The sequence below is a fragment of the Dasypus novemcinctus genome, chromosome 5, assembly GCF_030445035.2.
Source record: "Dasypus novemcinctus isolate mDasNov1 chromosome 5, mDasNov1.1.hap2, whole genome shotgun sequence".
NCBI lineage: Eukaryota > Metazoa > Chordata > Mammalia > Cingulata > Dasypodidae > Dasypus > Dasypus novemcinctus.
The window spans coordinates 26,464,436-26,536,524 of NC_080677.1; the positions used below are offsets into that span (position 1 = coordinate 26,464,436).

Below are 72,089 nucleotides of genomic sequence, written 5' to 3' on the forward strand. Positions count from 1 at the left end.
TCCCCGAGCCCCGCCAACACCCCAGTAAACAGCCCTTTCCCTCTCGTCAGAAACCCACGTGAGCTGCGCCCCCTTTCCCTGCCAGACACATCCCGACGTACTGTTCAGGGCTCTGCTTCCAATTAAAGGCACTACGGTCCCGTGAGCTTTCATCCAGGGGATTCTGACTGCATGACGCATTCTCATGGGGGCCTCTCAGTTTTCCCATAAAACACCACCAGCCCAGACAATAGAATTCAATAATTCATATGGGGGAAAAAAACAGTTTTCCAACATTTATTCTGTTGAATGAGTGCACAGCATTTTCATGAACAATCTCAGGGCTACATCACTACACAATAGTTTAAATTAGTAGAGCCATTTTCAGAAGGAAAATCATTGGTTGCTTCAGGGTAAGTGCCACCACCACTTGGGAACAGGGACCTAAGGGAGCAATGTGGCTTCTGCACAAGGGGGGGACAGGCAGGCGGGCAGGGTCCTCATGTTCCGAGGGCAGAGAGGGGCCCCCAGCTTCAGGGCACCACCCTCTCCAGGACACAGTGAGAGGGAGCAGCTCTCTCGGGACTACGCTTCCTTCTCTGCCACAGGGAAACCCTGCGGTGACTAACCAGAGCAGCCGGGCGGTCACCAGCCTCACGTGGAGCTCACCAGCACGATTCAGATGGGAAGAGCGCTGCCCGGGACAGAGTGGAGGGAGGAAGGAAGCGCCACGCAGATAATCCATGGGGCAAATGCAGAATCAAATGCTCCATTCCTGGTGCAAGACGTCTTTCGTTTGGTCCCCTGATTTTTCTGCGCAGGAGGGTCTTTCTAACCTCAAAGTCACACAGCCAATGGCAGCACCACAAAGGGCCGTGATTAACTGGAAGAGCAAAGCATGCCTGTGGGGGAAGCCACACTGAGAATAGCCAGGATAGCTGGTTGGGAATTCCAGCTGGGACACGGGCTCCTGCCCATCAGGAGAAAGCTTTTAAAACACTAGCCAGTTTAAAAAAAAATTTTTTTTAATCCTCTTTACATAAACACCCTGGATATTTTTCCTTCAGTTTCATCCAAGATGGCTATTACTTCGGTAGGACACTATTTTCCTTTACTAACCAAATGACCCCATCGGCTCACAAAACAACGGCAGGCAGCGCAGCCTTTCCAATGCTTTACACATGCTATGCTAAGGCACTTCTCCTTGGTTTTGTTGAAGGTTCCGGGCAGTCGGCCTAAACGTCTCACCCCGCGCACCACCTCGCCCTGGTGTGCACCAGCTGCAGGGGGATGCGGCCGGCTCGCTGAGTGCACCCCCTCCCAGGCCCCGCGCCTTCCCCTGCGCAGGCGGCTCACGGTCACGCAGTCCGGGCCCGACTGGCTGGTGTCGGGTCTAGAGTTCATCGTGCTTGGCCTCCTGGTCTTTGAGTTTAAACTCCAGAGCCGTGACCTTGCCGTCTCCATTCCGGTCCTGGTTGGTGAACATATTCTTGACGATCAGCTCCGCCTCAAAACCGGGAGCAAGTTTCCCCTTGCCAGACGCCACCTGGGCATGGATGTACTCGGAGAACTGCAGAGAGAGGGGCCAGGACAGACCGTGAGCACAGCGGCCGGAGAAGGCCGAGCAGGCACCTGAGACAGCAGCCCCAGGTCGGTGGAGCTGGAATTCTAGCCTCAACTAGAAAAATACCGAAAATTCTTCCTATGAGCTCTATGGCCTGGGTTTTCCCTACTGAGGCAAGTTGAAAACCTCTGGACTGAAATACTCCAAGGGCCCTTAGGCTCTGGGTAGCCAAACCCAGCAGCGACCCCTTCTCCCCAAATCAATACTTAGTGCCCCGACCAAATGCTGACCCCAAGTACCCCAATCTCTGAGAACGCTGCTTCATTCATTCATTCATTCATTCATTCATTCATTCAGTGAAAAGTTACTGCGTATCTACCACGTGCCAGGCACCGTCCTAGACCCTTGGAATACATCCAACAAAACAAACATCCCACTCTCGTGGTGCTTACCGTCTACTGGGACACACAGACAATTAAAAATGAACATAATAAATATGTGAATTATATATTAATTTACAGAGTGAAATGTTCTGGAAAAATGAAAAAGTAAAGCCAAGCAAGGAAGACCAAGAGTCCAAGTGGGGAAGTGGGCTCAAGTATTAAATTGGACGGTCAGGGTAAACCGCAGTGAAAGAGGGAAACTTGTGCAATGGCTTAAAGGAAGTGAGGGAACGAGCTGATCATCTGAGTGAGGGAACGAGCCCATTATCTGCAGGAAGCATGTTCCGAGCAGGAAAAAAGAGGGTGCAAGAGCAGCAAGGGGGAGGGAAACGGACTTTGGCCCAGTGGTTAGGGCGTCCGTCTACCATATGGGAGGTCCGCGGTTCAAACCCCGGGCCTCCTTGACCCGTGTGGAGCTGGCCATGCGCACTGCTGATGCGCGCAAGGAGTGCCGTGCCACGCAAGGGTATCCCCCGCGTGGCCCCCACGCGCAAGGAGTGCGCCCGTGAGGAAAGCCGCCCAGCGTGAAAAGAAAGAGCAGCCTGCCCAGAAATGGCGCCACCCACACTTCCCGTGCCGCTGACGACAACAGAAGCGGACAAAGAAACAAGACGCAGCAAATAGACACCAAGAACAGACAACCAGGGGAGGGGGGGAAATTAAATAAATAAATAAATCTTTAAAAAAAAAAAAAAAAAAGAGCAGCAAGGGGGAGAGTGAGGCAGGGCAGACTGAGCAAGGGGGAGAGAAGCTGGAGAGGAGGCGAGAGGGGGCAGGCTGCGAGGGCCTTGGAGGCCACCATAAGGACTTTGGAAAGGGGGCCCTTGAAGAGTTCTGAGAAGCAAAGGCATGATCAGATGCAGGTTTTAGAAAAATGTTTTAGAAAAATGACTCTGGCTGCCGCGAGGGGCACAGGCGAAAGCAGGAAGACCCGCTGAGAGGCTACTGAGTAATCCAGGCCGCCTACGGGCCTGGGGCGGTGTGGTGGGGAGAAGCGGGACGTGTCAGATGGTGGGATGACTTCCTGATGGATAATTGCGACCTGTGGGAGAACAAGAGCGTCAATGACTCCTGAGGGCTCTGCCCTAGGCAACTGGAAGGATGGAACTGACATTGAGTGAAGTGGGAAGGCTGTGGGAGAAGCAGGTTTTGGAGGGAATATCAGACAGTTGGGTTTTGAGTGTGACCTGGAGAGAAGGGTGACTGGAGCGACCAGTTTGGGAGTTGTCAGGGTATAGATGGTAAAGCCACGAAACTAGCTTAGACTAGCAAGGGAAGGACGTGAAGATGGAGAAGAGAATCAGTTCAGGACTGTGCCTGGGACACTTCAAGAAGAGACCAGGGAGAAAAGACTTGGGAAGAAACTACCACGGAGGGAGAAGGAAAGCCACGCAAGTGCGGTGTCCTGGAAGTCGAGGAAAGACAGGGCCCCACTGCAGGGAGCTGGCTGAGTGGGAACAGGGTAAGGACCGAGAGCAACACGGAGGGCATCGGGGTCGGCGGCACGCTGGGGAAAACAGCCTGTACAAGTGGGTTGTTTTTTTTTAAAAAAGAGGCTGCGAGGAAGAACCTGTGGATGTGTTACCTTACATGGTAAAAGGGGCTTTGCAGAGGTGATTAAGTTAAGGATCCCAAGATGGGGAGATTTTCCTGGATTATCTGGGTGGGCCCAATATAATCAAAAGGATCTTTATATGAGGGAGTCACGAGAGTCAACGTCTGAAAAAAGCAGAGGTTGGAGTGATGTGCTTTGAAGGTGGAGGAGGAGGCTACGAGTGGCGCAAGGTGGACAGGCTCCAGAACCTGGCAAAGGCAAGGAGGCAGAATATCCCCTCAGAGGCTCCAGAAGGAGCACAGACCTGCTGACACCGTGATTTTCAGCCCTGGAAAACTCACTTTGGACTTCTGACCTCCATAACTCTAAGATAATACATTTGTGTTGTTTTAAGACAATAAGAAAAAAGAGAGGGGGAAGGAGAGAGAAAAACAGGAGAACTAGGGACAAGAAGACAATTCTTTGGAGAGTTTTGCTGTAAAAGGAGCAAAGAAATGAAAGAATGCAAAGAGGCATCAAGAAAAGGGAATGTTTGCGTGCTGTGAAAGATCCCGTAGATGAGGGAAAATTAATGATGTAGGAGAGAAAGCTGGGACGATGGCCCTGGAAAAGCAGATGTGGAGCAGATGGAGAGCTGGAATTCATCAGGTTGTGACAAGACAGAGGATTCTATGCTCGGCTCAGTGAAGGGGCATGCGATAAGAGAAACGACACCAGATTTAGATGGTAAAGCCAGATGTGTGTCCTGGCTGAAGCCACTGGGCAGCTATGTTAACCTGAGCAAGTCATTTACTTTCTCCACGTACAGTTTCCTCTCCTTAAAAACAGGGATGATTCTATGGTGGTGGTGAGGGCTAAAGGAGATAAAATATGCAAAAATACTTTGCAAAACACAGGTCCACAGTGGCATAAGGAACTGAGAACCGAACCAAGACCGATGTAATCCCTGCACCTCTCAGGCGCTGTTTCTTCAAAGAGGGACTGTGAGCTTCAATTTAGAGAGTGCATGTCAAAGTACTTGAGGGAAGCAGTCATGGCTCAACTGATAGAGTGTCTGTCTACCATAGGTAGGGTCCAGGGTTCAATCTCCAGGGCCTCCTGACCCGTATGGTGAGCTGGCCCATGCACAGCGCTGCCACACACAAGGAGTGCCATGCCATGCAGGGGTGTCCCCGTGTAGGGGAGCCCCACGTGCAAGGAGTGCACCCCTCAAGGAGAGCCACCCAGCGTGAAAAAAGCGCAGCCCGCCCAGGAGTGGTGCTGCACACAGAGCTGACCCAAGATGATGCAACAAAAAAAGAGACGCAGTTTCCCAGTGCCGCCAGACAATGCAAGCGGATGCAGAAGAAGACACAGTGAATGGACACAGAGAGCAAACAATGGGGGGGAAGGGGAGAGAAATAAATAAAAAATAAATCTTTACAAAAAAAAAAAAAATCAAAGTACTTGATCCATGAGTGTGTTGGTTTTCATCACAAGAAATACAGCACAGCTGCCCTCCTCACCCTGGCAATGCTTCACATCCAGAGAAGACCCTGGCCCAGCAAGACCCCCTGGGCTCCTTCCATCCCACGTCCCTTCCAAGACCATTACCTCTTCGAGGAAGACTTCTCCATTGCCATCCTTGTCGATTTCATCAAAGAGGTTGGATGCCACCTCGCCGTTCCAAATGAACATGTACCCCTCAGGCAGGCCCGCCACGAGCTCCAGCAGCTCGATGTCGAACACCAGCACGGCACTGCCAGGCACTTCTCCATCTGCCACACACGGGGCAAAGGAGGGGCGTCAGCACCCACGGGACAGCAGTCAGGCCTGTCACCACCCACTGCCCTCCTGGAGGCCCAGTGCCTCCCAGACGGCAAGCGTTCCTCAGGAAAGCAAGAAAGCGTGGCCCAGCCAAGGCATGTCTCCAGACTAGGTAGTGGCCCTTTATTGAGCTGTGAGAGCAGTTTAGGGAATGGTTACCAGCATTGTATATTTTAAATTAAGGGACAGAATACAATAATCAAGACATACTGATCATAAAAAGGGTGGGTATGGTTTCGTGAAACTTATTTATGGACCATGGAGATAAAATATGTTTCTTACTGTGTATGTCTTCGTGAAATAGTTTGAAAGCCATTAGTACAGATTACAACTTTAGAACTTTTGGATAATTCTAACAGAACTTTAAGAATAATATGGTACACCTTAAAACGATGACTCAGGATTTGACTGTAGACACAAATTAGAGAATAGTATATAAAATAGGGGTCCAAAGGAAATTAAATAATATGTGAATCTATAAATGCAAAATATTGTATAAAATTGTTATATTATATATTACCTTTTTATAGCTCATATTTCCAGTATTCCAGAACTTGAAACTAATCTGTTCCAAGAGGAAATTTTCTTGGATAGCTTACAGGTTCAGAAGTGAAAAAGCAAAACACTGCAGCATTCCACTGTCCCAGGAAACAGTTCTGGAAGTGCTCAGCCTCGCTCCAGAGAATCACTTGGAAAGCTCCTTCAGGGACACTTCCCAGCCAGGATTTTGTGAATCCCAGGTGGATTGCACCTAAATCTCTCCTTTCTCAGGAGGGCAGTGGGACATTATAACATGGCTATGCTGGAGTCACAAAGGACTATTTATTCATTCATCCATCCATCCATCCATTCATTCATTTTTATTTATTTATTACAAAGGACTTTTTAAAAACGGCTAGATTCCTTTAAAAAAAATAAGAACGACAAACTTTTTTGGTTTTAACTGGAAAAAGCATATGGTAGTTACCCCCAAAGCACAAAATTCGGATGGCAAACATGCCCCAAACACCCTTTCATGCTGTAACTACTCACCCACGCCAGCCTCCCCATAGCCCAAGTGGGGTGGAATGATCACTGTCCGTTTCTCTCCCACACACATCTCTCTGAGACCCATATCCATTCCCAACACAACTTGTCCAGATCCCAAAACGATATTGTAAGTCTTGCCTAAATTCCACCTGAGAAATGAAACAGAAGAGTCCCTGATTAGGTTATCACTCAATCGATATTCTGCGAGCATTCTCATAAGAACACACATTACTTCTGTATGCTCCAGCAGATGCACACCCTCCATTTAATCATGAGGAAACATCCAGCAAACCCAAACTGAAGGACAGTTTGCAAAAAAACAAAAAAGCAACCAGTCTGTGATCTTCGAAAGTGTCAAGATCATGACAATCAATGAAAGACGGAGGAACTTTTCCAGCACGGAAGAAACTAAAGAGACAAAAAAAAAAAATTAAATGCGACACATGATTCTGAATAGGATTCTTTTACATAAAGGACACTACTGGCATATTTGGCAAAAATTGTGTGGGGTCTGAGGATTAGAGGGTGATACTGTATCGATGCTAACTTCCTGATTTTAACGGTTGTATTGAGTTATGTAGGAGAATGTCTGTGTTTGTATGACATGCACTTTAACATACTCCGGAGCAACTGGACATTATGTTAGCAACTTACTCTGCAACGATTCAGGGCAAAAAGTTCTTTGTACTTGTCTTGCAATTTCTAAGTTTAAGTTTGTCTTAGTCAATGTTCTAAGTAAGGGGTTTTCGTGAGAAATTTTTTAACAATGAAGTTAAAAGTCTGGGCTTTAGATTTGGCAAGATGTGATTTTGACCCTGGGAAATGGAACCTCTCGGCCTCAGTTTTCTTATCTCAAAACTGGGATAATAATAGCTCTATGACAGGAATTACCTGAAGGGTAAATAATATAAAACGCTTGCACAGTGCAGAGTGAGTGTGAAGGACTCGCTAAATGGCTGGCCTTGAGGGTATAAAGTCCCATGTCTGTAACAGTCTATGTGTCCAGAAAACTATTACAGTTTATTGAAGATGACAGTTTCCTGGGGACCATGGACATCACAGAGAGTGATAGCCATAAAAGTTGGCCCTGCCACCTGAGTCACTGCTGAAAAGAAACCTATTTCAAAATCTGTGGCATCCCTGTCATTTCCTACAGGCAGACAGTGGGTATGTTCTTCAGTGCCAAAGGAGAAAGGCCCCCAGATGCCTTCATGCTCCTAACCACGGCACCAACGTGGCAGGATGGCCTTTTTCGGTCACATCCTCTTCCCAGGCTTCCCAGCCTCCCCTGGGTCTGTGCTGCCTCTTTCCCACCTCAAGCTAGTTCCCAGGGCCAGGCGAGTTCTCGGGGCCTGCAAATCAAAATAGGGTTTGCATTTGTGCTACCTGGGGTGAAAACCAAAACAAAGCTGCCCCTGGCACAGGCTGCCCCAGGCCTGAGGGAGGGCCCTCCGTTCCTGCCCACACACAATCCCGCCTTTGTCATCTGCACAGAGGCTCCTCACTCTGCCTTTCCCGAGGCACAGGCTTTCAAAGTCCTATAGAACATTCCAGAACTCATTCAGTTACCAAATAACGAAGCCTTATTTGTCCGCCCTGAGGCCAGCTTAAACACACATTAAGAAAATCTTCCAGGCCAACCGTTTGTCTTCACATGCCGCCTCTGAACACACCACTATTTCTTTTTTCTCATCCTTGCGTCACCCTTTCACGTATTGATTTTGCCAGTTTTCCTCTCCAGCATTCTCCTCATTCTTTCTGTACGGTTCCCAGCTTCCCACCCTTCCCCCGCTCCCGCCCCTGGTCCCCAGGGCTCCCCTCACCCTCCTTCGTCCTCTCTGGCGCTCCACCCACCTTCCTAACAGTTCCCTCAGGCCTGAGCAACCTCTGCCCCGTCGGTATCTACCGGGCCGCCTTCCAGGAGGCGGCGTTTACCACACTCCTCACTACCCCGCTATTCTGAGGGGACGCAGAGGGGCTGCTGCGCCGTATTGACTTACAGGACGTACAAGTGACTCCTGAGGCACAAAATGGAGACTCTGACAAGAGGAAAGGGCCTGCATGACCGAGGCGCCCGCACGCCCTGTCAGAATGCTGTGGGTTCAGGAAACACACAGAAATCTGGGCAGGAAGACGGATTTCTCCCCCACCCCATACGGAAAACATATCCTGAACCCACTGAGAAGGAATCCCTTTGTTCTCTTCCCCACCCCCCTTCCTCTTTCCTAGCCTTCAGAGTTGCAGACAACGGGAACATCAACAGCAGCAGGGCAGTAAGCCCTGACTTACAGGCTGCTCTGACCTTCGGGCCATGCCCACACACGAGCTCACGTGAGCCTCAAAACAACTACAAGCCACGCTTCTTCCCCGCTGCCCTCCGCGGGCCTCCAGCTAATGACTAGAGGCTGGGATTTCTTTGCAAGGGGGTCTGTAGTGAGCCAGGACCCTGTAAATCTGGGCCCTGAAGACATACTTGACTGATTCTAAAATGCATAAATTTTCACTTTTTAATATCTCTGTAGCTGGGTTACCTTTTATAATTGACAGTATGTCAATGCTTTTTAGCAGCACTTTGACTTTCATAGCGATACACATAGAATGACGATGTCGCTAACAATCAGTGCATCCTAGGCCTGATGAAATATGTTAAATACATTAACATATAGGATCTTGTATCACCAGAGAAAACGCTCTGCAGAGGAGTCTTTCTTTCTCCCCAAGACTAAACTTAGGAATCTAAGTCATACTTAGTACAAAAAAATGGACGTGCTTATATATAAATATAAAGAAAGGCTAAGAATGTTTCTTTCCCAAAGAAGATAATATTATATAAATTTGCAGATATATCTGAAGATTCAGATACATAAGAATAAAAGCGTTTTAGAGGCACATTTGTTTATACTGTTGATTTCTTCTATTTAATATATTTTCAGAGTTCATCTCAATAAATTAACTATATAAAATGCTTCCTTTGTGCTAGGCTCTGTGCCTGGGACAGGGAATAAAAAGATAAATAAACATGTTGGTGTCCCTAAGGTATTCAGATTAGTAACAGAGAGAAACAAAAAATAATAACAAAAATAAGGGTAATAGATAAAGTGTTAGGAGACTACAGAAGCAGGAGCAGTTGTTTCTTCCTAAGAAATAAAGAAAGATTTTGAGAAAAGGGAGGATATTTAAGCCCGAGCAGAAATTATGCAGGAAGAAGGCCGACTAGAGAGGGAGGGTGAAAGCAGCAGTGCACAACCTGCACTACTGTACATGACGACCCTGGAAAGAAGATGGGCCCCAAGACACGAGACTGGCAAGGCAGAGCGGCATCAGGAGTGCCTTACATGCTGGATTATGGAGGTAGGGCTGTGGTTGGTTTTAAAGAGGGCAATTATATGACGAATGTGTTTTTCAGGAAGGCAGTTTTCATAGGGTGAGAGAGTGCCAGGAGCAGGGCGAGACCATTAGCAGGAAACCCTTAGAATAAGGTGCCTAAGCGGTGATGAAGACTTGAGTCACGCAGTGGAAAAAGAGTGGACAAGACGCCCAAGCTCTCAACTAGTATCTGATGAAGAGAAAAGGAGAATCGTGAGGTTCCCCCTCCGGGCTCGCACCCATGCCGGCCCAGGCTGCCCTTACGTGGAGTCCAGCAGAGTGCCGTCCAGCAGCGAGGCGTTGTAGTGATACTTGAGGTAATCGCCCTTCTTGCTGAGCACTGAGCAGTCGGGCGGCTTGTAGTGGGAGGTGACGCTGATGGAGTCCGAAGGGTTGTGGAAATCAATCACGTGGATGTCGAACACCAGCACGGCCGAGCCAGGGATGTTCCCTAAAGGACACAGCCAGGGAGGGGATGAACGAAACCTCCACGCAGCACATGGTGCTCCCCAGATCCCCAAGCACAGCCTCGTGGCGCTCCAGCGGGAACACGGGGACCCAGGTACGCAACCCTGGGGAATGCTAAGGGAACGGCGTTGGAAGGGCCATTAGAAGTTAGCTATCCTCGTTTTACCAATGAGGAAACCGAGGCACGGGTTTGTCCACGGTCATGCAGCCAGCTAGGGGCACAGTTCAGACTAAAATTCAAGACTCTGGGCTACCACCCCATGGAATCATTCACGGAGCCTGAAAAAGTTGTTTAAATTCACAGATGAGGATGCTAAACTCAGCCAAATTATGACCCCCACCAGAAGGAAGAGGTGGGATGGGAAAATAAGCAGTGGAGTGAAATTCTTTCAGTGCCTACCACTGCTCAAGGAAAAAAGAACTAACATAAAGCTTCAAGGGAAAAAAAATCCAGCCTAAATTGACACATGTACACCCCTTATTACGGTGCACCTAACAGTTTGTAAAGTGTTTCATGATACATCCTATTTTTCTACTCAAAAGTAATATACGTTTCCATTATCTTCATTTTTGAAAACAGTATCTTACATTGAACAATGTTTCACAGTATATAAAAGTATTTTCACATACATTATCTCATTAAATCCCCATAGCACCTGTGAGGTACGTGTTACCATAAATCCAGGATTAGAGACACCCCATGGAGTTATAGACAGCTTTTCAGCAGCAGGGAACACTTGAAGAACACACGTCAGATGTAAAACACCCCCTCAGATGATTTCAGAGAAGTTTAAATGGAAAAACATTTTAAGTGGTGCCACTTAGAATCAAGGATGTACAGTATTATCATTAGCATGTTACAATAAGAAAAACAACTCAGATACATTCAAGGAAACAACACAGCTATAGGCAGAATTCAGACACGTGATCACCTACAGCCTCTGCCCACCCACTTCACGTGCTTTTTTTGCTTGCCCAGAATTACTAAAGCAGTAATTACAGAAACTTCTTCTTTTATAGCAGAACATAGGTGGCCTGATATTCATTACTGACAGGAGTTGTGACTAGTAATGGGGTGCAGAAACTTGCCCACAGCAGCCAGAAATTGCAGACTGCCATCAGCTAGAAGGTCACTTGGGAAGGCTGTTAAATCCAGGGCTCGGGCAGTTCTGTGTGGGAAACTAACATGCACTAAGGAGGGCAAGTGGCCAGAGAGCCAGATCTGTAGTTCTCAACCTTGCAGCCCATGAGAAATCATCTGGAAATGAAACTGGAAAACATTATGCTAGGGAAGCAGATGTGGCTCAAGCAATTGAGCTCCCGTCTACCATATAGGAGGTCCAGGGTTCAATGCCCAGGGCCTCCTGGTGAAGGCAAGCTGGCCATGCAGTGAGCTGGCCCACAAGGAGTGCCGGCCCACGTGGGAGTACTGCCCCATGCAGGAGTACCGCCACGCACAGGAGTGCAGGCTTACACAGAGAGCTGGTGCAGCAAGATGATGCAACAAAAAGAGACAAAGAGGAAGACAATAAGAGACATAGCAGACCAGGGGAGCTGAGGTGGTGCAAGAGAATGATTGACTCTCTCCCACTCTGGAAGGTCCCAGGATCAGTTCCCTGAGTTGTCTAATGAGAATACAAGTAGACACAGAAGAACACACACAGCAAATAGACACAGAAAGCAGATGGGGGGGAAGCGGACTTGGCCCAGTGGATAGGGCGTCCGTCTACCACATGGGAGGTCCACAGTTCAAACCCCGGGCCTCCTTGACCCGTGTGGAGCTGGCCCACGTGCAGTGCTGAAGTGCGCAAGGAGTGCCGTGCCACTCAAGGGTGTCCCCGCGTAGGGGAGGCCCACGCGCAAGGAGTGCGCCCCGTAAGGAGAGCCGCCCAGCGTGAAAGAAATTTCAGTCTGCCCAAGAGTGGCACCACGGACACGGAGAGCTGACACAACAAGATGACACAACAAAAAGAGACACAGATTCCCGTGCCGCTGACAACAACAGAAGCGGACAAAGAAGAACACTCAGCGAATAGACACAGAGAACAGAACAGACAACTGGGGTGGGGGGGCAGGGAGGGGAGAGAAATAAATAAATCTTTAAAAAAACAAAACAAAACATTATGCTAAAGGAAGGAAGGCAGACACAAAAGGCTGTATGATTCCATTTATGTGAAATGCCCAGAAAAGTAAATCCACAGAGACTGAAACTAAATTAGTGGCTGCCAGGGGCTGAGGGTAGAGGTAATGGGGAGTGATTACTAATGAGAATGGGGTTTCTTTTTGGGTTATGAAACATTCTGGAATTAAGTAATGGTAATTAATTACCAAAAGGCAGAAGCAACTCAGATGTCCATCAACAGATGAATGGATAAACAAAATGTGTATATGTATACAATGGAATACTAGTCAGCCATACGAGGAATGAAGTTCTGATACATGCCACAACAGGGATGGACCTTGAAGACATTTTGCTGATGAAAAAGCCAGACATGTAAGGTCAAATATTGTATGATCTCACTGACATGAAAAAAGGAGAATAAGCAAGTTAAGAGTCAGAAACTACAATACGGGGGCAGGGGTAGGAATGGGGAGTTAGTGTTTAATAGGTACAGAGCTTCTCTTTGGGGTGATAGAAAAGTTTTGATAATAGACAGTGGTGATGGTGACACAACAATGTGAATGCAATTCACACCCCTTCGTTATATATTTAAAATGGGAAATTTTAGATTATTTCCCATTTATATATGTTACCAGAATAAAAAAATTAGACAAAAAAAACACAAAAACACATAGGACTGTACAACACAAAGAGTGAACCCTAATGTAAAACCATGGGCTATAGTTAATTGTATAGTTATAATAATATTGCTTCATTAATTTTAACAAAGGTCCCAATCCCAAACTAATGCAAAATATTAATAATAGGGATAACTGTGTATGTGAGAGAAAAGCATATGGGAAATCTGTACTTTTTGCACAGTGTTTTTATAAACCTATACTACTCTAATAAAAAATAGTACTATATAAAGTTTGATAAAAATTAAAGAAGGATCCTTTAAAAAAAAAGAGAAAAATAGTAGTGGCGATTGTACAATCTATAAAAAACACAAAACTATACTATGAAAGAGTGAATTTTATCAAATGTGAATTATATCTCAAATTTTAAAATAATAAATTCAAAAACCTACCTGGGAGTGTTAAAAAAAAAAAAAATGCCAATGCCTGGGCCCCTCCCTGAGATTCAGATTTAAACAATCTAGAGCAGTGATTCTCAGACTTTCATGGGTATCAGAAAGACCAGGAAAATTTGGTGGAAAAAAAGAAGTCCAAGCCCTATCCCACTTCAACGTGTCTCCCTGTGTTGTTTTTTGTTTGGTTGGTTGGTTGGTTGGTTTTTTTTGCAGGTACTGAGGATTGAACCCGGGACCTCATACAGAGGAAGCAGGCACTCAACCACTGAACTACACCCGCTCCCCTAGGCATGGGAATATTGGAAAAGCTTCCCAGGGATTTCTAATGGGTAGCCAAGTTTAAGGAACACTGGGCTTAACGATCTATAAATGAGCAGCTGAGAAGACTTTGGAAACTCCATCCCTAACCAAGATGACCAAGGTGCAGCCCAGGACTGAAATGGGATGGGATGGACCAAAAAGAAAGCTGTGGCTTGACCAGCTATGGGAAACTGCCTGAGGAAAGTAGGTGTGGATGCAGCTTAGAAAGGGATGCCTTGGACAAGGACCTGCCAGCACTTCTTTCTTGGACTGGGCTGGGGCACACCAAGTTTAGCCAATACAGATATACTAGGCCCTTGAAGGCGCACTGGGGGGCAGGGCTTTCTCTGTGGCCGAAAGCAATAAACTCACCTCTGACAACCCCCCTTGCTGAGATCTGACTCCAGCTTTCCCAGCACTTTTCTGATAAGAAAAAGCATTAGCCGTTCTCCTCTCTTTCCTAAAAGAGTGCCTGAAAGGTAATTTAGAAGTTGGGAAACAGAAAACCAACAAGGAGGTGATGCTGACACACAGCCAGTAGGGAAACACCCGTTCCCCACTCAGGGCTGGAAACACATCCAAGCATCCTAAATTCAGGGCTACCCCCATGCAACAAAGCAAACGGCAGCATTAGGGCCAGAACCTCTCCTGAAGGCCCTACCCCTTCCTCTCCACCAGCCCCGCAGAGGGGACGAAGTGGCTGCAACAAAAATGTTGGTGGAAGCCGAGAGCACCACAGACAGCCCAGGAATTCGTCCTGTCCGCAAATATTTACTGAATGCCTAGGATGTGCCTGGCCCCACGTGAGGAAGATAGATTCTGTGTCCTGGGTGCCCTTCTAGGGTCGCATTAACTCTAGCATTAACTCCTGTGCAGCACAGATTGGTCAGGGACGAGATGGAGAGGGCAGAGGCAGGCTGGCACAAGAACAGCGGGTGTCACACATCAGGGCGCCCCTCCGCCAAGACAACATGTGATTCAGGATGAAGCAACCATAGCCCAGGAAATTTATGAGCCTCCCATGCCTCCCAGAGCCTCATATAATTCTGTGCAGAGTTCTGTTTCATACTTGATTGAAAGCCAAATGGAGAAAAATAATTTAAGCAAATGTTTTCCATCAATGCATGCATTTTTTTTTTAGGAGAGGAAAGGATTAGCCCTTAGGTCATAATGAAACACGGATATTCAGAAAATATTTATCTATTTCCATCTGCATTTGGCTAGAAGCAGAAATTTACATGATTTACATGATACCAAACAATTGCATATAAAGACAGTAAACAAAATGTCCAGGACAGGAAGTAGGCCTGTTGAATATGTCCTAAGACGTGATCTGGTATGGCTTAATAAAGCAGCAATTGAAGTCAGGGAGAAGAAAAGTTCTTCCTAATTTCCATTCAGCACACTGTTTCTTAGACCCTCTGGGACAAACCCCACAGGGAAAATTCCCAAGATCCATATGATACAGCAGTGGACGTCAGAAGAGAGGTAAAAAAATGAATGTGCGCTGCAAGCAAGGCCAGCAAGAATCCCATCAGTAAAAAGAATACAAAAGCAAAATCAATACTATAAGCAAGTTAGCCAAAAAAAGGTATATGAGAGAAAGCATAATTAAGAGAGTAAGCATGGCTTGAATGCTATGCTGCCATTAAAAAATACCTACTGGCACAGAAAGTCTTTTAAAAGGCAAAAAGAGAAATTGCAAATATGTATAGATGATCCCATTATATCAGTATATATTAGTATATGGATGTATATTTCTTTTTACAAACATATATTCAAAAGCATAGAAAGATGCTTGACGATGGGACTAGTTTCCTGTTTTACCTAAACTACCACAAACTTGGTGGCTTAAAACCACACAAATGTCTGCTCTTACAATTCTGGAGGTGAGAAGCCTACAATCCAAGTGTTGGCAGGGCTGCTTTCCTTCTGGAGGCGTCAGAGGAGAATCCATTCCCTTGCCCTTTCCAGCATCTAGGGGCTGCCCATATGCCTTGGCTTGGGCTCCCTTCCTCTATCTTCAGAGCCAGCATCTAAGCCACCTGCTCCCCTCTCTGGCCTCCTCCCTCTTACAAGGAGCTTGTGATGCACGTTTGGACCACCTGGATAGTCTAGGAGAATCTTATCTCAATGTTTAACTTAATCATAGTTGCAAAGTCCCTTTTACCATGTAAGGTAACAGTCAGAGGGCCCCGGAACTAGGACGTGCACCTCTTTGGAGGAGGGTAGGGAGAAGCACTCTTCCACCTCCATTGGGTAACAAAGCTTATTTCTGGATGGTAGGGTTATGGGTGATTTTTGTTTTCTTTTTTTATCTGTGGTTTTTTTTCCCCTAAAGCCAACATGTATCATTCATGTAATTTTAGGAGATTTAGGTGATAAAAATGTCCTAAAACTGTATTATAGTGACAGTTGCACCATTAAATTGACTAGAAATTGTTGAACTGCATACTTAAAGATATTGACTTTTAGGGAAACGGACTTGGCCCAGTGGTTAGGGCGTCCGTCTACCACATGGGAGGTCTGTGGTTCAAACCCCGGGCCTCCTTGACCCGTGTGCAGCTGGTCCATGCGCAGTGCTGAAGTGCGCAAGGAGTACCCTGCCACGCAGGGGTGTCCCCCGCGTAGGGGAGCCCCATGTGCAAGGAATGCGCCCCATAAGGAGAGCCGCCCAGTGCGAAAGAAAGTGCAGCCTGCCTGAGAGTGGCACCGCACACACGGAGAGCTGACAACAGAAGTGGACCAAGAAACAAGACGTAGCAAATAGACACAGAGAACAGACAACCAGGGTGGGGGGGGGAGGGGAGAGAAATAAATAAATAAATAAATAAAAATAAAAGATACTACATGTATGACGATTTAAAAAAAAAAACCATCAGTGTATTAAAAAAAAAAAAGATAGTGACTTTTATGATATATAAATTATATAATGTAAATTTAAAAACAAAAAAGGGGACTTTGGAACTTACTTCCAAATGGTTCAGCCCCCACCCCAAAGTAATTATAGAGAAATTTTAAAAATATAGGAAGATGTTAACAGTTAACTGGTGAACCTATCCAGAACTCACTGCATAGTTCTTTCAACTTTGGGGTAGGTTTAAAACTTTTCAAAAGGGAAAAAGGGTAGGGGGAACAAAGAAAGACAGAGCAACTCTAAAGACTAGAGCGTTGTGAACATTCAAGCCTTAAACTGGACGTTAGCCTCAGTGTTTTCACGCCCGAGAAGCCCTCGTTCCCAGCAGTGTGGAGGCGACACCAGGCAGGGCTCACCTCTCCCCTCCTCTCCATACCCCAAGTGAGGGGGGACCACAATCCTCCGCTTCTCTCCAATGCAAACGCCAAGTAACCCTTCTTCCATCCCAGGAATCACGTAGCCCTGCCCAATGTATGTGTCAAAGGTGTGGTTCCGGGAGTAGCTAGAAAAGAAGAAAGAAAGCAAAGGGTTACTACCGAGGGACTCCACAGCAGCAGTGTAAGTTAGTTGATCCAATGGAGCAACAGGAACACAGAAGCTCCAGACCCCAAAACAGGGTAAACCACACGATCTGAGGACACTACCAGGAAACACATTTCCCTGAAATGGCAAACAAGGAGAATCCAAAGTGCAGTGTATGAGCAGTCATCTAAGGAAACATTCCTAGAAACAAGCTGCCTGACCCTCTGGCTTGGTCAAGTTTATGAATACAACAAGGGTTACGAAAAGTAACCTCACAGAAATGCAGCTAACATCAACTGGACTGTATGTAGGGTAACCATATCAAGTTCAATGAAAAAAGCATCAGGGGTAGTCCTTATGAGACTCTCAGAATGTGTCAAAAGGAGATTGTCCCAGGACCAGAGAGGAGAAAGTCTGTATGTGTGGGACACGAATATTCTGATTGCCAGAAAAAGTAGTATATATACTGAGGTCAATTTAATTCTTGAGTGTCTACACAGCCTGGATGAAATATCCCTTCTACAAAACCTGCACACGAAGCCACCTTCAGGTTTCCCAAGTACCCCTGGCAGAAGGCCCAAACGGACCACTCAAAGGAGAGATCCAGCCTCTCTATAAATTATCAATTGAGTCTGATTTCTATGAGTTTGGTTAAAATAGAAATGAAGTCCCCAAAGCCCAGTGATTCTAAAGTGAAATAATAAAATTTCGTATGTCAAGTTTACCATGAAACTCTGGACCAGAGGTCCTGTACCCATCACTCACAACTACCTGGTGCAGACGTGGCAAAAAGCCTGTCCTGAAGGAGCCAGTGGGTCCCACCATTTCCCCAAGTAGGGTCATGGAGATGAAAAGTTGTGAGGGGCTCTCCCTTCTCAACACCGCTCAGAGACCACAAAGCTCAGAGTCAAAAATGACTGAGACTTAAGGAATAACAGATGATTCCCCTACCCTGGAAGTCAGAGATTATCTGCACAACCCCCCAGGAGAGGCTGTGGAGAAGTAGCCCTTCCTGCCCCACTGAGGAAAGCAGCCCCACTCTAGCAACAACCCCAAACCTCAGGAAGCCAGGAAGCCTGGGAAGGAAACAGGAGGGAAGAGAAGAAGAGTGTTGGGCTCTCTAGCCAAGAGCAGGGCTCGCACCTTCCGCAGGTTACCACCTCTCAGGCAGGTGATGCAGAGAGGGAAAGATGCAGGTTGGAAGAGTTGCACTGACTCCAAGGGGAAAGAGGGGGCCAGCAGATACCGAAGGACATGGGCATCTGAACAGGGAAAGAGCAATGGGGTAACAGCAAGGGCCAGGCCGAGACACATGAGCCTCAGAAGAAGAGATTGGAGGAGCAGAGTGAGCTGGAAGTATGGGGAACTTTGAATTACTTTAACTGGAGGACATAAAAAAATACTTAAATAAATGGAAAATCATTATTTTCCCCAGTGGGAAAATCTGAGGATTGTAAAGTTGCCAATGCTCCTCCAAAAAAAAATATGAATTTCAAAACAACTCCAATCCAAATCCAAGTGGTATATGTACTGGGGAAAGGGAGTAGGAGGACTCAATAAAGTCATTTTAGAATTCATTTTGAAAAAGAAATAATCAAGAATACTACTTTGGGGAAGCGGATGTGGCTCAAGCAGTTGGGCTCCCGTCTACCATACAGGAGGTCCAGGGTTCTATGCCCAGGGCCTCCTGGTGTAGGCAAGATGGCCCATGTGGTGAGCTGGCCCATGCAGAGTGCCGGCCTGTGTGGGAGTCCCACCCCATGGGGTTGCTGCCCCACACAGGAGCGCCGCCCCACAAGGAGTGCTGGCTGGCGCAGAGAGCTGGCGCAGCAAGATTACACAACAAGAGACACAGAGGAGAGACAATAAGAGACGTAGCAGACCAGGAGAGCTGAGGTGGTGTAAGAGAATGATCGCCTCTCTCCCATTCCGAAAGGTCCCAGGATCAGTGCCCAGAGCTGTGTAATGAGAATACAAGCAGACACAGAAGAACACACAGTGAATGGACACAGAGAACAGACAATGGGGGAATGGGGGGGGGGGGTGGCAGGGGAGAGAAATAAATATATAATTCTTTTAAAAAAAAAGAATACTAATTTGAAGGTGAACACCCCTAGAAAAAATAAAAATGGAGGAATAGTATATGTATTTCATTGTGTGTATATATATATATTTAAGACCTATGAAATTAGTAACACTGGTTTTCTATGGAGAGGGGAACTGGATGAATGAGGGACAGGAAAAGGAGGGGAAATTCTCATTGTATAATCTTTTAGGATTTTAAACCATGTTTGAAAAATAAAAAGAATACTCTCTAACATTCAAATTTAAAAGCTATAATAATTACAATATTTGCCCAGGAATAGACAAATGAAAAAGGATAAAAATTCTAGACAAAGACCCAAAAATATAATAAGAATGTGATACATAATAAAAGCCACATTTTAAATCAGGGAGGAAAAGATACAGTTATTCAATAAAGAGTGTTGGAAAAACTAGCTAACCATCTGGAAAAAAATAAAGTTAGAACCTTTCTGTCCCATTGAATACACAATCAAATCCAGATGGATGAAAGATTGAAATGTGAAAGCGTTTATGAGCATGGAAAGGGAATGTGGAAGGTCATTCACATTACTTACCTCAGGGTGGGGAATGGATGAGGTTGATGGGAAATTACGACATTTTTCATTATTCACATTTGGATTGTTTCTCTTAGACAATAAGAATATATTACTCGTGAATATAAAGATTCTAATAAAGAGTATTTTAAAGGATATAAAATAAAACCTATGGTATATGAATATATCTCAATAAAACTGCTTTAAAAATTAAAAAAATAAAATAAATCCATTAAAGGGCTTGCAGAAAACACAGGCAAATATTTACATACTCTAGGGCAGGGGATGGATATTACAGAGTCACCAAAGACAGAAACCACAAAGGAGAGGTTGAATATATTTAATAACATAAAAAATTTGCTTTTAAATAGGCCAAAAATCACAATAACCAAAAAGCAAAATGCAAATAAACAGGAAAAAGTGCTTTCAATAATATATAATCATAAAAGGGTTAATATCTTTAATGTATAGAGCTCTTTGAGTAGATAAGCCAAGAACAAACACACTCATATAAAAATAGGCAAACTGCTTCAGAGGTAATCACCGGACATTGTAAATCCTCACAGGGCCCACTGGATGGAATGGAGGAGAGTATGGGCCATGATGTGAACCATTGTCTATGAGGTGCAGAGGTGCCCAAAGATGTACTTACCAAATCCAATGGATGTGTCATGATGATGGGAACGAGTGTTGTTGGGGGGGGGAGAGGGGGGGTGGGGGGGTGGGGTTGAAAGGGACCTCACATATATATTTTTAATGTAATATTATTACAAAGTCAATAAAAATAAATAAATAAATAAAAAATAAAAATAAAAATAGGCAAAGGACATGAACAGATAATTCATAAAAGTAGATAGCCAAAGAGTCAATAAGCATTTGAAGGAATGTTGACCTCAATAGCAAGCAGAGAAATTCAGATTAAAACCAAAGAGATATGCTGGGTGTGTAAAATACACACTGAATTTTGAAGGCAGTATGAGAAAAATGTAAAATGTTACTTGATTTTCATATTTCCTGTCAAATGATATTTAAGATATGTTACGTTAAATAAAAAATATTTAAATTTAAAAAGAACCCATAAGGTAGCATTTATCTCATATAAATTAGCAAAGGTAATTTAAATGATGATACCCAGTGTTACCAAGGGAACAAAGCACCCAGGCAGACAGGGGGAGAAAACTTTCAACTATGAAAATACACATAACCTTTGACCCAGATATTCTGCTTCTAGAGAAAACAATATTATAGTTTAAGATTTAGTTACAAAAAAAAAAAAAAGACCACTGCAGTACTACCTAGAATGTCAAAAAGTAGGAAACAATATAAATTACCAACAGGGAATTGATTATAAATTAAGGCCAATCTATGCAATGGAATACTACGCAGCTTGTTAACTGGGCCAGATCCCAATGTGCTAAAATGGAAAGTGGTTTGAAACCTAAGAAAACTATGGTTCCATTAATGTGGAAAGAAATCTGGTTAAGAAAAATGGTATTTCAATAAGAAATATAATTCCAGGGGAAAAAAAGACTGAACCAAACTCGCTTGTAATAAGTAATATAAACACACATTGGAGAATATTTTTTATAAAAGAAAAAGAATGAAAACAACTCAAATGTTCGTTAATAGGGAATGGTTAAATAAATACAGTAAAATCACCTGATGAAACACATGGCAGGCGTAAAAAAAAATTTCTTTCTATATATTGATAGAAAAGTTCCAAAGTGAAAAAAAGCAAGATGTAGAATAGTGTATCCTGCACCTTTTGTAAAAGAAAGGGGGAGGAAATAAGATATATTTATATTTGCTTACATCTGCATTAAAAAGCACACATACTGGAAGAAACTAATAAAAATGGTTAACTCTCAGGGACCAGTGGAGGGGTGGATGTGAGGTAGACAGAGATAGGCTGTACAAGATAACTTTTTGTTTTAACTATTTTATTTTGAAATAATTTCAAACTTAGAGGGCGGTTGCAAAAATGATACAAACCCCATACAGGAAAGTCCAGCATCCCCTCCCACTCCCATATAATACAGACAGCTAGATCCATCAATTTTAATACTTTTCCATATCATTCTATCCATCCATCCATCTATCCATTTTCTGAACATTTGAGAGCAGGTTGCACATATCATATTCCTTGAACACATAATACTTGCATGTACATTTCCTTCAAACAAGGACATTTACTTATGTAATGACCTTGAACACAGTTACCAAGTTCAAGGAATTTAACATTGATAGAAAACTTATATTTTATATTTCAGTTTTTTCTTGTGTCCCAATAACGTCCCCTTTGAGTCCTTCTCTCCATTCTTAGATCCCATCTAGTATCACGTATTGCATTTAACTCTCATTATCTCTTCAGTTTCTCTTTCTTCCTTTTTTTTTTAAATTGTGAAAACACATACACAAAACTCCCCATCCCAACCCCTCAAGCACACTGTCACGCCATTCAGTTGGATTAATCACAATCACAATGTTGTGGTACCCTCAATACCATCCATTACTGTCACTCTCCCTTTACCCCAAACGGAAACCCTATACTCACTCTGTATTGACTCCTCATTGCCCCTGTCCCCCCACCCCATACTCTACTTTCTGTTTCTATGAGTTTGCATACTCTCTGATATTTCCTTTGTGGTTATCATGAGGCTTAAATTTAACATCCTATATCTGTAACAATCTCATTTGCTTCGATACCAACTTAACTTCAATAGCATACATAAACTATGTGCCTATCCTCTAGACCCCCCACCTTTATGTAGTTCTTGTCACAAATTGCATATTTGTACATTGAGTCTAAAACCATTGATTTATCTACTAGATATCCTAATGCATATTTTTGGTTTGATTTTGAACCACATGAATATTACTTTTTCCAAAAAAATAAAATAAAAAATTTAAAAGACGATATCCTAGAAGCAGGAAGGATGACTTATTCCAATGAAATAATGCCTTATAAAAATTATTCTCCAATGTTTTTGGATGACTAAATAAACTAGAAGAGACACACAGAGACAGGTAGATTGCTGTCAGTACTTGTTTGCTCTACAGGAAGCTAAAGGAGTGATTTCCAAACAACACATGCCACTTGAATGAGTAAGACATACGAAACGCCTGCCACCTGCTCACATTTTGCAGTCGGTGCCATCTGCACAAACTTCAGGCTATGCCTGGTAAACGAAACAAAACTCTGAACAACAGTGGTATGATAATTAGCCTCTGCAGCATCAGGAAGATAAATTCATCCAACCAGGCGCCTCCAGCTCATCAGTCTTTAAAGTTTGTAAAGCACTTTCACATATGTCTCTTTACCTGTCTCTTTGAAAAAGGTGCTATAACAGGGTAAAAACCTAGGCTCAGTGAAGTCAAATGCTGCCCTAAGTCACACAGCTAGAACACTATAGATGGACACCAGAACCCAGGTCTCCTGGTACTGTGGTCAGGCTGGGCTCTTGTCTACAGTACATCCTTGACCTCACTTCTGGCCACTTTCCATCTGGACCCCAGAGTTGGGTTTATGCTTGGATAGTTGAGCACAGTATAGGGGGTTGTTGGAGTGCTTCCCCATCCCCCGCATGGAAAGTCATCCAGGAGTCCAGGGGGAGCCTCTGCTGTTTTCCCACCCTCCCCATGAAGGAGACTGTTCTAATAGTCTATGAGGGAATTCAGTGTCAGAACACAGAAACGTGTATTAGAGATTGGAATACTAACTACAACCCAGCACTGACAAAGAATTCAGATCATAGTCCAGCTATCAGATGAGTATTTAATAAAACACTCTGATGACTGAAGGCTCCAGTCATTTCCTTACCTGGAATCAAAGAAGGTGCCATCCAGAAGCGTGCCATTGTAATGATACCTGAGAAAGTCCCCGCTTTGACTTCTCCGCTCACAGTTTTCGGGCACTACTTTATTTTCAATGGAAATGCTGTCCTTGGGGTTATGGAGGTCCAATAACACAACATCAAAGACCAGAGATGCTTGTCCAGGAACATCTTTCCCTAGAGGGGAATGGAGGAAGATGACTAACCCAGAACAAAAGATTTAGGAAATTCTTCAACCACAACTCAACGTCCTCTGTGATGGTGTTACTCACTCCTTAAGGTTCTCAAGTCACAGAAACAAGTGTTCCTCTAAAGCTTGGGAGGTCACACATGGTGTCTCACCATGGCGCCCAACCATGGACCAGAAGGGGATCACATAAAGCCTGACTTCCTCGAGAAAAAGAGCAAACTCATAACAACGTTAGAGACCGCTCTGACTATACTTCCATGCTTGTGCTGGTGAATCGAGGGTCCATGCAGCTGATTATACACCCACATGCAAACCCAAATACCCACCTCTGTGGGTTTCTGTTTGTGTACAAATGCAAACCACAGAACTTTAGGGGCACAAATTCCAAAGCTCTGCTCTGGCTCTGGAGAACACTACATAGACTTGTTCTTTAGAAGCATCAATTTTTTTTTAAGAGGCAAAAGGCAAAATTAATCCTTTCAGTGAATCCAAAACAAGATATAAATGGACCTTGAATACATCATATTCAGGGCAATAAGTCAGTCACAAAAGGACAAATATTGTAGGATCTCATTTATATGAAATAACTAGGATGTGCAAATACATAGAAAGTAGGTTATAGGTTACCAGTAGTGGGGGGAGAGGGAATGAGGACTTAATGTGCAGTGGGCCCAGAGTTTCTGTTTGGGGTGATGGAAAAATTTAGGTAATTGCTGGTAGCGATGGTAATTAATACTATTGAATTGTATATTTGAAAGTGGTTAAAACAGAAAATTTTATGTTGTATGTATGTTACTTCTCTCCACCCTGAGATATGAGTTATTCTTACTGATGCTAACACTGTCCCAGTAGAAGTTCATTCACCTTGGTTTCCAAGTCCTTTAGACGTCATCCATGTACGTACAACATACATGACAAAGCTAGATGCATAGCCTACTGTGAGGACCAGCAAGATGCAAAGCCTAATTTTAAAATTTAAAATGTTAAAAAAAACAAAGAACCATACAACACAAAACATTAACCCTAAAGTAAACTATGGACTTTAGTTATATTAGTTAACAAAATAATATTAATAACATTGGTTCATCAATTGTAACAAATGTATCACACCAATGCAAAATGCTAATAATAGGGAAAACTGTGTGTGTGTATGGGAGGGGGGCAGGTACTTGGGAACTCTGAATTTCTGCATAATTTTCCTGTAAACTTGCAACTGCTGTAAAAAGTAGTATATTTTTTAAAAAAATAAATAATGTTAATGGCACCCATAATCTGAAATATCAATAATCCTCAAATAATTTCTATCTCACTTCTAGATCTTTCTGCTCCTCCTGAAAGTTCCTAACAGTGAGAATTTATGGAATGGTTGCAAAATGAATAATCCACATAGATCACTGGGCACTAGCTTTCCCTGCAAAGACCAACATCAACCAATAAATAACTCTGAATCCAGTAATTTGGAGTAAAAGAAAATCAAATGGAAAACCAGATACCGCGACACTGTTACTTGCCCTTTGCTATACCATGCAAAGGAGTGGGCTTGGGCAGGTGAGCAGACGCACGCCAAGCCTGTGCTCCTTCCACTGGCCCTTGGGTGGGCCCCACCCCTTGCCCTCCCGCCAGGGGCATGATGAGATCTGCAGAAAATAGGCTGCTGAGTCAGCCTCTGGAATGTAAGATGTGGTCGGGCCGGAAGAGAGTGCTGTGTGTGTGTGTGTGTGTGTGTGTGTGTGCGTGTGTGTGTGATGGAATCCTAATCCTTTGTACTTTTCTATATTTTTTAATTTAAGAGAAAAAAGAAAACCTTAAAAGTAACCCTGGGGCTTTAATTTTTTTATAGCACTGACATACTAACTGAATATGTATGTATATGATTTAATGACCGCTTGATTGATATAATTCACACACTGTACAATTCACCCATTTCAAGTATATTGTTTTTAATTTACTGAAAACATTTTTTTAAATAAACAAACTAGTTAGTCCTCACATTAGGCTATGCACCTAGCTTCGTCATGTACGTCGTACGCACACGGATGACGTCTAAAGGACTTGGGAACCAAGGTGAGTGAGCTTCCCCTGGGACAGTGTTAGCATCAGTAAGAATAACTCATTTCTCAGGGTGGAGAGAATTAAAGCCTATTATGGACAGTGGGTTTCAAACTTTATTTTTCTCTTAGCAGGGAATCCCTTCCCTTTTATAAGAAACTGTATGCAGATTGCCAACATGGAACTCTGTTCCAGTGGAGGTGGACGGGGAGAAGCCCCATCCTCTCAGGCTCCATGTCTCCTCCTGTTCTAGACCCCCAGAGCCATGAAACATACCTGAAAAAACATTATAGTGGGGCTTATTACAAATCAGGTACCCCCATCAGCCAGCTTCTTTATTAACATCGTGTTTTCATTTCTGTTCTTAACCATATGTCACTTGTTTAAATGCCTGGAGTTCTCTTGTGTCAGTCCTTCGGTGTGATTAAAGGTGGAAGGAATTCAAACGCAAGTAACTAAGACATTCTACTTATCAGCCAATATTCTAAATTTCCCTTCACAATAAAACTACAAACAGGACACTAATTCTAACTAATGTATTTTCTAATATACTTTGCCTTTCTCCACATGGAGCTAATGTTACAGGTAAAATCCATCACTGCAGAGTGAAGCAGGAAAAACAGGACAATTCTGACATCACCTGGCTGAATCTCTACCTGGATATCTATGACCTTCAGACAGTCCAGGTCCAATCTCATTTCACAGATGGGAAAACGCAGACCAGAGAGGACAGTGCCCAAGGTCATATTTAAGAGGCTATGGCATAGCAAGGGGAAGTGTCTGGAACTCAGTCATCAGGCAGCTGGCAATCTGGATCAGTGTTCCACATTGATGGAAATACTCTGGGACTGTGCTGGCCAGTGGGGCAGCCCTTAGTCTTATGTGGCAACTGAATACTTGATGTGACAGTGTGACCAAGCAACTGCATTTTGAATTTTATTTCATTTTAATTCATTTCAATTTAAATGCAAATAAGCCCTGTGTCTAGTGGCTACCATATCAGACAGGTACGAGTCTGGACCAAAATATCTGGTGGGTTTCATGTGGTAACAGTTCAGTTAATTACTGCAATAAAAATAAGGGTTAGATGAGAGAGAGAAAGGACTTACCATCTCCTTCTTCCCCGTAGGCCAGAAAAGGAGGTATGGTGATGATACGCTTCTCCCCCACACACATCCCCAGCAGCCCCTTATCCATTCCAGGAATCAGCCAGCCAATTCCCACATACGTGTCATAAGTTTTCATGCGGTTGTGACTGAACACCAAGGAGAAAGGAAAAAAGTTCCATATCATGATGGCATTTCCAACTCATCCCTCAATGAGGTTTTTGTTACCCAAATCTCAGCTAAACAGTGAGCCCATACCATTCCTGGAGACAGGCTTTTATGGATCTCTGCTCCCAAATGTAGAGCAGAAGTCATCAAGTTTAGGTCGAAATGAAAAGGATATAACTGAACTACAATAATTCACAAAAACAGGCCTGCTGTTCCATCTAATCAAATACACTCTAAAGAGAGGACAGTTCAAAGGTTCATTCACCATTCTCCAGCTCAGCACCTCACTCCCACCCCACTCTTCTCCATAGCCTGATACTCATTCACCATTCCCCTCTTCCTTCTATGGGAAAACTCTATGAAAATTAACCAAAACATGCACGAACCTACTCAGAAACAGGGTCCTTCACTTAATGATAAGCTCTCGAAATACATGTTAAATTAGACTGACAATGCTCTTCGATTATTCTAAGATGTATTACCAAAAAAACTTTTTTTGCATTAAAATTTTCACTCTAGCACTGTGGAGCAAGAAACATAAGCTACTTGATGAACGCTTGCTGTGGCAGTGTGACCAAGCAACTGAATTTTTAATTGAAGTAAAGGAGTTTCCTGCTGGTTAAAGTTGGGACTAGCCCCTCTTCTGGTTTCCCCATGGGCATTTAAAAAAGGCAGACGAGCCTGAAGGAGCTAGGGGCATTTCACTGATGCAGCCAGGAACCACAGGACTTACCTGGAATCGAACAGCGTCCCATCCAAGAATGTCCCATTGTAGTGGTACCTCACAAAATCAGATACCTGCGTGGCTCGGGGGCAAGTGGGAGGCTTGAAGTATGTCTGAATCTGAACTTGATCTTCGGAATTCCATATGTCCATTAGAAGTACATCAAAATGAAGCACCGAATTGGGGGGAATCACACCAGCTGGAAAGTGAAGACAGTTCACACTGGGAAGCTGCTGCATTTCAGGGCCAGCCCTACAAATGGCTGGGGCAGCGCCAAGGTGAATGGAAACCAAAAGGGTGCCAGCAGGTCCCTGGTATATGATGTCAAAAGCCACGCTCCCTCCCTCCAAGTGAAATGGAGAAGAAAAGAGAAAACCCAATTTTCCTCTCCACAAGGGTAACTGTCAATTCACCTGCATTAATGACACTTTCTTTCATATCCAGAAGAAACAAACCAAAGACAGGAATTTTAGCTGTGCATATGTGTATATGCGTTCACTGCTTCTCATTTTCCCCAAACTAAAGTTTCTAAGACTCTCCCATCTGTCTGACTGAACAGTCTGCAAGTGTTCTGGCTATTTCTGTGTTTATAAACCCAATCAAAAACTTACAAACTCCTTCACTTCCGTAGGCAAGCTTTGGGGGGATCTTCACGAAGCGCCTCTCGTTCACACACATCCCGACCAGAGCTTGATCCATCCCTGCAATCAGCTGACCTTTTCCCACAAACACGTTGAAAGTGGAGTCTCTGTCATAGCTGAAGACCCATAAGGTAAGGAGAGAGAAAGAAAAGTATAAACAGTTCTTCCTTGTCAGTGAAATGGACCTGTGAAAACATACCCATGGTCAGAGGAAGTTCACTGCAAAGCAAAAAGCCTGCAAGGAGTTAGTGATACAGGAAATGCCTTCCCTGGACTATACTTGTAGTGCTAGAATTTTTAAATGAACTTGAATACTGCCAGAAAATCTGGTTGAGCATTAGCATAACTCTCTAGGAAAAAAAATGTACCCAGTTTGTTTTGCCCAATAGCTAAGAATTTTTTCTATTAAAAAAAAAAAATTCCATTTTCTAAATGTCATTGGTACCTAAAAGCAACGTCACAGATACTAATGTTCAACTCAACTTATACGTATTTTTAAGTAAGTTAAACAAAGAGGCAGCATGGTATAGCATAAAGTGTGCTCAACTCTTTTAGCCTCAGTTACCTCAAGTGCAAAACAGGAGTAACAATAGTCATCCTATGACATAACCTACATGAAAAGTGCTCTGAACACCTAAGTGCTGGGAAGTGGATTTGGCTCAACAGATAGAGCATCCGCCTACTACATGGGAGGTCCAGTGTTCAAACCCAGGCCCTCCTGACATGTGTGACGAGCTGGCCCACATGCAGTGCTGATGCGTGCAAGGAGTGCCGTCCACACAGGGGTGTCCCCTGTGTAGGGGAACCCCACGCTCAAGGAATGTGCCCTGTAAGGAGAGCCGTTCAGCATGAAAAAAATGCAGCCTGCCCAGGAGTGGCACTGCACACACGGAGAGCTGATACAGCAAGATGACGCAACAAAAAAGAGACACAGATTCCTGGTGCCGCTGACAAGAGTACAAGCAGACACAGAAGAACACACAGAGAAGGGACACAGAGAGCAGACAACTGGGGGGGGGGAGAAATTAATTAAAAAAAAAAAAACCTAAGTGCTGTACCAATATTACAATTATTATGAATAATAGAAAGTCTGATGTTGTCTTGAATCACTATGCATTTTAAAAGCTGACTGCTTGGGAAGCAGATGTGGCTCAAGTGATTGGGCTTCCACCTACCATATGGGAGGACCCAGGTTCAATCCCTGGGGCCTCCTGGCTGAAAAAAAAAGCATGCCTCCACGGCAAGCCAAGTGCCCACACAGTGAGCCAGTGCCGGCTTAAGTGAGTCACGCAGCAAGATGAAGACACAACGAAAGAGAGACAAAGGGGAGAGTCAAGGCGAGGCACAACAGAAACAAGGAAGCAAGGTGGCACAATTGACAGGGAACCTCTATCCACATCAGAGGTCCCCAGGATGGAATCCTGGTGAATCCTAGAGGAGAATCCTCTAGGAGAATCCTAGAGACGACAAAAAGGAAAATAGATACAGAAGATCACACAGTGAATGGACACAGACAGCAAAAAGAGCAGGGCATGGGGAGGGAGAGGGGGAAAAAAAGCTGACTGCTTGTGGCCTGGGGTTGGAAGATAAATAATAAAAATCATGGCTGTGACCCAAGCCCTCATTCTCTTTATTGTCAAAAGCAGCAACCAACAAGCGTTTGCCTACAGGAGACTGTGCGAGGTTCTCTGGGGGGCAGAGGGTATAATAGCAAAGAAGTCCAAGGTATAGACTCTGCCTACGAGCACTTTATAAACTGTGAAGAGGCCCATGGCGTTTCAGATACTTTATGCTTAAGAAAATGATTACGGGACTTAGCTGATAATAGTGAAACACTGGAAATAACTTTTTATGGCACTGGTTGCACTTAAGGCAAGGACCATACAATGAAATGTTTACAGCCATTTAAAAATAATACAGATTTCTATGCACTGACATGAAAGGACAAGCACTTCAAGCAAAAAAATGCAGGTTGCAGAGTCACAAGTAGAAAATAATCCCATTTTTAATATACATATATAGATGAATATGGAAAAATCCACAAGGAGATAGATGAAAATGAAAATACTACCAATGGGGAAGTGGCTGTGGCTCAATCAGTTGGGCTCCCGTCTACCATATGGGAGGCCCTGGGTTCGCATGCCAGGGTGTCCTTGTGAAGGCAGGCTCACCCACACACTACGGAGAGCCGCCTGGCCTGCAAGCACTGCGGAGAGCCGACTCAGCAAGGTGATACAACGAAAAAGGGAGACAAGCAAAAATACAGAATAGAGCACAACGAATGGACACAGAGAGCACATAGCAAGCAAGCTACACAAGTAAGTCACACAAAGAGGCAGCATGGTATAGCATAAAGTGTGCTCAACTCTTTTAGCCTCAGTTACCTCAAGGGCAAAACAGGAGTAACAATAGTCATCCTATGACATAACCTACATGAAAAGTGCTCTGAAAAGGGGGGGAGGGTAAATAAAATAAATAAATACAGACACAGAGGAACGCACAGCAAATGGACACAGAGAGCAGATAGCACACAAAAAGCCACGAGGTGGGGAATAAAAAAAAAATACTACCAATGGTAATATGCAGTTAGGGGATTTCAGGGGATTTCAGGTGTTTTCTCTTTAATTCTTTCTTCAATCTCAAAATGATTATGCAATTACTTGTGTAATAAGATTCTTAGAGCTGCTGGAATTTGCTGCATTAGGATATGCCACCACTTATTACTTCCGCCATTTCCTCTGTTTCCTTGATGTATGGTTTGAGAGAACGTTCAGGCCACCTCACCACCCCAGCCCAGGGCAGCTTCTCCAGACCAGGCGCCCTTCTGTTTCTCCTCCCAGTTTTATAGCCCATTTTAATAACCTTCCTTTCTCCAAGGGCAGTGAACAGAAAGCAGAACTCCAAGTTCAGGCCAGCAAGCCAGAGAACAAAAGCACACGGTCAGCCTCGTGCCCTCGGCAGCTTTACACCTCCACCCTGCATGTCGGGGGACCAGCACCCACCTCTGGAATGCTGGCTCTTGGATTTCACTTGGCTGTGCCCAGCCACCCACCAAACCATCATAACTGGGAGTTTATATTAACAGTGGAGAACTCAAAGCTCAAAGGCTCCCCAGACACGGAACATGTGCAAACAACAACAACGTGCAAACTGGAAATGACTTTGTAAGTATTTTCTTCATCCACTGAACCGAGATAGAGTTTCCAAATTTAAGGAGAGTTTTTAATAACTACTACTATTTAGAGAGCACTTTTCACGTGCCAGGCACAAGGGCAAACAAAGCCCTTCACATATGCCACCTCATTTAATCCTCATACAACACTTTAAGGTGGCTGCTAGGATTACACAGGCTCCGTGGACTCTAAAAGATTTCCCACGTTCACAGTCAGCCAAGTGGGGGGAAAGCTAGCACCCAGACCTGCCAGGCTCCAGCTCTCAGGACACAGCGCCTCCCTAGTGGGGTATAAAATCTGTCGTTGCCTCACAGTATTCATTTCTTCATTTGGAGCCTGCCCAGGTTCTGTGAGCAATTAAGCAGGAAAGACAAAAACAAACCTCTTTGAAAGAACATGTGTACATTTATACACACAAGAAACTAACCATACAAGACCAGTCTCACCTACAGCTTAACATTCACACCATCTGGAAAAGCAAAGTTTTGCTGAGCAAATTTATGCTGATCAGCACAACTGGCACAAAGTCATGTGCAGCGTCAAGCCCAGAACTGATCATAAAAATCATTCCTGCAAGCTCTGGAATAAGCGCTTACATAGCCTGTCCAGGCATCTGACTTATTTACACCCTTTACAGCTGTCCCCGTCAGGGTCCCATAGGAAACCACTGGTACACGCAAACTGGGCAGTTTCAGGAAAGTTTAATAAAGGGGACGTTTGCGAAGGCGTGTGTTGGGTGCAAGAACACAAGGGGCAGTGCAGTGGTTCTGGGGCTAGGCAGGGGTGCTATTATCACAACTGGGCCTACAGGGCCCAGGGACAGAGAGGGCAGCTCTGGGCCACCTGGCAAAGGAGCTGGGACCTTTAGTAGAGGGATGCAATGCATGGTGACACAGGCAGGGAGCTAGGGGAGTAAGTGACTCCACCTCACTCTCCTCCCTCCCTCCCTTGCCCCCTTGGCTGAAGCCAACCAGAAGCCAAGGACAAGAAGGTCACTGATATAACCCATAATATGCACATGCAGTTATGTTCTAGGTCAGCCTATTAAGGCAAACTGCAGGTGGAAAAGGGCGGAGAGCGGACCTAGAGAGACAAATGGAAATTGTCCAGCACATCCAACACCTTCTGCATCCATCAGTTTATTTTTCTCCCGTGCTCATTCATTTCCGCAGACCCTTTGATCACTGCCCCTGACCCTTCTACCTTCCCCTGCCTCAGCAGGGTGAGGGGAGGTAGCTGCAGGGCCCTGTGATGATGCTCTTCAAAATTTCCTGCCCAATAAAGAATCTGGGGAAGTGGACTTGGCTCAACTGATAGAATGTCCACCTACCATATGGAGGGTCCAGGGTTCAAACCCAGGATCTCCTGACCCGTGCGGAGCTGGCCTATGCACAGTGCTGATATGCGCAAGGAGTGCTGTGCCATGCAGGGGTATCCCCCGCGTAGGGGAGCCACACACGCAAGGAGTGTGCCCCACATGGAGAGTTGCCCCGCATGAAAAAATTGCAGCCTGCCCAGGAATGGCGCCGCACACACGGAGAGCTGATGCAGCAAGATGAAGCAACTAAAAGAGACACAGATTCCCAGTGCCACTGACAAGAATGCAAGCGGACACAGAAGGACACACAGTGAATGGACACAGAGAGCAGACAACGGGGGCGGGGCGGGGGGAGAGAAATAAATAAATAAATAAAACTTAAAAAAAAAAGAATCTGGTGATGCATGGGGAAAATACAATTAATGTAACTTATGGACTACAGTTAACAACAATATTGTAATTTTCTTTTTTTTTCTTCTTCTTTATTTTCTTTTAATTATTGTAATTTTTCTTTATCAAATGTCAAAGAAGGTACTATATCAACACTAAAGGTCAATAATAGGAGGGTATGGGATTTTTTCTCTTTTGACTAATAAGGAAAACGTTCAAATGTTTACGGGGTGATGACTACAGAACTCTGTGATGAAACTGACAGCCACTGAGCGTACACTTGGGATAGATTGTACAAGGCAAGGGACTGAATAACACAGTGAACCACGTGGCAGAAGATGGACTGTGGTTAACAGTACAAATATGAGTGCTCTCTACTGAACTATAACAAATGGACGATCCTAATACATAATGTTAATAATAAGTTAGTGGTAATGGTCTGATTATGTTCTTTCATAATCTGTAAGAATTGCTCCACAACAATGTAAGGAACTGGGGGAGGGGCAATATAAAGGAATTCTGCACATTATTCACAATTGTTTTGTAAGCTCACAACTTCTCTAATAAAAATATATATATTAAAAATAAAGTACTGCCCCAGGACCACTAAGACAGGAGCCATCGTGTAAACCCCATCACACTCAACTCACTAAACTGCTGACACGCAAACACGTTCTTGAGGCACATTCCACAAGGATAAATAACTACCCCCGTGGCTATCTTCTTAAAGCACAAACTATGGCTCTATTTTTAAATACAGGATTAAATCGGCAGGGGAATGAACATTTGAAAGAACACATGGCAAACTGAACACACTCCCTCTCTAAAGTCCCCAAGCTCCTCTTTTTAAAACGAGGACGTAGAGAACTGGCCAGGAGGCCACTGCAGTCATAATATGGCAAAAAAAAAAAAAAAAATTTCTGGAAAACTTGAGAGGGAATAGAGGAGCAGTAACAAACTTAGAAGGAAGAAACTGAACGGAGGTGTGTGCACAAGGAGATGTGGCCAAGCGCGGAGTCAGTGTGTCTCCAGGGCCCTGCAGAGGCTGCAGAGTGAGAGGCAGAGTGGTGGGAAGAAGGCTGGTGCTAAAAAGGGGGCACCAGACCGAAGTCTGCATTCAGAACTGCCAGACCCCACCCCAGATGCCCTTCCCCACTCCTAGCAGCTTGGCAACTATTAGCATAATTTTAATTTTTATATAATTATTTAACCTTAAAGAAAACTGTGCATATGTATTCTTTAATTTTTTATTTTGAAATAATTTCAAACTCACAGGACAGTTGCAAAGTAATACAAAAACAGTATAGAGAACTCCAAAATGCCCCCTACACAGATACCCAAGTTTACCTACTTTTTTTTTGCCACATTTGAGCTTTAATTCTCAAATTAAATTCATTTCTAAAGTCGTTAGAAAAATGAATTACACTTGTACTATTTGCTGCTGAGATAATTCTTATTTGAGATGCAGAGACAAAAAGAAAACGGCCATCCATCACAGAGGGGAGAGAAACTTCCCTGCGGTTGGTAGACCCGAAGCCTGGATCAACTATGAGAGGAAACGTCAGTTTGCTTTAGATTCAGGTCACTTAAAAACTAAAACAATACGCATTCCTTTTGAACATTAAGGAACCTGCCACATTTTGGGAACTCTCAACAGGAGGGAAGGAAGGTGTGTAACGCAGAGCAAGCCCCCAGGCCGCCTTCTGGAAGCCGCAAAGTTGGTCCAGTCCGGGGACAACTCCGATGTCTGACTCGCATGCCAGGCATGAGGACGGCAGCGAAGGGGACTGAAATGTGCATGAAATGTACTAACGCGGAAACTTGCCTGCTAGCTGGTCTCCAGCCTTGGGATGAAGGGTCTGGGACTCAAACCCATGCTGAATGAGCTCCTCCCGTGCCTGCCTCACTGGGGACCCCACTGCAGACCTGGGAGGCTTTCTACCTCCCCATCCCAGACTCTCCAAAGTGACCCCAGCATCCCAGGCCCTTTGCCCAAGAGCATTTCTCTCAAACAACCCCCTCCACCTGCAGCTAATGAGAGCTGGCAGAAGGACAGGGCAAGCAGTCAACGAACTGGCAAAACTACCTACCTGAGACTCAGAAGGAAAAATGAAAGGATGCTGCAATGGAGGAAGAGAGGAAAGGTGAGGGAAGAGAGAAAAAGGAAGGAGGAGCACAGAGGAGGGAAAGGAAGAAGAAAACACCCATTCATAGCTCCACAGAAGGTCAGGCCCTGAAACACAAGTAGGTGGCTTGGATGGTCTTTGGCACCTTAAAATATTAAAAGGAAAAAATGTTGTAAAGCAAAGTAAAGTCATTATATTGCTGCTGTAAATTTTTGCTTTTAAGCAACTACAGAAATTAAAATGTCAGATCCCTATAAATAATTCTAATTTTACACAAGTGCTCAGCTCAGTAAAATATGGCCAACTTAAATCATCAGGGAGAATGTGTTGCTGTTTCCAATGACCCACAAACGAAAATTAAAAGTACTGCCAGCAAGTCTTCGCAGTGGGCAGTGGGCCAGCCTGCCAATGGCCTCGGGAGCCCCTGGGGAGAAGGATCAGCCCAGAGGCTGCAGTTGTCCAAAGTTAGCAGAGTCTCATTTCACTGGCAGGACTAGCAGCTTAACTCTCACTGCGCTCTTTTGAAAAGAGCTGCTGTGCATCTCACACTAACGGCCTCCTCCTCAAATAAGTGTGTCCTGACCCGTCTCCCTGCCCCCACTTTGCCCCTCCCGTGCACCCTGGCACGATCTTGGGTGCTGTCCAGCCCACTAGCTCTTCTGAGAACCAGTCTTTCCCAAGGGGCGATCCTGGGCCCCACTTTGAACCATGTGACTCCCCACAACACACACACTGGGCGGGTCCTGCCCCAAACGGGACCAGTCGGATTCTCTCCTGGGCATCTGGGGTTGAGACCACTTCCAGTTAGTCAGTGTTGGGTGCTGGAACCAAGAGGAGGTGTGTGGCATGGAAAGCCTGCTGAGAGGGAGATGGAGCACCCTCTGCCACCCCTCAGGGAGATGCAGGAAGGCACCTCAGTCCTTCCAATAAACCCCTCTCCTTTCTGCTTATACCAGCCGGAGTGGCTTTCTGTAAAATATTTCTGTTTTAATCTCTGCTACTTCCAGCACCCAGAACGGCAGAAGCCGAGCGAATGAAGGAGCATGGAAAACAAGGCCCAGGGAAGCTGACTCCGGCTTCCTACTCACACCGGCAGGCTTCCCAGAGCACCTCTGGGGTTAATCCACTCACTCCTTGCAAAATAACCTCCAAAAGGTACCCAGGGAAGTCTCAAATCCCCAGCCTGGCCAGCAGGACCGTCCATGGATTGGGTATCACCCACCTTTCCAGCTCTGGCTCTCTCCCCTCCTCCAGACCCAAATACGGGGCCCCTGCTCTTCCTGCCCGGCCCAGTCCTCGGCTGCCCCATTCACTCTCTTCAACGCTGGTCCACCTTCCCAGCCAGGACCCAGAGCCTTCGGCGGGAAGAAATCCCCTCTCCTCAGAACTGGTAGAGGCACCCACACTACTCACACAGCACCTTCCGCGTGCGGCCCGATGGCTGTGCCCGCCCAAGACCGGAGTCTGGAGGCCAGTTCTTAGCTGGTGACCAAGGTCATCTCACCTTTCTGGGCCTACTGCCTCATTCCCAACTCACGGCTGTATTTTTCACCTTAGCCCGCACCAACTTCTAATTTACCCTATAACTTAGAGTGTCTCTCCCTTCACTCCCATTGGGATGTAATTGATTCAACAAGAAGTACTTGCTGAATTAATAAATGAATGAATGAATATGTAAGATGAAGTTAATCTGTTACTGAGTCCATGATCCTTTTCAAGCAGCGTTTCTCAAAGTGTAATTCCCAGACCACCAACAGCAGCAGCACCTGGGAATTTGCTAGAAATGCAAATTTTCTGACCCTACCTCAGGCCTAGGGACACAGTTAACAAGCCCTCCAGCAGTTCTGATGCATATGCTTTGAAGGTAGACTGTGTTAGAGCACCCAACTCCACCCCAAAGGACGGATGTAGGCACTCAATAAATACCTACTGAAGGTCTGCCCCCTGAGGGTCCGCAGACAGGCCTGGATGCTGAGAATGAACCAACCAGGCACTAGTTTCGCCTGCTCAGAGGCAACAGGGAGACGCCAAGCTTCAGTTTCCAGAAGAAAATCAGGAAAGAGAAAGAAATCATTCCCATCAGCCTTACTGCTAAGAGTGTTATGGAATTCCTAAAAAGCTGAATCATGGAGCAGCTGACAAGGAGCTCTGAGTGCTGGGGACAGAGAGAAGACCCCCAGGGAATCGGCGGGCAGGACGCTGCCATCTTCTCCCCTCTGGGGCTGCAGCCACGGGAGCACGATAGCCCACGGAGGCACCGAAATAGAATGGAGCCAAGTCTGAGCCAGTGGCCAGGGGCTGAAGCACCGGGCCTCCTGGCAACTGCAAATGCCTGCCCACCATGAGACAGCATCAACTGCCCCCCGGTGCCAAACTGAGATGCAGGAAGAAAGCTCTGTGGAAAGGAAGGACCCTTACGGTGTGTGACTCTGGTCAGGGAGACAGTCACTGTTCTTTTCTGGGTAAAACCTCCAAATCAGCAGTTAAAACCCAAAACCCATTGATTTCTCCTAGCCAAGAAAAGTTGTGAAGGAACAGCAGTCAGGCCCTAACATGTCATAACTTCTCACAGGAACGGAGGCCTAAGAGGGAACCTCACATTAGTGAAGCACCTACCATGTGTTGGGTATCGGATGTATGTTATGTCTCTCACACACGCAGGCAAGCAGGTGGTATCTGCTTAGGTGCCCAGACCCAGAAGCCAAACTGCCTGGGTTCAAATCCCTGCTCTTCCACTTACGAGCTGTGCAACTTTGGGGGAGTCAAACTCGAACTCTCTATGTCCCGGTTTTCCTATTTGCTTTGGGTCCAGTGGCACAAAGTGGTATAAAGTGTGGCAAAATAAATACTACCTACTCCAGCCCCGTGTCCCCTGGCAGGCCTTGAACCTGAGTCTAAAGGACTGACATCTCCAAGGTGTTCCTGGGAGATGGCTGCGGGACAAGATGCTAGTTAAGTGCCTGCTAAGAATCTCCATTTTTCATTCTCTCTCTTAATCTTAGCCAAACCCCACAGGAGAGGATGTACATCTCCTTTTACTGGAAAAAGATTAATTAACTTAACATGGCCAAGGTCACATGGGAAATTGATCCATCTGATGGATCCACCTCTGTCAACCTTTCACCGCCACCAAACTTACAAACCTACCGCAGTGCACCTGCCATCCTTTCCTGTGGATCCCACCCCTTCCTGGCTTCTCCCCCCCCCCCCCCCCCACCTGTCATCTATCTTCAACCCTATCTTCACTCCTGGTCTTCACCGGAACCACTGATTATGCTCAGGTGCCTGCTGTCATTTAAAGAACAAAACCCTCCCAGGACCAAACATCCCCTCTGGCTACTGCCTTATCTCTGCCCTCACCTTACAGCCAAGTTTCTTGGAGACTTGTTCACACTGCCTTCCTTTACCTCTTCTGTACTTGGCCCTGAATATCTGGGACCCCAGGGCTCGCTCCCCAGCAGCCCTAATTTCTCACCTGCACCACCTCCAAGGCCCAGTATTTATCCACCATCCTCCCAAACTCTCAGTTGCAGCCATGGCCAGACTGACAGTCAACTAAGAGATATCTGGGGACCCACAGCACCAAAACTCCAGACAGGCAAAGCTGAATTCCTTCCACACCAGCTCTTCTTTCCCTGCCCTCCTAAATACCTTTCCACAGCCTCTGCCTCTAGAGGGCAGGGCATTGCCCACCCGCTCTCAGGAGACCCGCGCACAGTCTCCTGACCCGCCTCCCTGCCCTCTCCACTCCATTCTCCACACCACAGCAACAGGGACTTGTAAAATGCAAGTCTAGTTCCCTACTTCTCTGACTAAAATTTTTCCATGGCTTTCCATTGTCCTGAGGCAAAGACTGGGCAAACAAGATCTCTCAAAAGCTGGCCCCAGCCTTCCTTCTGACCTCCTCCCGCCTTTCCTTTGTCCCTCTGTCACACTCCCTCACTCCCACCCCAAACGCGGGTCACAGCAAACAGCTTTCAGCTCCCACAACACACCTCCAAGTCTCTGTGTAGGCTCTTCCCTCTACCAGCCACACCCCCCTCAGCTCCTCTCTGCTAAGTTTTAGTCATCGTTTAAGTCTTAACCCAGCAATTTCTTACTCTGTGGCTCCACTGTGGCCATCTTGACACTATCGCCCTCCCCCCACACACACATATTACATATAGTTAAGCCTTCTCTGTGTTTCCATAGCTTCTTGTCTTTCTTCCATCTTATTTGTGGACAGACTATACACCAAAGACTAAAGATTTTGAAACTAAACTGCCAGGATTCAAATTCTCCCTCACCTACTTAGTAGTTAGGTACCTGAGTCAAGTGACTTCAACTTTCTGTGTCTCAGTTTCTTCATTTGTAAGCCACCTCACTGTTTTGTCAGGTTAAGTGAATTCACTTGAGATTAAATGAACTAATATATGTAAAGGCACATAGTAAAATGTACTCTAAGTGTGTACCATTTTTTTTTTCCTGAGGTACTGGCCCGGGACCGCTTATGTAGGAAGCCAGCCCTCAACCACTGAGCCACGTTGGCTTGCCTGGGTTTTATTTGTTTGACTGCTTGTTGGGTTTTGTTTGTTTGTTTTCAGGAGGCACTGGGAACCAAAGCATAGGACCTCCCTTGTGGGAAGCAGGGACTCAACTGTTTGAGCCACATCAGCTCCCCATGCGCTATCATTCTTGCTGGACTTTTCACTCTATGTTGTAACCGCTGCAGCTGTAAGCCGCGGGGACAGGGGGTGCCGGTGTTCAGAGGCAGGCACCGAGTGCTGGCAGAGGGCTCCTCTGCGCTCTTTCCACAGTCCCACACTGCCTCACAGTGGTCACTATCCCTGTGGGGATGAAAGTAATAGACAACTTGCTCTAGTGGGAATTGTTCATTACCATCAGAAAAGGCAGAGAATTCTCCCTATTTCCTAACTAAAGAAGCAACTAAAGGAAGAAGAGTCAATAAACTCATGAAAAGGTTCCCCTGCCTAGAGGCGCCCACACCAAATCTTGGTGTGTATTTCCTTCCTTCTCTTCCCTTCCATTTCTCAGCAAGCTCTGTTCTTACTCATTTCTCAATAAATTCTTTTTACTGGCCTAACTAAAAACAAACAAACAAACAAAAAAAACGGATGCCATTCTTTTTATTTTTGGTGGGGGAGGGGTGGCACCGGAGATTAAACCCGGGACCTCATACATGGGAAGCAGGTGCTTAACCACTGAGCTATATACACTTCCCCACTCTCATTTTTCTAATTACTTCAAAATTAACTTTATTTTTTTTTTAAAGTTAAACATACAGTTACCATATGACCCAGCAATTCTGCTCCTAGGTACATATCCAAGAGAAATGAAAACATATATCCATGCAAAAACTTTTATACAAACGTTAATAACATCATTATTCATAGTAGCCCAAAACTGGAAACTACCTACTATCTATCATCTGATAAATGGATAAATAAAGTGTGGTATATCCATACAATGGAATATTATTCAACCATAAAAAGGAATGACGTACTGATACATACATACAACATAGATGAACCTAGGAAACATTATGATGCTGAGTGAGGTAGCTTGGAGTTACGGACCCGAGAAAAACATGCTCTTAATCTTGATCTATTCCTGTGGGTGTGAACCCAATGTAAAAAGGAATTTTTGAAGATGTTATTTTTAGTTTAGGTATGGCCAATTGAATCCTATTATTGGAGACCTAAACAGAAGGCTACACAGAGAAGGTATATGGAGGAGCCAGAAGCTGGAAGTCAGTGGAACCCCAAAGAGAAAGAAGACGCTGTCATGTGCACTGCCATGTGACAGAAAAGTCAAGGAGCCCCAAAGACTGCTGGCCAGCCAGAAGATACCGATTCCAGAGCCAATCCACTGTATGGCATTTCTTTTAGCAGCCAGGAAATGAAAACACCAAATGAAAGAAGCCAGACACAAAAGACAGTATATTGTATGATTCCATGTATATGAAATAACAGGCAAATCCATAGGGGCAGAAAGTTGATTAGTGGTTTCCCAGAGTTGTGGGGGAGGGGAAGGGAGAAGTTGGGAGGAAGTAGGGAGTGACTGCTAATGGATCCAGGATTTCTTTTTGGGGTGATGAAAAATGTTTTGGAATGAGATCATTGTAACGACTGCACAAGCCTATGGATGTACTATAATCCACGTACACTTAAAATAGGTGACCTATATCATTTGTGAATTATATCTCAATAAAGATGTTTTTAAAAAAGAAGCAACTGAAAGAATAGTAAGAATCACTATTTCTAAGCACTTGCTATGTGCCAGGCTGTATGCTAAGCAGCTTCTTATTATCTAGAATTTCAGAAAAGGCAGGGAAGACTAAAATGATTTTTTTTTTTAATGGCAACTTTCTGAAGGAGCCTGGCACAGTCGCAGGCATTGCAGAAGATCAACAAACAGTTCTCTTTCTCTAGTCCAGTGATTCACTAAGACATGCTGGCACGAACCAGGGTTTGTAACTAAAGCCTTGGGGAGGGGAGAAGTCTGGAACTGGGGGGAGAGGAGCCTGATAAACGTGGTGCTTTGAAGCGGTAACCCTAAAGCTAAACTAAAGAGTAGGTGGGAAGGGGTATTGGGACCTGGCAGGCAAAGTTGAGGGAAGGATGCGCAGGCCACGTGGCCACAGGGCAAAGCGGAGTAATTTCCCGGGCCCACCTCCCGCCCAAGAGAGCTCCTCCCTCCCCAGCAAGTTTTTGTAAGGCCGGAGTGGGAGGCCAGTATAACAAAGAGGTCACCGGCATGAAATCACTGTCTGGGTTTCAACCTGATTCCACAGCTCAAACACGTTTCTTAGCCTCCAAGGGCTCAGTTACCTCACTGGTAAAACGAGGATAATGATAGTATTTACTTCACTGTTGTAAGAATGGCTTAATTATATGTAAAGCACTTAGAACAATCTCTGGCATTATGTAGTAACTCAATAAATATTAGCGGCTGCTATCACCATCATCTTCATGATCATCATGGTCTGTGAGAGGCATCTGGCTAGAACGTCTGGCGAACGACGCAACAGGAAGAACCGTAAAGGGGTTTCAGGCGGACACCAACAGCTACAGTTAGTGTCTTGTTAAGTGGCCATTTTACACAGATTTCGCGTGTGTAAACGCGCTGGGAGGAGGAGGAGGGTGTGATTTGTCCCAATGCTGCTGCGCAAGGTCTTATCCAAGATTCCTGTCTCTGGCGGGCGACGAGAGGAAGGGCACCGGCGGGGAGATCACCCCGGGAGATGAGGGATTTGGGGTCAGAGAGCATTAGGGCGGAGGGCGGGGTTCACTGGGCGGGGCTGGGGGAGGTCTGCCGGGAGTGAAAGGCCCTTCCGGAGAGAGCGGGCGCTGCACCTTCGGAGGTTGAGCTGGGTGCGAGGGGCGCGGTACCTGGAGTCGAACTTCTGGCCGTCGGGGAAGGTGCCCACGTAGTGGTAGCGCACGAAGTCGCCGCTGCGCACGGTGCGCGGACACTCGTCCGGGACAAAGTGCCGCTCGATCTGCAGCTCCGCGTCGGGCCCCAGGCCCAAGCCGGCCACGGGCGCCGCCTGCCCGGTCACCCAGAGCAGGAGCAGGAGTAGCGGCGGCGGCGGGGGCCGCCAGCACCGGGCCCTGAACGCCATCGGGGGCGACGAGGAGAGGAGCAGGGAGCTGGCGCGGGGCACGGCAAAGGGCCGCCGAGGGCTCGCGGGCGCTCAGGCAGCGGGGTCCGGGCCCGGGCGCGCGGCGGCGTTTGCAAACGTGGAAAGGACTCCCGGCCCTCCCCGGGCGGCGGCGGCCACCCCCTTTCATCCCTCCCCGCCCCCCCGACCGCAGGGAGCGAGGGGCGGAGCCGCGGCCGTGCTCCCGGCCCGCCTTGGAGAGCGCGCGGGCAACCTCAGAGAGGACCCAGATAGGGCCTGCGGGGACCCATGCCCTGGCGGAAAAGCGTGAACGCCTCCGGCCTGGGCTTCTGCCCGACATCTGGAGACAAAGGCGTTTCACTGACTAAGCAGACCCGCCGCTCCCTCCGACTCTCCGGATTTAGGGCCGCCAGAGGCTCCGACGCGTCCGCGCATCCAGTTATTCCCGCTGGTTTGGGGAGGGAGGGAAACTTAGATTTTTTTTAGGATGAGGAATTGTACATCGAAAGTATCTGAAACCATCCTTAAAGGGTTTTTTTTTTCAATATTTAGAAAAGGGAGAGGCATGTATTGAATCTCTCCTGACAGTTGTCCAGACCAAAGTTTTAGGTTGCTGAATGATCTCCAAGCCGTCAGTGGATGCAGTGGGCGCCTCTGCTTAATGCCAAACATTTCACACGGTCCCATACACACGACTAAGCCAGGTAAGACTTTTTAATAGAGACTCAGATGCCCTCAAGAAATATATTACAGTAGTTAGATGCATCCTTAGCTTAGAATTGGTTGGTCTTATTTATTAAACTTTGATAAAGCGTAAGCAAATAATCAAAGGTTTCTCAAATCGTTTTGGAAGCAAACAATCCTGATACCAAAACCTGGCTTAGATAATAACAGAAGGGAAAGAGAGAGAAAGAGAAAATAAAAAGAAAGCTGGGTGCCAATCTAGACATATAAATGCAAAAATAATAAATAGAAGATGAGCAAATTGAATTCAATAGTATATTAAAGGAATATTATACCATTACATAGACTGCTGAGTTAATCAACAAAGCCTCAGTGCCCTCCTTAAGATGAAGATGAAAAACATTGATGATTATGGAACTAATTATTAGATCCCAAAGGCCAAATAAGAAACTTGGCACTCAATAAATGTTCATTGTTCCTGCTAGAGCTTATTCTACAAATAGAAAAATGTATTACTGTAATTTATACTATTAATAGGACAGGAGGAAAAAACCCTGAGATCATATGGCCATAGACTGAAAAAATATTAGTTAAAATTCAACATCCACCTGTGACTTAAAAAAACAAACAATAAAACTAGGGACCACAGGTTACTTGTGTGTGATGAAAGAATATCTATGTATCTCAAATTTGGTCTTTCAGTCTCCCCATCCAATTGCACAAGTCCCTTGGACATCTTCTCCTTCACTCTCCATATCAAATCCATCGCCAAGCCCTCTCATTTTTCCACCCTAAACTGCCATCTCTTCTATTTTCTTTTTCTCTTCCCCACCCTGGTCCAAGCCTCCCAGATCTCTTGCCTGAATTACAGCAGTAACTTCCCATTTGTTTCTCTGGAGCCACTGCTACTTCAGACACTTAAAACTAATGAGAAAAATAAAATAAGAAAAGAATAAATAAAAAATAAAAATCATTTTAAAAATCAGAAAAAAAAGGACAAAATTAAAAATAAAAACAAATATGAACTGCAATACTAAAATTAAATTATAAAGGAGAATGGGTAAATGTATCATCTTGAGATACAGAAACAAAACAAAAAACCTGATAAATCTGACTAATTAAAGATTTATTTTTTTTCTCCTTCCCCCCTTCCCCCCTCCCCCCCGCATTGTCTGCTCTCTCTGTCCATTTGCTCTGTGTTCCTCTGTGTCCGCTTGGATTTTTGTCAGCGGCATTGGGAATCTGTGTCTCTTTTTGTTACATCATCTTGCTACCTCAACTCTCCATGTGTGCAGCACCACTCCTGGGCAGGCTGCACTTTTTCGTGCGGGGCAGCTCTTTTTGCAGGGTCACATTCCTTGCACGGGGGGGGCTCCGCTATGCGGGGGACACTCCTGTGTGGCATGGCACTCCTTGTGCGAGGCAGCACTGCACATGGGCCAGCTTACCACATGGGTTAGGAGGCCCTGGGTTTGAACCCTGGACCTCCCATTTGGCAGGCAGACGCTCTATCAGTTGAGCCAAATCCGTTTCCCAAATCTATGTAATTAACTCCTGTATATGAAAAAGGGTCACAAATTGAAAAAGGAAATGAAAAACCTTGCAAAACATTTACAAATATAGGGCGAAAAAATGCGTAAACAGAAAATGAACACCTCATTTGTATGGTTTTAAAACATGGCCAGAAATCCTTGACACTCCTCCCATTGAGAAGTAGGGTCTAGGAGAGACAAGTTGAATATGGATGGGCTTGACAGAGTGTTGCATAAGTGAAAGTAGGTAACTTGGAGGCTCAGTGGCTTCTTTGCTGGAACACTTATCTTGAAGCCCCCAAATTGCTATGTAAGAAGTCCCCACTGCTGGGAGGCCTCCATGCTGGAAAGGTCATGAACAGACTTTCAGGTTAACCCATCCTCAGCCACCTAGCACAGGCATAAAAATGTGAATCAAGAAGTCTCCAGGGATGCGGATTTGGCTCAATGGATAGAGCATCCACCTACCACATGGGAGGCCCAGGGTTCAAACCCAGGGCTGCCTGACCCACGTGGTGAGCTGGCCCATGGGCAGTGCTGATGTGCGCAAGGAGTGCTGTGCCACACACGGGTATTCCCCACATAGGGGAGCCCTATGCTCAAGGAGTGTGCCCCGTAAGGAGAGCCACCCCATGAGAAAAGAGTGCAGCCTGCCCAGGAGTGGCACCGCACACATGGAGAGCTGATACAGCAAGATGACGTAACAAAACAAGACACAGATTCCCTGTGCCGCTGACAAGAATGCAAGTAGACACAGAAGAACACACAGCAAATGCACACAGAGAGCAGACACTGGGGGGTGGGGAAAGGGAGAGGAATAAATAAAAAATCTTTAAAAAAAAAAGTCTCCAGATTATTACATCCCCCATCTGTCCAAGGCACCCCCAGCCATCTGAGTCATCCAGCTGAGGCTCTAAGCACAGTGTAGTAGAGATAAGCCCTGCCTGCTAAACCCTATCGGAACTCCCAACCCACAGAATTTGTGAGCATAATAAAATTTTTGCTTTATTCCACTAAGTTATGGGGTGTATGTTATACAGCAATAGACAACTAGAACACCATCCAAACAACAATCTCAAAATCAGGGTACATAAGCAGGGAATTAAGAAAAGAAATATATATAAATATATTCACCCTCACTCATAAGAAAATAAAATTATAAAATATATTGTTGGTGAGGGACAAGGAAAAAGGAGACTCTAACGCAGCGACAGTGGATATACAAATTGGTACAAAATTTTTGGAGATGCATTAGTCTTGGCTGCAAGTGAAAGAACTCCAATTCAAACTAGCTTAGGTAATAAAGAAAATGTATTTGAAGAGTTCTAGGAGCTTTCATTCTAATGAAGGGTTTGCTATCCTAACTGAAGAATCACTGGACCCAAGGACACTGAAGCTTGTTGACAGTCTCTATTTTCATTTCTTGTTCCTGAATCTCCCTGTGTATGTGCAGGCTTTATTCTCTCTAAAATGCAAATTATCTTCTGCCGTATATCAAAGAAAACTGCCCATGACCTCTTCCAAGTTTAGTATCTTACAGGTTCATCACCGTAGAGAGATTAGCTCTTTTCCAAGATTGGTTTTTTCAATCACTGGATTGGGACAGGAGCCCAGCCCTGAACCAGTCAGTTGTGACGAGGTGACCAAGGCTTGTAGTACAGACGAAATTCCCAGGGGCCCCTGTAGTTTGTGGACCATCCCCAGAGAAGGGGAAATCACAGGGAATTTAATAGTCACATAAAGGGGGGAATTTGGCAATATTTATCCAAAGTCATAAAAAGGGCATACTCTTGACCCAGAAATATTCTTCTACCAGTGAATTCCAAGGAAATAATTGAGAATATATTCAGGAAGCGGACTTGGCCCAGTGCTTAGGGCGTCCATCTACCACATGGGAGGTCCACAAGGAAGATGAACAGACACAGCAAGTGCAAACAATGAGGGGGTGGGGAGAGATAAATAAATAAATCTTAAAAAAAAAAAAAAGTATGAAGAGTATAATTTTGTTATGTAAAAACTAAATAATACCCATTAAATTTATGTCCCAGAGACTTAAATCTTCTGGCTCTTTATATACCAGTTTATCCCAGAATCTCAGCAGAGCTACAGCCAACCCTACTCTCCAGTTCATCGGTCTCACCCAGGACAACTAACAAAAGGATGATGATGGACAATGCCCACCCCAAAACTCAGAGAGTATCTACAACTGCAAGCAAGACAGTTCTATCCATCAGCCCCATGGGATCTAAACCCCCTCTCAATAGGAAGCAGAGTGGGCATCACCAGCCCCAAATCCTCAAGATTGAGGAATGAACAAACATAGATCAAAGTAGACTTATTAGTATTCTAGTAATAGAAGAACTTGTAACATTGATATAAAGACAGTAGTCACCAGAGGTTCTGAGGGGAGGAAGAGGGAAGAATAGTTGGAATTGTTCTACATGATATTGCAATGACAGATACAGGCCATTATACATTTTGCCAAAAAGGATAAAGTAGTGTGGTCCAAAGCGTAAACCATAATGTAAACTGTAGACCACGGTTAATAACTATGCTTCAAAACGTGTTCATCAGTTGTAACAAATGTACCACACTAATGAAAGATGTTGTTACGGGGAAAAGTGTGTGTGTGGGGATGGAATATGTGGGAATCCCCTATATATATATACACACATATATATATATACATTTTTTTTTTTAAGATTTATTTTATTTATTTATTTCTCCCTCCCCTGCCCCCTCATTGGCGCTTTCTCTCTGCTCTCTGTCTTGTTTTTAGGAGGCACTGGGAAGTGAACCCAGGACCTCCCATATGGGAGGGAGGCACCCAATCACTTGAGTCACCTCTGCGCCCTGCTGGTTGTGTCTCTCATTGTGTTTTCCATGTCTCTTCATTGCATCAGCTTGCTGCACCAGCCTGTCACATCAGCTCGCTGTCTTGCTCATCTTCTTTAGGAGGCACTGGGAACCAAATCCAAGACCTTCCATGTGGTAGGTGGTGCCCAACTGCTTGAGCCACATCTACTTCCCTATTTTTGATGTAACATTTATGTAATCTAAAGCTTCTTTAAAAATAAAGAAAAAAATTAAAGCATAATAAAAACAGTATGATGATAAAAAATAATAAAAGTTTTAAAAATGGTATGATGAGTATAATTTTCTTTATGTAAAAGTGAAATAAGAGGGAAGGGGACTTGACCCAATGGATAGAACGTCTGTCTACCACATGGGAGGTCTGCTGTTCAAATCCCGGGCCTCCTTGACCTATGTGGAGCTGGCCCATGCACAGTGCTGATGCGCTTAAGGAGTGCCGTGCAATGCAGGGTGCCCCATGTGCAAGGAGTGCGCCCCATAAGGAGAGCCGCCCAGTGTGAAAGAAAGTGCAGCCTGCCCATGAATGGCACTGCACACACGGAGACATGTGACACAACACATGGAGAGCTGACACAAGATGACCAAACAAGAAGAAACAGATTCCCGGTGCTGCTGATAAGGATAGAAGCAGTCACAGAAGAACACACAGTGAATGGACACAGAAATTAGACAACTGGGGGGGGGGGGGGGCGGAGAAGGAAGAGAAATAAATAAAAATAAACTTTAAAAAAATGAAATAAGTCATAGAAAAATTTCTGGAAGGAAATATATAGCAATGTAACAGTGGTTATCAAAACATAATTTGGGGGAAGCGGATTTGGCTCAACTGATAGAGTGCCCGCCTACCATACGGAGGGCCAAGGTTCAAACCCAAGACCTTCTGACCTGTGTGCTGACCCACATGCAGTGCTTATGCACACAAGGAATGCCATGCCGTGCAGGGGTGTCCCCTGTGTAGGGGAGCCCCATGCACAAGGAGTGGGCCCCATAAGGAGAGCCCCCATGTGGAAAAAGTGCAGCCTGCCCAGGAGTGGTGTCACACACATGGAGAACTGATGCAGCAAGATGACACAACAAAAAGAGACACAGATTCCCGGTGTCACTGACAAGAATGCAAGCAGACACAGAAGAACACACAGCAAATGGACAGAGAGAGCAGACAATGGGGGGGGGGGGGGATGGTAGGGGAGAGAAATAAAAAATAAATCTTTTAAAAAAACCATAATTTGGGAGGACTTCTGGGAAGATGGTGGTCTAGAAAGACATGGGACTCTCTTCTTCTCCAGAAAAGTAACTAAAGGACAGACTTCAATAGCCTAGAAAAATATCTGCTAGGGTTTAGGACACCAGGTGAAGGCTGGACATCGCCCAGGAAAGAGAGACAAAGGAGGGAAATGACAAGAGAACTGTGAGTTGAAACCAGCAGGTGCTGCTGCCAGCACCACTAAAGAAGTTTTTGAATTCTTGGGCCTCTAGGCCTGTGACTACAGACAAAGGAGGCTCCAGGGATCTACCCTAGGAAAGGGGAGAGAGAGGGACACAGCCTAAGGCTGACTCAGCTTCTGTCCCACAAATATGATCTGCCTTGGAAAGGCCAGGTGGGACCACATGCTGGTTTGCCCTGGGAGCCAGGGAAGGACTAGAGGTATCCAACCCTCACAACCTCCCTCTCTTCCAGAAGGAACTAATTGTTGAGGACCCAGGAAAAGCGAGAGAGAGAGAGACTCAGCCTAAGGCTGACTCAGCTTTTGACTTACAAATTTGGTCTGCTGTGTCCCAGTAGCTCTTCCTGGCTGGGTTGGGCTGCACCATTGGTTGTCTTGGAGGCTGCAAGGGGCTAAAGATATCCAAGCTTCCCAATCTCCTCTGCTAACAGGAACTGAATGTTGAGGACACAGAAGGGAGTGGAAATATTTCTGATCCCGGAAAAGGGAGGGGCTGCCAGAGAAGGCTGGAAAACTGTCTCAGAGGAATTTGAATTACAAGGCTTATAGATGGGAAGATCTATAACATTGATCTGGTCTGTGCTGCAACAAATACATTCTGGCCAGGCATTGAACTGAGCACTGTCAAAGAATGCCATCGGCTTGCAGATCAAGGAAATGCATGCAAGAAAATTAAAAATAAGTAGGAGAGGCTTTTTCCCACCTCTATAGCCTCCCTCCCCAAGGCCCTAGGAAGTGACTCTACAGCCAATTACTGGGCCCAGGGCCCAGTTTTGAACAACCAGCAGGGACAATCCTAACAATCCAGGTTGAGCCAAAGCAGTGGTAACACACAGCCTTCTGCCACTAAATCCTACAAAAGAGAAAGAAATTGAGCATCAGTGTAAACTACATCCTAATCAGATGCCTAGGTATCAGCAAAAAATTACAAGCCATACTAAGAAAATAGAAGACATGGCCCAAGAAAAGGAATATATCAAAGCTCCAGAAGAGATGCAGAATTTGAGAGAACTAATCAGTGAGACGCACAAATTTCCAAAATCAAATTAATGAGTTGAAAGACAATATGGTCAAAGAGATAAATGACATCAAGAAGACATTAAGTGGGCATAAAGAAGAATTTGAAATCCTGAACAGAAAAGTAACAGAGCTCATGGAAATGAAAGACAAAATAGGTGGGATCAAAAACACATTCGACAGAATGACAATGTAAACCATAATGTAAAACATAGGATAACTAAAAATGTTAGAAAACCGCGTGTCCTAAAGTATGCACCACAATGTAAGCACAGATGTCACCTGGTTTGAAAGCTATTGTCTCAGACTATGTACATCACTTTAAGTAAATATGTTGTGAATAGGTTGTAAGAGTATCGCTGTGGAAGGGAAAAGGTTTTACAGTGGATGTGTGGGAGTGCTGTATATTGCATACATGAATTGCTGTGGTCTAGGGCTCTTGTGAAGAGAAGTTCAATAATTAGGGGGAAAAAAAAAAGGAAAAAAAAAAGATAGGATGTAGAATTTTTCCAAGTCAACACGTATTCTATATCTAACCTTTAAACCCATCGCTATATTCCATTTTGCTAGTAAGAGATCCTGACATGATATTGGGGCTTCAATATTCAGGAAGTTCTGGATCCCAGAGTGGTCCAACAATGGCAGCGGAGAAATACTGGTATGGGATACTATTGACAGGGGATATATGGCTGACAGGGACCTATACAGGGCATATGTCCAGGGTGCATGGTAATGTTTGGATATACTCATAATGGCAACAATTAAAAACTAAAGCTGGGGGGGTACTGGGTCCCTGGCCGGGGGTGCTGTGCCATGGTCCCTAGGGGAGCAGCGGCAGTCCCCCAAGTGCAGCGGCAAGGACCGAGAAGGAATGAAGGTCCAACAGTAAGCCCCTGATACTAATGACTATGCTTGTGAGCCTATAGGCCTGAAATAAGAACAAGACCTAGAGCAGCACTGTGCCTGGGAATTTCCTCCTGACAACCTTTATGTTACTCAAGTGTGGCCAGTCTCGAAGCCTAACTCAGCATCTAAATGCAATGCCTTCCCCCCAGCGTGGGACATGACACCCGGGGATGAGCCTCCCTGGCACCGAGGGATCACTATCAACTAAAAACTGATAATGCAACTGGAAAATGACCTTGAATTGAAGGTTCGATGCGGATCAGTAGAATATCCCTGTCTACACAGAATAATATGACTTTAAAATGCTGTTTGATCTAATGTAAGGGGGAAATAGAAAGGAGAAATGAGTTTATATGGCTATGAGTCTCTAAAAAAAAAAGAGTCTGGAGGCTGTCAGAAGGATTTCCCTTATGCACAACTGAGCAGAGTCTAAGAGACAGATAAAGTAGATACAATCCCCAGGTATTGGTTCCTTTGAGGGCTAAAGGGACCCACGGGTTCTACGGTCATGGCAGATAGGGTTCACTGCCATGTCAGATGGCCCTTCTATGGAGCTGGTGTTTCTGTGTGATGAAACTGGACCCAGAGGGGATCTCTTTTCATAAGACTATCATGCTACTTTACTGGAATTGTAGTTGGTATTGGGGTTTAAGATATATTTAGGGGATTGAATCTTTTTACTGACAATATGATAGCCAGGCCCTGAGCCTCAACAGACTCCAGCTCCTACAATCTGAATTATTGGACTCACCTCACTCAGCTAAGAGGGAGTTGAAGAAGGGCAACCACCACACCATGGAGCCTAGAGTGCCTACAACTGAAAGCAGGAGGATTGCATCCAGTATCCATGTGGAATCTGAGCCTCCTCTTGACATAGAGGTGCAACGGACACAACCAATCCAAGGACCTCAGAGAAAAGGTGGCAATGGAGTGGGAAAAGTGGACATGGTGGCTGATGGGTATGGGGAATGGCAGGAAGAGATGAGATGTGGAGGCGCCTTTGGGACTTGGAGTTGCCCTGGATGGTGCTCCAGGGGCAATCACCGGACATTGTAAATCCTCCCAGGGCTCACTGGATGGAATGGGGGAGAGTGTGGGCCATGATGTGGACCAATGACCATGAGGTGCAGAGATACCCAGAGATGTACTTACCAAATGCAATGGATGTGTCATGATGATGGGAGTGAGTGTTGCTGGGGGGGGGGAGGGGTGCGGTGGGGGTGGTAGGGTCGAATGGGACCTCATATTTTTTTAATGTAATATTTTTACAAAATCAATTAAAAAAACACATTAGAGGCATATAACAGCAGACTCAAAATGATAGAAGAAAGAATAAGTGATACTGAAGACAGAACAGCTAAAATTGAAGAGAGAAATGAACAGAGAGAGAAAAGAATGGAAAAATTGAGCAGGGGCTCAGAGAGTTGAAAGACAACACAAAACGCAAAAACATACCTGTCATTGGAGTTCCAGAAGGAGAAGAGAAGAAAAAAGGGGCAGAAAGAGTATTTGAGGAAATCACAGCTGAAAATTTCCCAACTCTCACAAACAAAATGAACATGTCCAAGAAGCACACCATACCCCAATAAGAATAAATCCGAATAGACCTACTCCAAGATACATACTACTCAGAATGTCAAATGTCAAAGATAAAAAGAAAATTCTCAGAACAGCAACAGAGAAGCAAACCATCACGTACAGGGGACATCCACTAAGACTTAGTGCAGATTTCCCTTCAGAAACCTTGGAGGCAAGAAGCCAGTGGTATGATACAATTAGGACACTGAAAGAGAAAAACAGCCAGCTGAGAATTCTTTCTTCAGCAAAATTGTCCTTCAAATATGAAGGTGAGTATAAAATACAGATAAACAGAAACTAAGAGAGTTTGCAAAAGAGAATCCACCTTTGCAGGAAATATTAAAGGAAGCCTTAGAATTTGAAAGAAAAAGACAGGAGAGACGGGCTTGGAGGAGAATATAGAAGAAAGAATAGCAGAAAGGGTAACCAAAAGAGTAAACAGACAAAAATAAAATGTGACATATGAAAACCAAAGGTAAAATGGAGGAAGTAAATAGTGCATTTACAGTATTATCATTGAATGTGAATGAATTAAACTCCCCAATCAAAAGAAACAGGCTGACAGAATGGTTAAAAAACAGCCATCTATATGCTGCTTTCAAGAAACTCACCTTAGACCCAGGGATACAAACCAGCTGAAAGTGGAAGGTTGGAAAAAGATACTCCACACGAATAGTAACCAGAAATGAGCAGAAGTAGCTACACTAATATCAGACAAAACAGACTTTAAATGCAAAAAAGTTATAAGAGATACAGAAGGCCATTATATATTAATAACAGGGACAATCCACTAGGAAGATATAACAGTCATAAATATCTACGAACCTAACCAGGTGCCCCAAAATACATAAGACGAACTCTGGGAAAACTGAAGTGAGAAATAGACATCTCTACAATAATCATTGGAGATTTCAATACCCCACTCAAAACATTAGATAGAACAACTAGACAGAAGATCAACAAGGAAACAGAGAACTTGAACAATATGATAAACAAGTTAGACCTAACAGACATATACAGAACACTGCTTCCAAATTCATTGGGTTATACCTTCTTCTCAAGTGCCCATGGATCTTTCTCCAGGGTAGACCACATGTTAAGGCACAATGCAGCTTTCAATAAATATAAAAAAGATTGAAATTATACAAAGCACCTTCTCAGATCATAAAGGAATGAAACTGGAAATCAGTACTAGTGAGGAAAAAAGAGTAAATTTGTAAATGTGTGGAGGCTAAACAACACCATCTGAAATAATCAGTAAGTCAAAGAAGAAATAGCAAATGAAATCAGTAAATATATTGAGATGAAAATGAGAACACAGTGTATCAAAATTTATGGGATATAGCAAAGGCAGTCTTGAGAGAGAAATTTATATATTAAAAAAGAAAGAGCTGAACACAAAGATTTAACTGAACAGTTAGAGAAACTAGAAAAAGAACAGCAAACCAATCCCAAAGCACACAGAAAGAAAGAAATAATAAAGTTTAGAGCAGAAATAAATGAAATTGAAAACAAAAAAAGAGAGAGAGAGAAAATCAACAAAACCAAAAGCTGGTTCTTTGAGAAGATCAATAAAATTGACAACACCTAGTTAGACTAACAAAGAAAAAGAGAAGATGCAGATAAGTACAATCAGAAATTAAAAGAGGAAGTTACAACTGACCCCACAGAAATAAAGGATATTATGAGAAGCTGTATGCCAACAAACTAGACAATTGAGATTAAATGGACAAGTTCCTAGAAATGCATAACCAACCTACACTGACACTACAAGAAATACAAGAACTTAACAAACTAATCACATTTAAAGAGATTGAATCATCATCAAAAATATCCTAGCAAAGTCCAGGACCAGATGGCTTCACAAGTGAATTCTACCAAGCATTTCAAAAAGAATTAATACCAATCCTGTTTTAACTCTTCCAGAAAATTGAAGGGGAGGGAAATTTAACCAACACATTTTATGAAGCCAACATCATCCTAATACCAAAGTCAGATAAAGATAATACAAGAAAGGATAATTACAGACCAATCTCTCTAATGAACATAGATGCAAAAATTCTCAACAAAATACTTGCAAATCTAATCCAATAGTATATAAAAAGATTTATACATCACAACCAAGTGGGTTTTATTCCTGATGTGCAAGCCTCGTTCAACATAAGAAAATCAATCAACGTACTACACCATTAACAAATTGAAGGAAAAAAACACATGATCATTGCAATTGATGCAGAAAAGGCATTCGACAAAATCTGGCATCCTTTTTTGGTAAAAACACTTCAAAAGGTAGGAATAGAAGGAAAATTCTTCGATATGATAAGAGGCACATATGAAAAACTGACAGCCAACATCATATTCAATAGAGAAAGGTTGAAAGCTTTCCCTCTAAGATCGGGAACAAGACAAGGATGCCCACTGTCACTGTTGTTATTCAATATTGTACTAAAAGTCCTAGCTAGGGCAATTAGGCAAGGAAAAAAAAAGTTAAAGGCATCCGAATAGGAAAAGAGGAAGTAAAACTTTCCCTGTTTGCAGATAACATGATCCTGGAGTTAGAAAGTCCTGAGGTATCCATGACAAAGTTACTTGAGCTAATAAATGAGTTCAGCAGAGCGGCAGGACACAAGATCAACATGCAAAAATCAGTAAGGTTTTTGTACAGTAGTACTGAACAATCTGAGGAGGAAATCAGGGGAGTAAATTCCATTTTCAATAGCAACAAAAAGATTCAAATACCTAGGACCTATACACAGAAAACTACAAAACAATTCTAAAAGAAAATTTAATTTTTTTTTTATGGACTTTTAGTTTGTAATATATTTTATTTTTTAAACTTTATTTATTTATTTTTTTTTAAAAAAAATATTTATTATTATTATTTTTTAAATTACATTAAAAAAAATATATGAGGTCCCATTCAACCCCACCGCCCCCGCCCCCCACTCCCCCCACAGCAACACTCTCTCCCATCATCGTGATACATCCATTGCACCTGGTAAGTTCATCTCTGAGCATCACTGCACCCCATAGTCAATGGTCCACATCATAGCCCAGACTCTCTCACGTTCCATCCAGTGGGCCCTGGGGGGATCTACAGTGTCCCTTAATTGTCCATGAAGCACTATCCAGGACAACTCCACGTCCCGAAAACGCCTCCACATCTCATCTCTTCCTCCCGTTCCCCACACCCAGCAGCCCCCATGGCTACCGTTCCCACACCCATTCCACATTTTCTCTGTGGACATTGGATTGGTTGTGTCCATTGCACACCTATGTCAAGTGAGGGTTTAGATTCCACATGGGTACTGGATGCACTCTTCCCGCTTCTAGTTGTAGACACTCTAGGCTCCATGTTGTGGTGGTTGACCTTCTTCAACTCCATGTTAGCTGAGTGGAGTAAGTCCAATAAATCAAAGTGTAGGAGCTGAAGTCTGTTGAGGCTCTGGGCCTGGGTGTCATATTATCAGTCCAGAGATTCAAATCCCCTACATATATCTTAAACCCAGCACCAACTACAATTCCAATAAAGTAGCATGCAAGTCTTGTGAAAAGAGATCCCCTCTGAGTCCATTTCCATCACGCAGAAACACCAGCTCCAAAGAAGGGCCATCTGTCATGGCAGTGAACCCCTTCTGCCATGACCATAGAACCCGTGGGTCTCTTTATCCCTCAAAAGAACCAATACCTGGGGTTGTATCTACCTTATCTGTCTCTTGGACTCTGTTCAGTTTACATAGGGGTATTCCTTCTGACAACCTCCAGACTCTTTTTTAGAGACTCATAGCCTTATAATCTCATTTCTCCTTTCCATTTCCCCCTTACATTAGGTCAAACCGCTTCCCGAAGTCATGTTATTATATGTAGAAGGTATATTCTGCTGTTCCGCATTGAATCTTTAATTCAAGGTCATTTTCTAGTTGCTTCTTCAGCTGGTATGTGGTAGTGATCCCTCGGTGCCAGGAAGGCTCATCCCCGGGTGTCGTGTCCCACGCTGGGGGGAATGCATCACATCTACACGCTGAGTTTGGCTGTGAGAGTGGCCACATTTGAGTAACATGAAGGCTGTCAGGAGGAAACCCCCAGGCACAATGCTACTGTAGGCCTTGTTCTTATTGCAGGTGCATAGGCTCAAAAGTGTAGCCATTAGTATCAAGGGCCCACTGTTGGGCCCTCCTTCCTTCCTGGTTCTTGCCGTTGCACCTGGAGGATTGCCGCTGCTCTCCCAGGGCCCACAACAGTGACCCCCCGGCCAGGAGCCCAGTACCCCCCCAGCTGTTGTCTAAAAGAAAATTTAAAAGACCTAAACAAATAGAAAGACATTATATATTCATGGGTTAGAAGAATAAATATCATGAAGATGTCAATCTTAACCCAAACTGTTAACCCAAACTTAACCCATTGCTTATAGATGCAATGCAATACCAATCAAAATCCCAATAGCTTACTTTACAGAATTAGAAAAGGCCATTATCAAACTCATTTGGAAGGGAAAGGGCACCCGAATAGCCAAAAGCATTCTAAAAAGAAGAGTGACATGGGAAGAATTTCACTGCCTGACTTTGAAACATATTACAAAGCTACATTGTCAAAACAGCATGGTACTGGCATAAAGACAGACACATCGATCAGTGGAATAGAATTAAGAACCCAGAAATAAACCCTCACCTATAAAGTCAACTGGTTTTTGAAAATCTTCCAAGTTATTGTTAATTTGAAAATCTTCCAAGTTAAGGGACAAAACAGTCTCTTCAATAAATGGTGCTGGGAGAACTCTATATTTATAACCAAAAGAATCAAAGAGGAGGCTTATTTCACTCCCTATACAAGAATCAGCTTAAAAGGCATCAAAGACCTAAAAGCCAGGACTATAAAGTACTAGAAGAAAATGTAGGAAAATATCTTCAAGATCTTGTAGTAGGTGGTGGTTTCTTGGACCTTACACCCAAAGAACATGCAATAAAAGAAAAAATAGATAAATGGGACCTCCTCAAAATTAAACACTTTCACACCTCACAGGACTTTGTCAAAAGGGTGAAAAGGCAATTAACTCAATGGGAAAAAATGTTTGTTAATCACATATCTGATAAGGGTTTAATATCCAGGATATATAAAGAGATATTACAACTCAACAATAAATAGACAAACAACCCAATTTAAAAATGGGCAAAAGACTTGAATAGACATTTCTCCAAAGAAGAAATACAATGGCAAAGAAACACTTGAAGAAATGCTCAACATCACTAATGATTAGGGAAATGCAAACCAAAACTACAATGAGATATCATTTCACACCTATCAGAATGGCCACTATTAAAAAGACAGAGAAAAAGAAAAAAAAGACTGAGAATTACAAGATTTGGAGAGGATGTGGAGAGCTAGGAACATTTATTCATTGTTGGGGGAATGCAAAATGGTACAGCTGCTGTGGAGGACTGTTTGGCAGTTCCTAAAGAAGTTGAATATAGACTTGCCACATAACCCTACAATACCACTACTGGGTATATACCCAGAAGAACTGAGAGCAGTGATATGAACAGATATCTGCACACTGATGTTCATAGCAACATTATTCATGATTGTCAAAAGTTGGAAACAACCCAGGTGTCCTTTAACAGATGAATGGATAAACAAACTGTGGTCTGTTCACACAATGGACTATTAAGCAGCTGTAAGAAGAAATGAAGTCATACAGCATATGACAACATGGATGAACCTGGAGGACATTAGGTTGAATGAAGCAAGCCAGAGAAAAAAGGATAAATACTGTATGATTACATTACTACAGACCAAATATATTGTGTAACATATTGTATGATTCAAAAAAATTTATAGATATCCAGTATATTTAAATAAGAAATGTATGTTTTTTATTCAACTGTGTTTTCTTTTTAGTTTTTCATTTTTTATATTTTCAGTTATTCAATGTACAAGATAAAGTAAAAAAACAAAACAAAAAAACCCACATAATTTGGTCCCCTGAATACAGGGGCAATGACTAGTGGAGGGTGGTCCATTGATGGGCCCTTGACATTGATGACTGTGTTATGAACCTTTACTCTTGAAATTGAAATTTAGCCTAGTATTACAGAGTGCCTAAGAGTTGCCCCCTAAGTTGCCTCCTTGTTGCTCAAATGTGGCCTCTCTCTAAGCCAAACTCAGCATATAATTACATTATCTTCCCACCAGCATGGAACAAGACTCCCAGGAATGAGACTTCCTGGCACCAAGGGATTACTACCAAGCACCAACTAGCAAAGCAACTGAAAAAAGACCTTGACCCAAAGGGGGAAAAGCTAAAGACAAATGAGTTTATGTAGTGAATCAGGAGGGAAGGGGATGTGGCTCAAGTGATTGAGCTCCCAACTACCATATGGGAGGACCCAGGTTTGGTTCCTGCTGCTCCTAGAGAAAATGAGCAAAACAGTGAGCTGACTCAGTGGGCTGGTGCAGCGAGCTGACACAACAGAAACACAAGGACAATGCAATGAGAAATACAACAAAGCAGAGAGCAGAGGTATCTCAAGAGATTAGGTGCCTCCCTCCCACATGGGAGGTCCTGGGTTTGGTTCTGGTGCCTCCAAAAATAAGATGAGCACACAACAAACAGACACACAAGCGCAAACAATGAGGCAGGGGGAAGGGGTAGGAAAAAAAATGAATCAGGAGGTCATTCCACAGATTATGTTTATGCACATCTCAGCAGGATCTCATTGACTACCAAAGTAGATACCACCACAAATAGCTGGGCTCCTCAGGGCACTGGAGACATTCAGATACTGTAGTCAGGGCACAGATAACACAGGAGTTTGGTGCCCTGCCAGTGGATCCTACTTTGGAATTTATGCTCCCCAGTATGACAGAGTTGGACTCAGTTGTGGTTTCCCTACACATGGCTCTTCTATTTGAACCTATAATTAATACTAGAGTTATTAGGTATACATCCAAAAGACTTAAATCTTTGGGCTGTCCATGTGCCAGTGGGGCCCTGAATCTCAATGGAGTTGCACACCCACTCTCCATTTCACTGTACGCACCCAGGACAACAAACAAGGAGGTGAAGAAGGACAACTACCATACCAAGAAACCAAAAGAGTCTACAACTGCAAGCAAGAGAGCCCCATCCATTGGCTCTATGGGATCACAGCCCCCTCTCCATTAGAGGTGGAGTGGACATCACCATCCCATAATCCTCAGGATTGGGGAATGAATGATGGGCTAGAATAGACTTACTGGTTTTCTACTACAGACTTACTGTAATTTTAGAAATGGAAACACTTAAATCATTGATGTGGAAGCAGTGGCCACTGGAGGTTTGGAAGGCAGGGAAAGAGAAAACCTGGTGTAATATGGGGGCATTTTCAGGACTTGGGATTGTCCTGAATGACATTGCAATGACAGATACAGGCCATTATATATCTTACCATAACATACAGAATTGGGTGGGAGAGAGTGTAACCTACAATGTAAACTTAAATCCTTGCTCAGTGGCAATGCTCCAAAATGTGCTCATCAATTATACCAAATGTACTACTCTAATGAAGGATATTGTTAATGTGGGAAAATGCGGGAGGTATGGGGAATGGGCATATGGGAATCCTCTATATTTTTTTATGTAATTAAAAAAAATAAAGTATCAAAAAGCAAAAAATAAAATACTAAGTTTACAATACAGAAAAAAACATAATTTGGGTTACAAACAACTCATACATTTTCTTATGCATACCAAATAGTCTAAGTTTTTATAACAGATTTCTTTGAGTCAAGGGGCTAGGTCAGGGATATTTGTTCCTTTGGCTATACTGTGTCAGGAAGTGTGAAAGTGTGGGTGCCACCCCGGCCCAGAATTAAAAACTAGCAGTAAAGAATCCTTCGGCTGGAAAAACAAAAAACGAAAAAACACATGTACATTATCGACAATAGTTAGTAGTAATATTTGATGATGTTCTTTCATAATCTGTAATAAATGTTCCACAACAATGTAAGGTGCTGGTGGAGGAGTAATGTATGGGAATTCTGCACATTATATAAGATTATTCTGTAAGCTCACAACTTCTCTAAAAAAGAAATTTATATATAGTAATAAAAAAAAATCAAGAGTCCTTTGTAAGCATCCTCATGACTCTCCCTAAGAAAGGAGTACCTGCTAAGGCCAGCAGCGGCAATAAGGCAACACCTTAGGACTTAATCCTCAAGATGAACCGAAGGGACACAATACTACTCTTCTGATAACTTTTTGAAAATTAAAAAAAATATATTGAAGTATATTATTCATGCATAAACATACATAAACAATAAGTGTACAGTAATAGTTGCAAACTTAAAAAACAAACATACATAACATCGCACAGTGCTTTCATACCTCGCACTACCACCAATACCTTGCATTGTTGTGAAACGTTTTTAACTAATGATTAAAGAGCATCCACAAAACACTACAAGTAACCAGAGTATCTTACATTTGGTATATTTTTCCCCCAACCCAGCCTATTATTATTATTATTACTATATCACTTACACATGAACATATATAAACAATAAGTGTAGGGAAGCAGATTTGGCTCAGCAGATACAGCATCCACCTACCACATGGGAGGTCCAGGGTTCAAACCCAGCGCCTCCTGACCCATGTATGAGCTGGCCCACGCACAGTGCTGATGTGCACAAGGATTGCTGTGCCATGCAGGGATGTCCCCCACATAGGGGAGCCCAATGCACAAGGAGTGTCTGTCCCCAATACTGCCCTGTGTGATAAAAGTGCAGCATGCCCAGGAGTGATACCACACACACGGAGAGCTGATGCAGCAAGATGACGCAACGAAAAGAGACACAGATTCGTGGTGCCACTGACAAGAATAAAAGCGAACATAGAAGAACACACAGCAAATGGACACAGACAGCAGACAACTGGGGGTGGGGGACGGGGGAAAGGGAGAGAAATAAATAAATAGTTTTTTTAAAAAAACCATAAGTGTATAGTAAAAGTTGCGAACTTACAGAACAAACATATGTAACATCATACGGGGGTCCCATCCATCAACCCCTACCAACACCTTGCATTGTGAGACATTTGTTACAAATTATGAAAGAATATTGTTAAAATCTTACTACTAACTGTAGCCCTTATCTTACGTTTGGTGTATTTTTCCCCAAACCCACCCTATTATTATTTTTCAAATATATTTTTTTGACAGAAATTGTAAGCTTACAAAACAATCATGCAGATGTCCAGAATTCTCATTCAACACCCCTCTATCAACACATCACACCGTGGTAGAATATTTGTTACAGATTATGAGATAATATCATCAGGCTGTTACTAGGTCCATAGTATACATTTGGCACATTTTTTCCATACTCTTTCATTATCAACACAGTATATCTTTGGCATAGATGCATGAATATTACCTTATTACTGTAACCATAGGTCACTCCAGTTGTATTTTTCCCATGCTTCTCCACATTTATACCACCTTGCAATAGTGATGGACATCTGCTTTATCTCACAAAGAACACCCTTACATCCTTACAATCAACCACAATTCTCATCCACCTCCGGGTTTGGATATTTGGTTCTCTTAACACAATTTGTTGAATGCACTGTTCTACCCAAGCTGTGTGGGTTTGATAGACTTGTCAAAAATCACTTGACCATAGATGTGGGGGTCTGTTTCTGAGCCATCAATTCAATTCCATTGGTCTATGTGTTTGTCTTTATGTCAGTACCATGCTGTTTTTATCACTGTAGCTAGGTAATATGATTTAAAGTCCAGAAATGAGAGTTCTCCACCTTTGCTTTTCCTTTTTAAATGTTTCTGGCTATTCAGAGGAGGACGCTCAACCATTGACCCTCATCTGCTCCCCCCTAATTCCATCTTTATAAATTGATTTATATTTACATTTTACATAGATGGAATCATACAATATGTAGTACTTTTGTCTGGCTTCTTTCACTTAGCATGATCTTGTTTGAGTGATAGTAACATCTCGTAACATTAATATACATTTTTTTAGTTTGAAAGAAAAAGTCTTATATATGCAATATTACCCACATATGTATTTCACATGAGGTTTTACTATGTTATACAGTTCCATGTTACATTTTTACCTTTCCTTTTAGTGGTATACCTGACCTTAGACTTCCCCTTTAAACCACTTTCATACCCGCATAATAGTACTGCTAGTTACAAACATTATGTTGGGCTATCATCTTTTCTATTCATTTCCTAAGATTAACACACATCCTTTTTTACCAAGTCTTCACATCTTTCATTCTCTAACCTAATTCTATTTGCTGGTGACTCATATTCAAGTTATTAACTCCATGAGATTACACAATATATTTAGTTCATAATATCTCAATCATACTGTATTTGTCCTTTTGTATCTACCTTGCTTCACTCAACATAAGCTACATATGCTTCATGACTTCATTTCTTCTTCTTTTTTTTTTTGAATAAAAACATAGATTTCTCAATTGAATGTACTGAATAAATATAATTTTTTAATCATACAATATGTTACACAATATATTTGTTCATAGTAATGCAGTCATACAGTATTTGTCCTTTTGTGTCTGGCTTGCTTCGCTCAACATAATGTCCTCCACTTTCATCCATGTTGTCATATGCATCTTGACTTCATTTCTTCTTAAAGCTACATAATGTTCCATTGCATGTAGACACCAGTTTGTTTATCCATTCATCAGCTAATGGACACCTGGCTTGTTTCCATCTTCTAGCAATCATGAATAATGCCACTATAAACATCAGTGTGCAAATGTCTGTTCATGTCATTGCTCTCAGATATTCTGGGTATATACCCGATAGTGGAATTGCCAAGTCACATGGCAAGTCTATATTCAACTTCTTTAGGAACTGCCGAACAGTTCTTTACAGTGGCTGTACCATTCTACATTCCCATGAACAGTGAATAAGTGTTCCTATCTCTCCAAATTCTCCCCAACACTTGTAATTTTCTGTCTTTTTAATATTGGCCATTCTAATAGGTGTGACATGGTATCTCATTATAGCTTTGATTTTCATTTCCCTAATTGCTAGTAATGTTGAACATTTCTTTATGTGTTTTCTTGCCATTTGTATTTCTTCTCTGGACAAATGTCTATTAACTTTTACTCATTTTTTAATTGGATCATTTGTCTTTTTATTGTTGAGTTATAACATTTCTTTATATATCCTGAATATTAAACCCTTATCAAATATGTGATTTCTGAATATTTTCTCCCATTGAGTCGGCTGTCTTTTCACCCTTTTGATAAGGTCCTGTAAGGTGCAAAAGTGTTTAATTTTGAGGCGGTCCCATTTATCTATTTTTTTCTTTTGTTGCACATGCTTTGGGTATAAGATCCAAGAAACCACCACCTACCACAAGATCTTTAAGATGTTTCCTTCTATTATCTTCTAGTAGTTATATGGTCCTGGCTTTTATATTTAGGTCTTTGATCCATTTTGAGTTGATTCTTGTATAAGGAGTGAGATGGGGGTCCTTTTTCATTCATTTGGTTATAGATATCCAGTTCTCCCAGGACCCTTTGTTGAAGAGATTGTTTTGTCCTGTTAACATGAACTTGGTAGGTTTATCAAACACCAGTTGACCATATAGGTGAGGGTTTATTTCTGTACTCTCAATTCTCTTCCACTGATTGATGTGTCTAGCTTTACACCAGTACCATGGTTTCTTTTTTTAAATTTTTAAAATTAAAGTTAATAGATCACAAGGAAAGTTACATTAAAAGACATGAAAAAAACAAGAAACATAAGAGTTTCCCATATAACCCACTCCCACCCCCAACACATCATTTATGTAAATTGTATTTTTTTGAAGATATATACATCACAAAAAAAGTTACACTAAAAAATGTAAGAGGTTCCTGTATACCCCCATCCACATACCCCACTCCTCCCACACCAACAACCTCCCTCATCATTGCACTTGGTGAACGCATTTTGGGGCACTACTGCACTACACAGATAATAGTTTACCCTGTAGTTCACACTCTCCCCCAGTACATTCAGTGGGTTATGGCAGGATATATAAAGTCCAGCATCTGACCCTGCAATATCATTAAGGACAACTCAAAATCCCCAAAATTCCCCCACATCACACCATGCTCTTTTGACCACTGTATAATACGTTTCAAAGTCAGGCAGTGAAAGTCCTCCCACAACACTCTTCTTTTTCAGAATGCTTTTGGCTATTCAGGTGCACTTTCCCTTCCAAATAAATTTAATAATTGCCTTTTCTATTTCTGTAAAATAGGCTACTGGAATTTTTATTGATATTGCATTAAATCTATAAATAGTTGGGGTAGAATTGACATCTTCATGAAACAAATGTCTTTCCATTTGTTTAGGTCTTTACTGATTTCTTTTAGCATTGTTTTGTAGTTTTCTGAGTATAGATTTTGTCTTTTTTGGTTGAATTGATTCCTAGGTTTTTGAGTATTTTTATTGCTATTGTAAATAGATTTTCCCCCAATTTCCTCCTCAGATTGTTCACTACTGGTGTTATAGAAGCATTACTGATTTTTGCAGGTTGGTCTTATATCCTGCCACTTTGCTGAACTCAGTTATTAGTTCAAGCAGCTCTGTTGTAGACATTTCAGAATTTTTATAAATATAGGATCATGTAATCCACAAATACTGAGTATTTTACTTCCTTATTTCCAGTTTCTAAGGGCCTTGGGGAGGAAGGCCAAAAGCCGGAAAAGGTGTCTCATTTAAATTTCCTCCCATGCACTTCCTTGATTGACCAGCAGATGGCAATCTTCAGCACCTGCTCTGTTTAAACTTGGTGGGAGTGTGTTTGCTAAAGCACAGACCTGATAAGTATGATAAAGGATCCTCCTGGGAGGCTAGGAGTCTCCTAATTCAGTCTTTCTCAGTGGGAGTTCTCCAACCTTTACTGGCAGCCCCCGCCCCTCGGGGTAGGAAATAATGCCACTCCCCTCTGCGTCCTCAACAACCAGTCCCAGTTAGTAGAGAGGGAGATTGAGAGGGTCAGATCTCTTTAGTTCCCTGAGGCTCCCAAGCCAAACAACCTTGTGGGACACAGCAGAACAAATGTGTGGGCCAAAGGCTGAGACAGCCTGAGGCTGTGTCCTCCTCTCTCCTCTTTTCCTGGGGAGGTGGATTCCAGTGGCACCCTTTGTAGCCTCCACCTCGAGGCCTGATAACTCAAAATTGTCTTTAGAGTGGGGGAGGACAAAAGATTCTTTTCCTTTGTCCCTCTCTCTGGGTGGTGTCCAGCCTTTCCCTGCTGTCCTAAACCCTAGAATATTTCTTTTCCAGGCTGTTTTTGCCTGTCCTCTAGCTATTTTTCTGGGACAGGAAAGATTCCAGTGTCTTTCTATTCCGCTATATTCCCAGAAGTGATAACATAACCTTTTTTAAAAATTCGTTTTTATTTTTTAGGGTAGGCAAGGGAGTAAAGAGTTTATTAAGAAACAAGAAAACAAGAAAAATACATGGTCTGAGGCACGGGCTATGGACTGCAGGTGTACTGCAGGGTGAGTGGTGTCCACATAACCTTTTGATAATAACTTCAGTGCAGGTATGACCTGCCTCATTAAGAATGGGTCTTAATCCTATTACTGGAGTCCTTTATAAACAGAATGAAATTCAGGCAAGAAGAGAAAAAGGCATGGAAACAAGAAGCTGAAATCAAGGAAGCCTGGAAGAGAAGGGAGAGACCAGCAGATGTCACCATGTGCCTTGCCGTGTGGCAGAGGAGCCAAGGATCATGGGCACCTGCTGTTCAAGAAAAAAAGCCTCGTCTGATGATGCCTTAATTTGTATATTTTCTTGGTCTCAAACTATAACCTAATAAATCTCCACTGCTTAAATCCATTGTATTTGCTTTAATCAGCCTAGGAAACCAAAATTACAAGCTCAGTGGAATATTATGCTCAGTGAAATAAACCAGACACAAAATGACAAATATTGCATGATTCCACTTATATCAAATGTCTAGAATAGGCGAATTTTCATAGAGATAGGAAATAGATTAGAGGTTACCAGGAACTAGGGCAAGGGGAGAAATCGAGAGTTGTTGCTGAATGAATACAGAGTTTCCATTTAGGGAGATTAAAAAGCTTTGGAAATAGATAATGTTGACGGTTGTACAACATTGTGAATGTATTTAATACCACTGAATTGTGCACTTTAGAATGGTTAAAATGTCATAAAATTCTGTCTCATTTTTTGTTACAACCCTTTTTAAGAAATATGTTTCATATATTTTACCATAATAACTTTTTTTTTAAGAAAAGGGGGAGGGGGGGAGGAATAAGTTTTACACAAAAGCAATGCCAAAAAAGTCAGCCTGGGTTCCAGGCAGGAATCTTCTGCTCCCTTATCTTATGGCCATGGGTAGCACATGCCACTTATCTGGGCCTCTGTTTCTTCACCTGTGAAATGAAGAGGGTGATTTCTAAGGTTGCTCTCAGTTCTAAAGTTGTTTTTTTTTTTAATGTATTTTTTTATTTATTTTTAAAAGATACATAGATCACACAAAAAATAAAGTTCTTTGATCCTGTGAGGGAGAAAACAGTCAAAGAGAGGAAAGAAGATACGGAAGACTAGATAGGTGAGTGGTGTTTGCCACTTGTATTTTCCCTTTTAAGGCTTCTAAGACTTTTAACTTCTTGTCATTCTTTCTAAAAGTTTAATTAATCTGATCAAACACTATCTTGTGCTCCTTAAAGTCTCTTTAAATCCTCACAAACATTCTTTGAATTAGCTTTCTGTAGCAATCTATCAAAACGGAAATTTATTTCTGGGCTTCAGTGACATTGTCCTAAAAACTAGTTAAAATTAAGCTGAATCTTTCAAAATGATTTGCACGAAATCTCTGCGGTAACTTTATGAGGACTTAGCAAATCTAAGGAGGTGATGATGATGGACAACCACCATCCCAAGGAACAGAGAGAATCTGCAACTTCAGGCATGATAGTCCCATCCATCTGCCCCATGGGATCTAAGACCTCTCTCAATTAGAGGTGGAGTGGGCAAGACCATCCCAGAATCCTCAGGATTGAGAAATGAACAATGGATTAGAGTAGATTTACTGGTATTCTTCTATAGACTTATTGTGATTCTAGTAATGGAAGAACTTGTATCATTGATGTGGAGACAGTGGCCACTGGAGGTTCTGGGGGCAGGGAAAGGGAAAAACAGGTGTAATATGGGGTCATTTGGGGACTTGGGAATTGTCGTAAATGATATTGCAATGACAGATACAGACTATTATATATCTTGCCATAACTTTACAAAATGGTTCTAGAAAGAGTGTAAACTACAATGTAAATAAACTATAATTCATACTTAGTGGCAATGCTCCAAGAAGTGTCTATCAATTGTAACAAATGTACCACACTAATGGAGGATGTTATTAATGTGGGGAAAGGGGGGAGGGGGAGGGAGTGGGGCATATGGGAATCCCCTATATTTTTTATTTAACATTTATGTAATCTAAGTATCTTTTTTTAAAAAATTTAAAATATATTAAATAAATAAAAGCCATGAATCCTGCCAAGGGGAGTCAACAATGGACTGAAAAAGCTCAGAAAGGTTATAGAAACCTGGAAAAAGGGACAGGGAAAGGTATTAGAATAGAGAAAAGGGAAAGTGAGAGACAAAGATAGTAAGAAGAGGAAACTAGAAGACAAGAATCAGCTAGAGAAAAGGATAGAGAGCCAGGACCAGGGAATGTGGCAACATTTGAGAGGACAAAATGTAGAGAACACCCAAAATGCCTAAGACCAGGATGGGGGTGTGGAGAACTGTGGAGAAGTAAGGAGAAGGAAGGGAAAGGATTGGTTTAAATGAGAGCCAGAAAACTAGTTTCTGGGAAGCAGTCTTGGCCCAGTGGTCAGGGCGTCCATCTACCACATCGGAGGTCTGCAGTTCAAACCCCGGGCCTCCTTGACCCGTGTGGAGCTGGCCCATGCGCAGTGCTGATGCACACAAGGAGTGCCCTGCCATGCAGGGGTGTCCCCGCGTAGGGGAGCCCCACGCACAAGGAGTGCGCCCCATAAGGAGAGCCGCCCAGGGCGAAAGAAAGTGCAGCCTGCCCAGGAATGGCGCCGCACACACGGAGAGCTGACACAACAAGATGACGCAGAAAAAGAAACACAGATTCCTGTGCCGCTGACAACAACAGAAGCGGACAAAGAAGAAGACGCAGCAAATAGACACAGACAACAGACAACCGGGGCGGGGGGTTGGGAGGGTGGGGAGAAGGGGAGAGAAATAAATCTTTAAAAAAAAAAGAAAAGAAAACGGATTTCTGTCCTCTCCCCCAGTATATATGAAGTTGAAATGTTACCAGTAAGAGTGAACATAATCTGATCATTGAAGCAGGGCACTGAAGAAAGAATTCCACTTCTCACTGAAGCTGGAACAGAGAAGTTTCCATGAATCAGAGGATCTTCCGAGAGCAGTAAACCCTGGAGGCTCAACTACTCACGCGGTTAACAAGCTTCACGTGTTAGCTTGACGCAGGCGGAGCTGGGGTCAAGAGCAGTGGGTATTAAGAGAACACCCACTAAAAGCCCATCTGCACTGGCCTGAAGCAAATGTGAAGTAGGATAAGTTTGATTCTCTTAGCTCTATCTCCCTTTCCCTCAAAAGTTTTCTAGAGATTCTCCCTTTTTTTTTTTTTTTTGGAACTGTAATATTTTATTACCAGAGTGCACAAAACACTGATCCTTTTCTGATTCTGCAATACTGTCTCTGACTTCCACTAAATGTCAAAACAACTCATCTTTCAGATTTCTGTCACATCGTTTCAGAAAAATCCTTTGTTGTTGTTGTTTTATAATAAATAACGTCTTTAGCTTTGATAGTTCAGATCTAATAAAAAGGAACGACTAAGTTCAGGCTGAGATAAGTTTCCTTGTTTATGAAAGTTCTTGCCTGCCCTCATAAGGTTTCTGTGAGGATTAACTAAAGCAATATGGGGTGGGGGATCTACGTAGTACTATGCAATGAATAACTTAGCTACAAGTAATAGAAGACCCAACTCGAAATCCTTAAAACAATAAAGAAATTCTCAGAATAAGGCCTGGCTGTGCAGCTGTTTCAAGACTGGTTAATCAAGTGTTTCTACCACATCCCAAAGGCCAAGATGGTTCCTTCTTTCCTCTCTGTCATCCCCGGGGTGTTGTGGTCACCAGGCCACAGCCTCAGCTACCACGTGCCCCATCCTCAGGCAGAAAGCTCTTTTTACCTTCCCAAGCATCACTTCCCGAGAGCAAGAACAACCTTTCCCCAAAGGCCTTCTCCTGCCCACACCTCAGCAGACCTCCCTCTGCATCTCCTTGGCTAGCATAGCATCTCATGCCCACTGTAAACCAATCAGTGGGAGGGGGATGGAATTACTATGATTGGTTTAAGTCTAATCAAGATTCACCTCCAGAGAGGCTACCGCCCAGCTTGCCTCCTCTGAAGGAAGTGGCCTCCCAAAATCCTGGGGGGGGGGGCAGGGAGAGGATGGCAAAATGCAGCTGTTGTGGGTGGAGCCGTGTGCCCCACAAAGTCATGTTCAAGTCCCCGCCCCGCGTCCTGGGGGTGTGAAGCAATTTGTGAATAGGATCTTTGAACATGTTATTCGTTAAGATGAGGCCAGACTGAATCAGGGTGGGCTTTAACCCAGAAAGGACTGGGGTCCTCAGAAGCAGAGGAAATTGGGCACAAGGGGAGGAGACAGACCGAGGCAGAGAGGGAGCTATGGATTGTCAGCAAACCTCCACCCGTGTGCTCCAGACTTCACCAAGAGCCTGATCCTGCCCACACCTTGATTTTGAACTTCTAACCTACAAAACTGCAAGACAATAAATTCCTGTTGTTTAAACCAAACATGGTACTTTATTTCAGCAGCCCTGGCAAACAAAGATAGCAACAAACACTGTTTGCCATAGGTTACCAACTATGTTTGGTATCTCTCTGTTTTTCCTATTGCCAAGCTGCAAATAAAACACATTGTCTGCCATTTTAACTCAGATCCTACTAGTTGCTAAAGGGTTAAAGGTTAGAAATAATTTTAACAGGGTTTTTTGGTGCATTGTTACAGGGCTTTTCAAATGTTTCCACTGCACTGCAGAGGACTGTGGACATATACCCCTGGGAGCTTACCTGCTTATTTCACCATGAGAATCCTTTGAAGTCTGGTATTTGGGGTTAAACAAAAGAAGAGTTTGAATTCAACCCTCTAATCTAGTCATGTGCCTTTAGTATATAATAAGATATGATATTCTTTCTCTTTTGCTTGCGTTTCTCCTTCCCCCATCTCCCCGGTGGCGTGGGGGTGGGAGTGGGGGGGAAGGCCTAACATAGTGGTTTCAAAGTTAAACTGTGAAAGGTGGTCAAGATAAGCAAGAGCATATCTTGTTTTCTTTACTTGCTCAGTCTGAAAGGCATAATACATGTCCAGTAACATAAAGCAAGGACCAGCAGCAGCTGCCCCTCCAGGGCTGAGTCAACATCAAGGCCCCTTGGCTGGATCTCGAGAATTAATCTGTATCTTAGGAGAAGGAAGAGGGGTAAAAAAGACTGAATAGGTCAAGTGCAAAGGGAGAGAGCAGAAAGAGAAATGCCTCTTACTTGTCTGGGCTAGGTGCCTCAATATAAAGTGAAGGATGATGCCCCATATCTTCATGGTTGATTAATAATCAGTTTATTCTCTTCCTGGAAATAGACTGTACCTGTACAGCCCTCCATGTGCTTCAGGCATAAACTAAAGGGTGATGGATAAAAATAATGTTTTAGAATTAGAGTCACTGATGAAAGAATTCTTGCTTGTCTCATTAGTTAATAGATGAGATATTATTGCATCGAGTCTATCATCAGAAAACTGGACTGGTTTGAAAGATGACTCTGGACAATAAAGAATCTGACTCCATTTTTGATGTTTGACCACTGACAGCTTTC

The 72,089-nt window shown here is 43.6% G+C and overlaps 1 protein-coding gene across 1 annotated transcript; it reads right to left on the reverse strand.

Moving 5' to 3' along the window:
* Positions 1 to 262: 262 nt before the first annotated feature.
* Positions 263 to 43,296, reverse strand: FKBP9 (FKBP prolyl isomerase 9). Its single transcript, XM_058296795.1, has 10 exons — positions 42,871 to 43,296; positions 28,443 to 28,588; positions 27,841 to 28,030; positions 26,943 to 27,088; positions 23,582 to 23,771; positions 16,978 to 17,123; positions 10,007 to 10,193; positions 6,380 to 6,525; positions 5,135 to 5,298; positions 263 to 1,549 (listed from the first exon to the last, which is right to left on the reverse strand). Exons 1-10 carry the CDS (start codon positions 43,101 to 43,103, stop codon positions 1,373 to 1,375), a joined length of 1,725 nt encoding a protein of 574 aa, XP_058152778.1. The 5' UTR covers positions 43,104 to 43,296; the 3' UTR covers positions 263 to 1,372.
* Between the last annotated feature and the right edge of the window lie 28,793 nt (positions 43,297 to 72,089).

Excerpts from the sequence above, each read along its gene's own strand:
- FKBP9 (XM_058296795.1), bottom strand. The coding sequence starts at position 43,103 with ATGGCGTTCAGGGCCCGGTGCTGGCGGCCCCCGCCGCCGCCGCTACTC. Across the intron at positions 23,772-26,942 it reads CTACGGGGAAGAAGGAGATG|GGAAAGATGTTCCTGGACAA; the intron begins GTAAGTCCTTTC and ends ATTCCCCTCTAG. Across the intron at positions 10,194-16,977 it reads GTATGGAGAGGAGGGGAGAG|GGAACATCCCTGGCTCGGCC; the intron begins GTGAGCCCTGCC and ends TGTGTCCTTTAG.